The following is a 72,089-nucleotide window of genomic DNA, read 5'->3' on the forward strand; positions in this document are numbered from 1 at the left end:
TCTTGCCTCCTTTGTCAAATATTAATTGAGCATAACGACTTGGGTTGATTTCTGAGTTCTCTGTTCTGTTCCGTTGGTCTATATGTCTGTTCTTGTGCAAGTACCAGGCAGTTTTTGAAAACTGTGGCTTGGTAATATAGCTTGATATCTGGTATTGTGATCCCTCCAACTTTGTTCTTCTTTCTCAGGATTGCTGTGGCTATTTGGGGTCTTTTTTTATTCCAGATGAATTTTTGGAGAGTTTGTTCTAGATCTTTGAACTATGCCGTTGGTATTTTAATGGGAATTGCATTGCATCTGTAGATTGCTTTGGGTAGTATGGATATTTTAATGATGTTGATTCTACCAATCCATGAACATGGTATGTTACTCCATTTGGTTATGTCTTCTTCTGTCTCTTTTTTCAATGTCCTGTAGTTTTCTGAGTACAGGTCTTTTACCTCCTTAGTTAAGTTCATTCCTAGGTATATTAATTTTTTTGGTGCAATGGTAAATGGGATTTTTTTTTCATTTATCTTTCTGTGAGTTCATTATTGGTGTATAAAAAGGGCATAGATTTCTGGGTGGAACTGGAGAGCATTATGCTAAGCGCAATAAGCCTGTCGGAGAAAGATAAATATCACAGGATCTCACTCATATGTGGGATATAATGATCAACATAATTTGATGAACAAAAATAGATCCAGAGACAAATGGCAGGGGAGGGGGGGAGGGTTAGTGAGCAACCAAAGGACTTGTACGCATGCATATTAGCATAACCAATGGACACAGACACTGGGGCGGTGGGGGCTTGCCCAGGGTGGGAATGGCTGGAGAGGGGAGCGGTCAATTAGGGAAAATCGAGACTTATGTAAAACTTTAGACAATAAAAAAACAAACAAAAAACAAACCCAGAAAAAAAAAATACCCTCAGGTGATGGTTAAAAAAAATGAAGAAAGAAAGAAAACTTTCTGGACTAGCAGTAAACAATATTTATATACTCACAAGAAAAACAAACAAACATGTAGGATGTGCTAGAATGTGAACTCTTTGAGGAGCAAAATTGTTGTTTTCTATGTCCTCAGCCTGAAGCACTGTACCAGGAACATTCTACTTGGTTCAAAAATATTCCACTAATCGAGATGAACGGAGCCTCGTTTACAGGTGAGGGAGATGAACTCGGAGACAGTGACTGGTTTTTCCGGGTCGCAGAGCTATGATGGAACTTATACTCCTGGCCATTGTTCTGGTGCCACTGGCCCATGTAGCAACAGAGAGTGAGGATTGTGATGGGAAAAGCTGGAGGGGGGGAAAGGCAGATGCATGAAATCTAGACCAGCTGCAACTTAGGAGGTAACTCATGTTTTTTGCTGGACCTCATGGTAATTGTCTCCCTAGGATTTTTTGCCACCACCCCAAAGCCCACTTTTCACTTGTGCCTGCCCAGCAAAACCTCAACCCTAGGTCAGTGTTGAATTCGTTCTACCCCCAGGCTTGGTGGTAGAAAACCAGGTGACTGGACAGGATACCATTATCACACATTTAATGGTTCTAGTGCTTAATGAAGTTCCCGGGACACAGTAGGCACTTGGTATACCTTTACTGAAACAGGACGTGAGTAAGTGACCGAATGAGCTAATCTTGGTCCAAATAAGGACCCATAGTTGTCTTTGGTCAGCTCATTCCATTCCCCAAATCCTTGAAGGTGGTAACAGAGAGCAGCTGCGAGCTTCTTTTCTGGAGTTCAAATCCCAGCTCCAGCATTTCCCAGCATCATACTCCTGGGCAGTTTACTTCCTCTTTCTGCCTTTGGACCCCCACGGGAAAACGAGGAAGGTGGGAGGATTAAATGAATTAAGTCCATGTCAAGTGATTTACATCTGCCTGGACATCCGTGAATAGTAGCCTGTTATTGTTACTGCAACTGCAGCCAACAGCAGCCTCTGACTCTGACTCCGAGGAGAATCTTGCCCTCTATTTGGAGGAGACTTGGAGTCACCAGGTGTGAGTCATCTCACCTTCTTACTCCCACTCCCAGATCACAAACTCCATTTGCATGTTAAAAGATGACAACTTCAAGAGTGTAACTGCAGGGTAGGTAATCCAAGAGAATGCCTGTACTGTACAGCTGGGGAAATTGAGACCCTGAAGTGTAGGCTCCCACTGTTGGCTTTTGTTGTTAAAATGCAGGTGCTGACAAGCTTTGATTATGAGCCATTCAAGGCTAGGTTAAAAAAAAAAACCCAGCCCCACCCCTCCTGTGTTTTAGAGATCTTGTTTGATTTTAGTAACTGACCATTTGGGCTGCTTGTTTTCTCTCTTGCTGGGCTTTCAGTTCCCACTCTTATGTTTTAAGTTCACCTGCAGATAGCCTAGGCTCCACCCTCCACCCCAGTAAAAGCAGAACCCCAGGCCGCTCTCTCTCTTTCTACTTGCACCCTCGCAGTGTGGTCCTAGGTGTGCCATGTACTTTTCAGGACTTGTAAGTAAGAAACTCTTCATTTTTCCCATAGTTTCCTGATAGTTATGGCTGAAGGTGTCTTGTGGTCATAATAAGAACTACAAGGGCTGGCCCAGCCATAGCATTGGTTATCCATAGGCTGAGACTGGCACAAAAGAGACCTATCAGTGAAGTGACTCCCCACACTGGGACCCACACACATTGACTCCCAGCCCAGAATGTTTCTCCTGCTGTCTTCTCTAAGCACACAGCCAATCATTTGTTCTGTGCTTTGATCTGCCCTGATGCTGGAAATCTATTCATGCCATCTTCTCTCTTCAGTTTATTCTAACAGGAGAGGAGCTAGGGTGCATTGTGCAATCCTGCCCTCTGCTGGGTAACACTCATATTATCTCGAAGGGAAGAGCATAAGTCCCCCAGACATCTCACGGAACAATTCCCTCTCTACGGAGAAAAGGCAATCCGTGGGTACCTTGAGGGGTGTGTGTGTCAGGGCGGTTCCCGGAAATCTACTACTGGGTAGGAAGCAAAGTGCTTTTATTAAAGGAACAGGGGCCGAGCAGTGGGAGGGTTAATATTTCCTTCAAGAGGAATCTTGGAAATGCCACTACTGCAGCCACCTCACCACTAGTCTTGCCAGGTCTCACACTCTGGACTAGTGCTCAGAGGTGTTTGGCAGTAGTCCTGGTCTTTTTTAGTTTGTTGAGTATGAACACTTGGAATCAGTTCACAAAGATATGGAAGAGCAGATGTCAAGATAAAGAAGGAGAGAAAAAATGTTGCTAAAGCTGTCATCTTTCTTAAAAAAAGTAGGATAAGATTAAGCTGTGACTGAATGTAGCTATGAGTGTGCCCATCATGTCAAAGGGAGCGTGGCAGCTTCACAGGGAACCCCGTGCATCTCCATCCTGGCAGCATCTTGCTGACTGAGTTCCTCGCTCTTTCTTGTAAGTCTGCATACTCCACGGGGACAGAGCCTGTGCTCACCTTGTTTGCTGCTGCTGTGTCCCCAGAACCTACGCACGGAGCCCTGGATTCCTGAGGCGCTCAGTGGTTAGGGATGGCCTGACCAAGTCAAACTCTACTGACTGCCTCTCAGTCACGTTGGGAGTTTATAGGTGAAAAGTTCCTTCGTGTTTGGAGTGAGCACCCAGTGTGGGTCATTGCATTGCAGCTGTTTAGTCTCCCAGACTGTTTATTACCACAGCCAAGGAATTCATCGGACTAAAACTGTGAATCTGTCTTAACATTTTCAATGTTGAGCCTACCATTTTTTCAAAAGGTTTGACCATATGAGTGACAAGCATTAATTTCATTATTTGTTTCAGCATCAAATGCGTGATTCTATTAACAAAGGTTTGATATTGGGTCTGGCACTTATTTGGCTATGAGGATTTGGACAAGTTATTGACTGTTTCTGTTTTTGCATCTGTTACATGGAGATGTACTATGGTATTTACATGGGAAATAGTAACTATTTCATACGTTCGTGGTTTGTTTGTTTTTAAGAATAAATGAGTTAATGTGTCTCATTTACCTGGCACCATAGCTGATACATGGAAAATGCTTAGTCAATGTTATTGTTATCAGAAGGAGAAAGAGGAGAAGGAGGAGGAAGATGGGAAAGGGAGGGAGGGAAAGAATAGTAATAGTTGTTTCAGGTACAATAAACGATTTCATAATTTTTGCTATGTTGCCTATTAGGCATAATGGTTATTAAATCTCATTAATTAAAGTAGCCTTACTTTTATATAGATAAACAATTTTTTTTGTTTTAACTTATCAGATTATCTAGGTGGAGAAATGACTTTAAAAAATAGTATTTCTTTTTTTCTTATTTCAAAAAGTAATGTAAAACAGAAAAGTTACAATTAACTCCTTCACTCAAAGTTAACTACTCTACTACTCTATAACCTTTATTGATTGATTTCAGAGAGAAAGGGGGAGAGAGAGAGAAAGAGAGAGAGAGAGAGAGAGAGAGAGAGAGAGAGAGATTTGTTGTTCCACTTATTTATGCATTCATTGGTTGATTCTTGTATATGCCCTGACCGGGGATAGTACCTAAAACCTTGGTTTATGGAGATGACGTTCTAACCAACTGAGCTAACCTGACCAGGGCAAGGCATATATATATAAATATATATATATTGCAAATAGACCAAATGGCGAAACAACCGGTTGCTATGATGTGCGCTGACCACTAGGAGGCGCATGCAGAACATGGTGGGCGTTGGCAGCAGGCAGCAGAGCACGGAACATGGCAGGCATTGGCCATGGTGGGAGGGTGGAGCAGGTGAGCCGGGGTGTCAGACCAAGGTAGAGCACCGGTCACTGTCATTGGGGTGAGCCTCTGGTGGTTACTGAAAATTCTTTGCTCCCGTGCGCCACAATCCCACCCGACGCTTGCACCTGCTGCTGGCCCCAATTGCTGCGTGTCATCTGTGGGTGCGAGCAGGGCAGGGCCGGCATCGTCAGTGTGTGGGAGCGGTGGTGGCGGGAGCGGGACTGCTGGCAGTGAGGGGACCTGGGTCCGTGGCGGGAGGGACCAAGCGGGGGCGCAGAGGTTGGGCCAAGATCTGCCCCTGTGTCCACCACAGCCTCACGGTCCACAGTTCCTTTCAAGGTGCATGAATTCGTGCTCTGGGCCCCCAGTATTTTATAAAACTGTCATCATTGAAATTATTCTGCTTTAGAACTTGCTCTCTCACTTTTTATTGCATCTCTTCTCCCATAACACTAAAAATCAAATGTTAGAAGAGTATTTAAAGGCTGAAGAGTATCCACTTACATGGACCCACTATAATAAAGTTAAACAGAATTTCCGTTGTGGGACATTAGGTGGTTCCAAATTATACTGCATGATAATGAATGCTGTGGGGTACCTCCTGAAGACTAAATTTTTGCACACATTCTTAATACTTTTATTGGGAGTAATAGTTTTAGCAGAGAAGTCGGTAGGGTAAAAGGTACAGTCAGCATCTGTGAGGATAATTTTCTCAATACCACACATGGTTTAATTCTCAGAACCGGGTCACAAATGGCCACTGCATTTCCAAAATGGTGAAAGATAAGAAAAGGTCTTGTATCCAAACTCCAAATTCTTGGCTTCCTTAACTTTCTTGAATCATTTTCTTGGTCCATTCATCCTAAACCCCTGCTCTCCATTTTTTAACCTTCTCAGAGATTTCTGAATGGCAGTCCAGTTGCTCCCTGTGCCTCCCCTGGGAAGCAGTAGTACGCTTGGGCCATGGACTCAGTGGTGTGCTGGTAAATGTGTGACAACTGGCTCTGCAGAGGGTGAGGGAAGCCCTGCTTTATAGCATTTGCCAATTTCTGTGGTGTAAACACTCCCACCATGGCCAATTTCAAACTACCAACATGGTATCACTGAATGTGAGCTTGGGAAGAAAAGTCCACAGTTGGCTCTCAAGGGCTGGAATGAGCTGTCCCCAGAACACCACCATGGCTATCAAAGGATAGCCAACACACTCACTATTTCCCTATCCCCACCCCGTTCCCCAAGGGAGCTGTGAAGTCCAAGAGGCAGGACACTCTTTTCATACCTCGTTACCTTTGGTTTCCATTAGAGCCTTGAGAAGAACCAGTTATGACTTTAGTTGCAAAAGAAAGCACCTCATTGTCTATACTTCCCATTCCTCCCTCCTCCCCCACCACCAATATTTTCCATCTTATTGTAGAGACTTTATGCTACAAGGAGCTTATACTAAATGAAATCAGCTTATACTAAAATGAAAATGACTACTATAGGATTCTTTCCTGTTTAGGCTGTGGTCAACAGAAAATAATGGTGTCAGATGTCAGAAACATCCTTTTGCATCAACTACTTCATTATACAACTTAAAAATTAAAATGCCTAGCTGTCCCTTAGCATGTCCAATTACATTTCAGTTATTTTTTTGCAAATATTTCCTGAGTGTCCTATATGTTAGGGACATTAGATGCAGGGATGGACCAAGCTGGCCAGTAAGAAGTGCCATATATTGAGCATTTCCAGGTGTCAAGGTGATAAACAATTTGCATATATTATCCATGTAGTTCAGTCTTCATAGTGAGCCTGCATGGAAGATTATCTTCATCCTCAAGAAACACACACACACACACACACACACACAAGAAACAGATGTTTGGAACCACACTTACCTCACTAATTACCAGCTCCAGGTCTTCTTCTTGGTCATTCTGTATTCGTCTGCTGGATACCTCCCATGATACAGAACCACTGTCTGGGTGACTTAAACAACAGAAATCTGTCTTCTCACAGACGCTGGAGACCAGAAGGCCCAGATCAAGGTCTGGCAGGGCTGGTTTCTGGAGAGAGCTTTCTTCCTGGCTTGCAGATGGCCACCTTCTCACTGTGTTCTCACATGGTAGAGAGAGGAAGGCAGAGAGGGAGGGGGGGGGAGGTAGAGAGAAAGAGAGAGAGAGAAAGAGATATCTAAAGATCTTGGCTCTCTCTTCCTCTTCTTCTAACATGCTTGTTTTCCTCCAACAGTTCCAGATATATATACAAATTTGGAGGCATGAAAATGATAACTGGAAACTGGTCTGTGCCCACAGCCATCATCCTGTGGAGTATACAGCGAAGAAGAAGGTAGGCTTTAATGAAATGTTCATGGGTAGCAACAAAAACAAAGTATGATTTATACCCCAGCATAGATGAATTTTAAATGCGCTATACTAAGGGAAAGAAGCAGACTCAAAGGCTACCTAATACATGATTCCACTTATATGACATCCTGGAAAAGGTTAAACTGCAGGGACAGAAAACAGGTCAGTGGTTTGTTGCTCTTTTGGGGGTAGGATTCGGGGATAATTTCAAAGGAGCATGAGGAAACTTGGGGATGATGGAACTGTCCATACCTCGAGTGTGATGGTGGTTACACAACTCTATGCATTTGTCAAAACCGACAGAGGTATATCATAAGAAATTTTCTTTTAACTATATGTAAATTTTACTTGGGGAATGTCTGGGGTCTCTATCATCTTTGTGATGTGAAGTCTGGGTTCACGGCTGTTCATCAGGGTCTGTCCGTCTTCCTCCTTGCCTGCGTGGACATTCATCATACCCAATTAGAGACACTCTTCATACACAACTTAGTTCTCAGTAAACATAAATCTTACTTCTCCCTTTGTCTGTGACTTTATTGTGTCTTTATCGATTTCTCTGTCGGGGAAATAGGCTTGGTTCTGGGCAATTTCATTTGTGTTGGATGGCATTACACACACAACAGTCCTGTGAGATCAATATAGTTATCCCTATAGCTATCCCCAATTTCCTGACTTAGAAACTAAGTCTCGTGCTTTCTTCAGACATCTTGCCTGTGCTCACCCAAGTGATAAATTGGTAGGGCAGTGTTTCAATGCTGGTATGGCAGATATGAGAGATGTTTGGTTTTGGCTTCCTGGTTCATTTGTCTCGTGTTAAATATTTCCAGGTTTCATTGAATGACAGTGTCCATCAGAACAGGACTTAACAGAAACCCCAACTCAGGAGGCCTAAGCCACAGGGAGAATTTACTGGCTTGTGAATTTCAAGCCCAAAGGCATGAAGGGCTTTAGGTAAGGTTCAATCCACTGACTCAACAATGCCATTCTGCGCTGTTTTTTTTCACCTTGGCACTCTAGTTTCTATGTAATATAGGCTAGTAATCCAATGAATATTTTTTTGCGATCCCAAGAGAATAGTCAGCATCAACTGAAGGTTCTTTCTCCACGGTCCCCTCGTCTTCCTTCACAACTTATCCGATCACATGCCCAGCTCTGAGATAATTATTGTGGACACGGTGTTGGATCCGTTGATTGACTTAAGCCAATCCCGAACTGAACCACAAGGCTGGGAAATACAGTTCTGTTCAGAGGAGAGAGTGGGGTAGGATGCTGGGGAGGCTCCCAGAGTATCTGCTACAGTCTTCAAGTCTGACCAAAAAGCGAATTCACCAGCCAAAAATATGTTTCCTATTATCTGAGTCTGTCTTGTCAACATCTTTTATTTGTGGAGGCTCAGACGGGGTGGGGCGCGGGCAGTTTCTGGGGCAGCACCCCAAGCCTGCTGCGGTGTCATCACTTCTCGGCCAGGATGCAGGCGAAAGGGCTGGAGCGGGGCTTTGGAATGGGACTGCGTTTGGGTGTTGGAGGAGCCTTTTTTAAGCAAACAAACTGAAGCAGGATTCTACGTTGCCAGCTCTTCCTTTTCTTTCTAAATCCACAAGCATCCGAAACCTTCCACGGATAGAATTCTGGTGAGAGTGGAGAGAAGAGGTTTGCGGTCACTTTTGTACAATAATTAGAATAAACATTTATTTAGTATTTTATTCAGCATATATTTATGAGATTTATAAGCCAACAGAATGCGAAGTCGGCTGAGTACTGTGTTAAAGATGTAGTTTCCTTAAACCACATTCCCTTATCCAAAGATCTCCATGTGGAATGTATCCTGGGTCCAGGTGGCGCTTTTGGTCTCCCCCCATGACTCAGTGACAGAGACCACCAATTGTCCCTAATATCTGTTCTTCCATTTTTTTACAGTAGTAATAATAGACTAAATAATAACAGAATTAAAAAGTTACATTTCTTAGTCTCCTTTAAGACTACACACGATGGGACGTAAGCAGAAGTGGTGTGCACAACCTCTAGCGAGTGTTCTTCAAGGGAGGATGTGTGGTTTTCTCCTCTTTCCTCCCTCCTCCTGGCCTCTTGGATCGGAAGGGAGAACTGTGTGCCGACAGGTGGAGCAGCAGGTAGGGAGAATCAGGTTTTGGTGAGGTGGGATCACATGCCAGACCTGGACTATCTGTGTTTATGTGTAAGATAAAAAAACGTACCTGTACAAGCCATTCCAAAGTTATTTGTCTGTCACTTGCAGCATCAGTGTAGTCACAATAATAGCTAATGGTTAAAATAGTGCCAGGCACACAGTGAGGCTTCTATAATTGCTTTACATAGACTTGGTGAACCTTTACAATAACCTCAGGAGATGTACTCTTGACCCATTTTATAGACAAGGAAAGTCAACCCGAAGTCAAACACATCTGAACTAGTGTGGTAGGGATTTGACCCTCGGCGGTCGGGCCTCAGGGTCCCAGCTCCCCATCTCCATGTTGCCTTTATTTAATACAAATTCCATCCAGCACAGTCTGTTGGAGGAACCCAGGGAGGAGTTCAAGTCTAGCGCAGCACACGGAGGAAGTTATTAAATTGTAGCTTCTTTCAAAAATTGCTTCTGATGAATCTAATGCAAATAATCTGAACCATATGGATTAAATTGACATTAAAATATACATATGGGTTTTTAAGTTGAGAGCAAAGCGTGTGGCCAAATACAAAGTGTATTTTCTTGAGCTTGGAAGCTTAGAAAATTGGCCTGGAAGGTTGTACAGCCCAAGAACATAGAGCTTGATCTATTTCTAATTAATCTGGCTTTGTGGTCCTTTTGGAGGCTATTTGGCTAAATCGCAGATGAGCGGGAGTGCGGCCTGGACCATATCTCAAGCTCCCGAAGGCAAGTGTGTCTTCAGCGTTTTAAATCTAATTTAATGGTTGTAACCTGAGCAACCTACTTTCTTGTCAATAGAATATTTTCCTTGTTTCTATTCCAAGATTTTATACTTAAAAATCCCTACACGCCTTTCTAAGCTGGGGCAAGCAGTTTTGATAAAACTGGATTCATATTCATGTTCAAGGCAACAGAGACCTAGAAATATTTTCTCCTGACTTTTGCTGGGCTTTGTAAGTTTGTTTACTCATTCATAAGCAAGCATAGAGTAAACGGTGTCTATTAATAATGGCTTTGCACAAGTTCCTCCACAAACATTATCTCTAATTTTTACAACAAATCTGAGATCAATTAAAGGTGCTTTGCACATAGTAAGTAACTAAGAAGGATAGTTGTAGTTATTATCATTATTTTCAAGGCTGTATGCTAGGCAAAGACAAAAAAAGCACAGAGTTAGAAAACATAGGGCACATGTGCCATCCTCTCTTCTTAACCTTGACAGGTATTGGATAATTATTCATTTATTCAAATGTCAATCAAATATTAATTCAACACCTATTATTAGCCAGATACTATGCTAAATACTGAGCATAAAACAGTTAAATAGATACCTGGTTCCAGTTTCAAGGACCTTCCTTACAGTCTAGAGCAGCACAGTCCAATAAATATATAATGTGAGCTGCATATATAATTTAGGTTTTCTAGGCTTCACATTAGAAAGTATAAAAAAACAGGAGAAATTAACCTGTTAATTTCATAAACTTATTAATTTAATAAACTATTGTTAATATATTTTGTTTCCATTATCTCTAAATGATTATCATTTCAGCATATACTCAATATACAGTTATTAATAAGATATTATACATTATTTTTCCATACTGAGTCTTCAAAATTTAGTGTGGTTTTCACACATATAGCACATCTCAATTAAGATGCTAAATTTCTGGAAATAGTTGATCTATATTTAGAGTTCATAAAATATACAATTGAAAAGTAGATTCACATACTCAGGTTGTTCCAAGCTTTTGAAATTTCCATTGGGTAAATCAAACACTAGCTTTTAAATTTAAACTAATTAAAATGAAAGAAAATTTAAAATTCAATTTCTCCATCATAGCCACATTTCAAGTGCTCAATAGCCATCTGTGACCGGTGGTTACTATACTGGACATTGCAGATCTAGAGAGGGCAGTGGCCATAAGTAATCATGGAGAGAGTAGTTCAGTTAGACATGTGACGGGTATTTCAAAGGAGTGGTATGTTGTGTGATGAGTGTGCCTAACAGGAGGCTCAGCACCTGGCTGGGGAGATCAGGACATGTTCCTTGAGGAAGAAGTGTTTCATCTGAAGTCTGAAGGGAGAGGAGGAGTTGTTCAGATGAAGCAGTCAGGAGGAAAGGTCATGTGCAAAGGTCCTGTGACAGGAGAGATTACAAATTTAAGAGTGAACAGAAGAATGTACGTGTGGCTGGAATTAAAAAAAATAAATAAAAGAGGAGTGGCTGAGAGAAGGCTATTATGGTAGGTGGTAGGGCTAAGAGACCCACATCCTTACCATGGCCTGAGGGCATTGGAAAGTTATGGAAGGGTTTTACTCAAAGGACTTCTGTGATTGGATTTGCATTTTTGAAAAATCACTTTCCCCCCCTATTGCATGCTCTCTCAGTCCTCAATATAGTGCTCAAGACAGGAGCCATTGCCACATTCAGAATCTGCAGTGTGAGAAGGAACGCATTTCCATCTAGGAAGTTTCACTTAGAACAGAACCCAACTCTAAAATGGTGGTTCCCTGCCCCATAGCAACTAGATGCGATTAGTCCAACCCCTTCCCTGCCCATCTCATAGAAAATGAGATTCCCTCCTCAGAAATTCTTCATATTCCCGGGGATGTACGGTTGCCAGGACATTCACAGCAGCTGTACAACACCGAATTATACACTAGAAGTACAGCAGACAGGAAGTGATCAGATTTGGGGCCCAGTGATCTGTGGTGATTGGCTGCTTTCAGTTGTAAGACCTTTGGCAAATTGCTAAACTACTTAGTGACTCAGTTTCTCTATCGGGTAAATGAGGAAAACAATTCTCATCCCGTGAAATCGTTGTGAGAAGTAAATGCCATAACAAATAGTGCCTGGCACCCGGTGGCCGCTGAACAAATGTAGTTTGTCACTTTCTCTTAGCCCCTTCAAGAAGACCCTTTTCTTGCTCCAAGTATCATATTTACTCTAATAGAGGAGACAGATAAGTCGTGTTTTCCTATTCTCTTTTCTGCATGCGTCTTCACAGAAGTGTCCTCGCTTTGTGTCTAGCACTGTGCCTGGTATATGGGAGGTTCCCAGTGATATTGACTAAAATTTAGCAAAACCTATGCTCATGGAGAAGGGATCACGACAACTCAGGTGGGAGAAACTTGTGGATAAAGGAGCTGAGAAGTGAAATCAAAGGGGTGAAGTTCATTACTGTTAACCACATTGCTGCTTTTCTTTCTATTTCAAACTATACCAGAGACATCCCCCACCCCCCCAAGGGTTTAGTAGGCTGAAAGCAACTTGAAGGCAGGGACTATACATTGTACCTCAACGCAGCTTACATATGAATGTAAATCACTCCAGAGTTCTTGTTAAAATGCAGGTTCGGATCCAGCAGTTCTGTGGTGGGGCCTGAGACTCTAGATTTCTAAAAAAAGATCCTAGACCAGCCGAGGGCAAACTGCGGCCCGTTTGAAATGAATAAAACTAAAAAAAAGAAAGACCGTACCCTTTTATGTAATGATGTTTACTTTGAATTTATATTAGTTCACACAAACACTCCATCCATGCTTCTGTTCCGGCCCTCCGGTCCAGTTGAAGAACCCATTGTGGCCCTCGAGTCAAAAAGTTTGCCCACCCCTGCCCTAGGCGGTGCTGATCCTGGTGGTCCCAGATCACAGCTGGACTGGGAAGGGTCTACATCTTTTTAATTAGCATCAACATGTCCAGAATAGGATTCCCTCTGTATTTTATTCATTTGTCCATCCAGTTATATGTGTATGTCTTTTATTTCCTATTTTAAAAACAGCCTCTTTTTTTTTTTAGAGCCATTTTAGGTTCACAGAAAACTTAAGCAATAAGTACAGAGCTCTCCCATTTAGCCCCCAGGCCTCCCCTTGCTACTTGCCATCTCCTCCACATCTTCATTGCCCACCAGAGTGGTTCATGTGTTACAATCGCTGAACCTACATTGACACATCATCACTCAAGTCCATAGTTTACATTAGGGGGCCATTCTGGGTGGAGTACATTCTAACAGTTTGGACAAATGTGTAATGACCTGCGTCCACCATTACAGTATCATACAGAATAGTTTCATAGCCATAAAGATCCTTCATACTCTGTATATTCATCCCTCCCTCACCCCAGTCCCTGGCAACTACTGATTTTGTTTGTTTGTTTGTTTTTACCATCTCCATAGTTTTTCCTTTTCCAGAATCATCGCGTGGTTGGAATCACACACCATGAAGCCTTTTCAGGTTGGCTTCTGTCACTTAGTCATACATTTAAGGTTTTTCCATATCTTGTCATTGCTTGATAGCTCATTTCTTTTTAGCTGCTTAAGAGTTTGTTGTCTGGATGTTCCACAGTTTATGTATTGATCCATCCACCCACCGAATGACATCTTGGTTGAGTTTCAAGTGATGTCAAATAACATTTATTTTCTACTGACCTAATTATAAAATATACAAGGCGGGCTGCACACAATTGGCAATGTACATTTTTTTTGTTTGTTTTTCAGTGCCGTTTTAAAATTAAATTTATTGGGGTGACATTGATTAATAAGATTATATAGGTTTCAAGTGCACAGTTCCGTGATGCATCATCTGTGTATTGCATTGTGTGCCCTTTCTTGACTGTGAAATTCAAAAGCTCCCAGCGGGGAGGGTCTTTGTGCTTCCGGCTCTGAATGACTACAAGTCTCAGTGAAGGGTCCACTAGGGGGAGACGTTTAGCCGCGTTGGGACTCCGCGGCTCAGCCAGAAGGGGTGTTTTCCCCTTGAAAAGTCAGCTCCTCCATAGACCAAAGTCGGCTGGCGACATGAAACACACCGAAGCCAGGTGGCCTGACGTGCGTGTCGCGGAGATCCTCCTGCCGCACGTGCGAGGGGACGCTCCGCAGACGCGTGGCGGGGCATCGGGAGGGTGGTGCATCCGTGACGCGCAGCCCGGCAGAGCGCGGCTGGAGCGGGAGCCCACGGTTTCCAAACATCGAGGCTGAGATGAGAGTGTTTACTTACAAGGAGTCAGCCAAACTCCCGGCTGGTTCAGAATGAGGAGTTGGGTCGGGATTTGCAGGGATGCTGCACACGCGGCGGGCAGTTCTCAGCACTGGTCAGAAGCAGAAACCCTGCAGGTGCTGAGAAATTCTTCGCGGGGCAGAGCAAGTGTGCGGGGCGCTTCTGGTCTGGTACCTGCCCAAGGAGTGGGCACACTTTCTCACTGTAGGCTTTTTTTTTTTTTTTTTTTTTAAATTACTTAAAGTATTACAAAGAGTATTACATATGTCTTCTTTTTTCCCCCCCGCCCTTGACAATCCCCTGGCCTCCCCTACCCCCCAGTGTCTTATGTCCATTGGTTATGCTTATATGCATGCATACAAGTCCTTTGGTTGATCTCTTACCCACCCCCCTCCTGCCCTCCCACCCTCCCCGGCCTTCCTGCTGCAGTTTGACAGTCTGTTCGAGGCAGCTCTGCCTCTGTATCTATTTTTGTTCATAAGTTTATAATGGTCTTTATTATCCAGAAATGAGTGAGATCATGTGGTATTTTTCCTTCATTGACTGGCTCATTTCACTTAGCATAATGCTCTCCAGGTCCATCCATGCTGTTGCAAATGGTAAGAGTTCCTTCTTTTCTACAGCAGCATAGTATTCCATCGTGTAGATGTACCACAGTTTTCTAATCCATTCATCTGCTGATGGGCACTTAGGCTGTTTCCAGATCTTAGCTATGGTGAATTGTGCTGCTATGAACATAGGGGTGCATATATCCTTTCTGACTGGTGTTTCTGGTTTCTTGGGATATTCTCACTGTAGGCTTTTAGTTAGATGCCTGCTATACTTGTAATGATGCCCCGAGTGCCGTCCTTCCTAAGAAGACGTTTGTCATAGCTCAACTGGTTGCCCAGCATGTAAGAGCACTGCCACCACCTTTATTTTGATGCCTCAAGGTGAGAAGAATTGAACTAGTTTCCAGGAGCTTTGGCTCCTCGCTTTCCCCACATCCCACATTCAGTTTGCCACGGAGTCTGAGGGTTTCTGCAATCTCTTCTGTGATCTGCATCCCAAGCGACACTGCTTTAGTCACGATGCTTTACTCTATACCAGTGGTTCTCAACCTTCCTAATGCAGTTCCTTTAATACAGTTCCTCATGTTGTGGTGACCCCCAACCATAAAATTATTTTCGTTGCTACTTCATAACTGTAATTTTGCTACTGTTATGAATCGTGATGTAAATATCTGATGAGCAGGATGTATTTAGGCGACCCCTGTGAAAGGGTCGTTGGACCCCCAAAGGGGTCGCGACCTACAGGTTGAGAACTGCTGCTCTATACCCTCATCCACTATCACCTGGACTTGGTCATGCTTTCCCGCCTCTGTCTCTCCACCCTGCAACCCATCATCTGGATAAAAATGATCTTCCAGTAACAATGCACATTGTTTACTTCGGTCTTCTCCTATTTAAAGGTTCCTAAGTAGCTTGCCCAAGGTCACACGATTCGTCTGTGGCAGAGGTGGGATCCACATTCAATCTAGTGCCGAAGGCCATAGCTTTACCACTCTGCTTTGCCAAAGACAGAAGTTAAACAACTAACCTTCTTCTACAAAAAGATATTTTGTGGGCTTACAGAACCCAAATCTACGCAATATGTCCTAAATCAATGACTATTAATTCAACCAATCACTATTTATAAAGCGTTAAATAAATCTGGACTCTTGGTTGAAGTGGTAGAAACACACTTAATTGGCTCAAATACTATTAGCTGTGTATATGTAGAGCTGAAAAGTTTGGGAGGTGGGGCTAGCTTCTGGTCTGGCTGAATCCAAGAGCCAGGTCTCCAGGACTCAGCCAGGGTATTGTCTCTGTGTCTCTCAGCCCTGCTTGCATCTGTGTGGCTCCATTCTTGAGCAGCTCTCCCCCTAGTGGTGACAAATTGACTGTGGAAGCTCACTAGTCCCAGCAACTTACACAGAAAGAAACTTCTCATTTCCTTGGTTATAGATACTTGCAAAAGTTCAGGGACTGAATGTCATTGGCCCAGCTTAGATCATGTGCCCACATCAAGGAGTAGAGTTAGCCTGGCTGCGGTGGCTCAATGTGGTTGAGCGTGGACCTATGAACCTGGAGGTCACAGTTTGATTCCCGGTCGAGGCATATGCCTGGTTGCTGGCTCCATCCCAGTAGGCAATCGTGTAGGAGGCAACCAATCAATGATTCTCTGTCATCATTGATGTTTCTATCTCTCTCCCCCTTCCTCTCTGAAATCAATAAAAAATATTTTTTTTTTTTTTGAAAAAGGAGTAGAGTTAGCCCCATCTTAAACAAATGGGCATAGGTCAGAGGAGGGTAATTCTCCAAAGGGAAACAGAGATAGGGTTACAAGAATGGGGAGAAGCGGGGAATAAATGCTGGGTAGGCAAAAGCAATAGCTGCTGCACCTACTCATACGCTCATGATTGGTTGTATATTGTGTGGGGTGAAGAGGCGTTTAAAGCATTTTCTTGCTCTCAAAGAACTAGCAATCAGGTGGCGGATAAGAAGAAATAAGAAACAGCAAGAGAACAAGCCGGGAGACATTATCTCTGTTTCATAGTCACACAAAATAGTTAAACTAGGTGGAGCAGAAATTTGGAAAGGGGCCATTGTGGGCTTAGGGGTAAAGTTGCTAGGGAGACATCCTGGGGAAGGGGGGTCTTGAAGGATGGCCAGAAGAGGTGGCCTTTGCCGTAGGAAAGATTTTGGTGCCTCCTGCCCTTCTCCCCCGGTGTCACACCAAGAATGTATTTCATTACATGGCAAAAGGAAGTTTGCAGGTGGAATTAAGATTCATCAATTAATCACCAGTAGTTGATGATTCTCAGGCACTTCTGGATATAAAACGAATATGTAGTTTGGATCCTGAAACACTGAGATGTCTTAGACACTGAGAAACAAGACAGAAAACCACTGAAATTGTGGTTTGAGTGACCCTCAGCTTCCAAATATACCAGGGTGTTTAATAAAAACTACAGAATCCTTTTGAGTCAGAAGCCAGGTGAGACTTAGAAAGTGGCATTTTAAGGTAACCTTCCCAGGTTGATTTTTAGGCACACTTAACTTGGATAACAACTGGCTTGTGAGGTCAATGAAATAGAATATTAAGACTGTAGGATTAGACAAAACAGAAATTTAGAAATTCAGTAGCCTTCTATTCCTCTTTTCTCAGTCTTTCTCTTCTGCTCATCCACTTGCTTGGATAACGATCGCAAGTTTCAAAGTCTGCAAATGGACCAGTGGAAGGTTTAGAGGTGAGACTGGTGCGTGGCAGAGTTATCCATGTTGATAGAGGATGTAGGCTGGTGAAAAAAAACATTTGAATTCTCGGCTTTCTGCATCTCAGGCCCTGCCCCAGCATTTTAGTTTGTGGTTTGGGATAATTTTAGGGTGTTTACAGAGCTTCTGGAAGCAAGACTTCCAACTTTGCGTTAAAAATGTGTATATATGAATTTTCTGTGGATTTTTCTATGACTTCAGCATTATCTCAAGGTGGTTTCTGAGCCTGAGAAATACCAAATACCATCACCCTGAAGATTCTTTTCTTTTCAGGGACCAAATATGTTCCCAAAGATTCCTTAGGAAGCCCTTGGACAGAGTCTGCTTCTTCTTTCATCCTGCAGTGAGATGGGACTCTGGAAGCCCCTGCTGCCCGCCCAGCACCTTTCCTGTGTCCTGGGATTACAGAAATATGAAAGGAATTTGTTTTGCTGAGTAATTTTGAGTAACTTGAGCTGTGTATTTAGGGGAAATAGAAAAGTCTATCAAGCAGTCCTGTGCCCTATGGCACAGACAACGTTTCTCCAACCCAGATGCCCCCCAAATTGGAATCACTGTTACCCTAAGAACAATGGGTGGTCCAGGAAGTGGTGTGCCTGGTTTTAGATAGCCAGACTCCTCATTGGAGTGATCTTTAATAGAACTCATTTTTGAACAATGGTTTTTACCCCAGAATGTGATCACAGCTGTTTCATTTTAGCTAATGCAGCATTTCAGGCAATTAAAGCCATATTCCTCTGTGGCTATTTCTTTTCATGAAGTAGTTCTCAGTGTATTGTCATGAAAGAATTCTCGAGACTTGCAAAGTTAAAACAGAATGTAGACTTTATTTTCTTCTAAAATAGCCACATCTGCTTCTTCAAACTGTCTCTTCTTTGTTGCTGATGTCAGTATTAGTCTCTAGGAGTTGAGTTCCATTGGGAGAAATGAGATTTATTATTCTATACTATAGAATAAGTATTATGGTAAATTATATTCCAGGATAAGGAGGAGGACCTATTTCTTTTAGCAGCAAAAGAACTTAAATTATAGAGCTAATGTTGAAATCTTATATTGGTATAAAAATAAATTAAAAAATATATTATCTCCTGGTTATAAAATGGTACATGAACAAAGGATCTGATGTATTTGATTGTGTGATGCCTTCCCATTACTTGTGATAATATACTGTGTAATTATTTTATGCAATCATTCAACAGACATTTATTGAGCAGCTACTATGGGTCAGGAATGATGAACACAATTCTTGACCTTGTTGAGTTTTTATCATTTCTTGGAAGGCTGACAAGGAGAAGGCAAGTAAAGAAATAAATAAAAAGAATTATGGATTGTGGTATGTTCTAGGAAATCCCCCTCTGTGGACCGAATATTTAAGCTGAGGCTTAAAGAAAAGATGATCCTTAAAGGGAGGGTTCACATATTCTTAATGAATGGGGGAAGAGCATGACAGGCAGAGGAAATGGGCTTGAGGTGGGAAAGAGCGGGGTGAGTTTGAAGAACTGCAGGGTGAGTGGCATCGCTGGAACTTAATGAGATGGGCGTGGATGGGATATGAATGCAATCGTTCTCTTGCCTTGTTGAAATGTGGTTACACTGTTGGGTCTGAAATTACATTGGCATAGCCATGTCCATCTTGCTTGCCACTGCCTGGGGATAAGGTGTACCCCTTTCAACAAAATCCAGGATGAGATGTACAGAGATCATGGGTGGGTGGGGTGCTTCATGGGTTGGTGGGTGCTTTGGATTAAATGTTTGTGTCCCCCTTCCTAAATTCGTTTGTTGAAGCCCAAATCTGCAATATGATGATATTTGGAGGTGGGGCCTTTGGGAAGTAATTAGATCATGAGAGTAGAGCCCTCATGAATGGGTTTAGGGTCTTTATGAGAAGGGACAGGGGAGAAATTCATTCATTCTCATTCTTTCTCTCCCTCTCTCTCTCTCTCTCCTGCTCCGTCTCTCACTCTTTCTGTCTCTGTTTGTCATGTGATGGTGTGCCGAGCAGTCCTTAAACCAGGAAGAGGGCCCTCACAAAGAACCCGACTATGTTGGCACCCTGGTCTCAGACTTCCAGCCTCCAGAACTATGAGAAATAAACGGTTGTTGTTTACACCGCCCAGTCCATAGTATTCTGTTATAGAGCCCAAGTATCCTGCTGTTCTGTAATAAACAGGAGTAAAAAGTACTGGGATGCTTTAAGAAGGGGGGAAATTGCAAGAGTGATTAGTGTTTGCTTAGCAGTAACGAGAACAGCAATCAACAGCAGAGCTCCTGGATCCAGAAGCCCGCCAAGATGCTGAGAAACCATTCCAGCCTTCTGGGCGAAATGGGAATCAGGGAAACTTGACATTACATGGTTTATGCTTGTTATGTCCATTTCCTTTTTTGCTTACTCTCACATACAAAGAGAAATAGGTAACAATGTCAGCAAGTCCTATCTGTGCTAAAGGGGAGTAATGAAGGATTGCCACCCATTCCCCATCTGCAAGACGTGGGCTAAGGAATCCAGGGGTGATCCTGGGTGGTGATGGCAGCAGGAACAAGAGAGAAGGGGAAGAGAGAGAGAATAAGGTCTGCTTGGTCAGCTTCCCTCCTCCTCTCCCATAAATGAGTCAGTTATTGCTTAATACCTGTGGTTTATCAAGATTATCTGAAAACGCTGGTCTTGGACTTTGTCCTGCACATTAGATTCATTTTCACTGAGTACCTCCTCTACGCACAGCGCCGGGATAGATCTCTTTAGGGATATTAATGTGAATTACACAGTGACTCTCACCTCAAGGAGCCTGAAGATGTTAGGATGACTTGTCATGTATATAAATAAGTGCCATGATAATTCAAAGCTGGGTCAGATTGTTTCTGGCGGGAGGAATCTGGAACGCTTTTATGAAAGAGGAGAAATTTAAGTCAGGCTTTGAATTATCGGTGGGATTTGGGTGACAGATATGAGAGCAGGAAGGAATCTCAGGCACAGAGAACATATTGTCATAGACAGGGCAGGGGGACGCCGTCATTGGTGTTTAGAAGGATTGCCTGGAAGTCTGTTAAAAACAAAGATAGGCCCTAGCCAGTTTGGCTCAATGGCTAGAACATCGGACTGTGGACTGAAGAGTCCCGGGTTCGATTCCGGTCAAGGGTATATGCCCGGGTTGTGGACTTGATCCCCAGTAGGGGGCGTGCAGGAGGCAGCCAGTCAATGATTCTCTCCCATTCATTGCTGTTTCTATCACTCTTTCCCTCTCCCTTCCTCTCTGAAATCAATAAAAAACACAAAGATATTCAAGATCCATTCAAAGAAGTTCTGATTAGCAAGGCCAGAGATGGGGCCAAAGCATCAAATTTTAAGGGCCCATAGATGAATCTGCTGCAGAGGGTCCAAGGACTACCATGGAGGAATGCTGGTCTAAAGGAGAGAAGAAGAACCCCAAAGACAGGAATATTTGTTGAAGGGCATTCGTGTGGGACAAACTTGGAAATGTTAGTAGGAGTCATGCACACAGAAAGTCTTAAATGCTAAGTGCTTTATTTTGCCACATAGCTACCATTTATTTTTAATCTTAATTTTATTGTTTAAAGTATTACACATAGTAGTACATATATCTCCTTTTTTTCCCCATTGACCTTCCCCCAGCTTCCCCTACCCCCTCATTCCCGCCCCCCCCTCCCCCAGTGTCTTGTGTCCATTGGTTGTGCTTTCATGCATACATACAAGTCCTTCGGTTGATCTCCATTTTTTGAATAGTCACTATGAACCAGATCCTCAAAAAACCATTGTGAAAAAGTTATTTTAGTTCTGTTGATGATGAAGGCACATAACCTCACATGAGGTTAAGTGACATGTTCAGGTTTCCCTGCATAGGAAGTGGCAAAGCTGGGATTTGAACCCACTTGGTAATGGGTAATGGGGGCCAATGGGATTAGAACTGAAATTTAAAATAATAATTGGCTGCATAATAAAAGAGAAGAAACCGATAGTGGGGAATCTACTGAAGGAGCCCAGACAGGGTTAAATACAGAAGATCTGCCCAGTGTAAGAGAGGGGAGATGTTGCCAGAATCCCCAGAATTTCTTATGAGATTGAATCCCCCAGGGTGGAGCGGGCCAGCCACACCTCTCAGCCTCTCATGATTTCAGCAAGGTGACAGAGGCCTTGCATAGCCGCGCCTGCAAACCTATTCCCCTTGGAACTCTGAGGACTTGGTGCTGTTACCATTGTTTATGGTGTGTTGACTCCCACAGCTCTCTGACACAGAAAGGGGCAGTAAGTGGTCAGGAAGGAAGGTGTCGAAGTCAAACTTCATGGGTTCAAATCCTGCCTCACCACTCCCTGCTTGAATGACTTTGGGCTAGTTTTGTTAATGTCTTTGTGCCTCAGTTTTCTCATCTGTAAAATGTCAAGGTCATATCAGCATCTTCCTGCAATTGATACAATATTTAAGTGAAATAACATATGTAACAGGCCTAGAACCGCTCTGACACAGAGTTAGCGCTCACTAAATATTAAGATTGACTAATGTTACTACTATTTTTATTATTTTATTTCCACTTTTATTTATGTAGTTAGTTTCTATGCCTTGAAACTTGGACATGCCTCTTGCTAACTTTATCAACCATAGGCTTATTCATTCATCATTGAGAGAAGTTCCTGTGTCAAGTGTCTGTCTTCTGAGGATCATGAAAATGGACGGTGGTCAAGGAGAAATTCCTCTTCTTTTTATTTTGTTGTTGTTGTTAATCCTCACCCAAAGATTTTTTTTTTTTTTTTTTTTTTTTTTTTTTTTTTTTTAGCGAGAGTTCAAGGGAGGGAGGGAGAGAGAAAGAGAGACAGAAAAAAGACAGAGAGAGAGAGAGAGAGAGAGAGAGAGAGAGAGAGAAACAACGATGTGAGAGAGACACATTGATTGGTTGCCTTCTGCACGGTACTAGACCAGGGCCGGGGATTGAACCCTCAACCTTCTGGTGTGCAGGCCAATGTTCTAACCATTTAGAAACACCAGCCAGGGCAGAAATTTCTCTTCTAATTAATTTTTTGCCCCTGTAGTATCTAAGGAGTATGAAGTAGGCTGATAATTCAGTTCTAGAAGGAATTTGGGGCATTAAAGAAGCAACCTATTAGTGCAATCACATCAAATGTGGCTCTTCCAATGGCAGTGAGAAGTTTTTTCATGGGTAGGATCTTCTTTTTTTCTCTAACAAATGTAAGCAAGATTTATGAACATTAGATTAATTCAATCCCTTGATATTTGTTAAATTTCACAATACAATGACTAAAGTTTTTTATCCTCATTCACCCTTTTTTTTAAAAAAAATCCTCAACCAATTAAAGCACAAGTCTACAGACAACAAATGTACAAAACACTAAAACAGTCCTTGATATGGAACTTACAGGGATTTTTGGTTTTCCTGGAGCTGGCTCTTTAGCAGTGTCTTGCTCATTTTTCAGGAAGGAAAGAGTGTAAAAACCTTCTGGAAATTACAAAGGATTTCCTTCTTATAAAGTGAACAAGACATTGTTAAAGAGAAGGTAATATTGTCTTGGCCAGTGTGGCTCATCGGTTGGGGCATCATCCATGCACCAGAAGGTTGTGGATTTGATTTCCTGTTAGGGCACATACCTAGGTTGTGGGTTCAATCCCTAGTTGGGGTGCATACAGGAGGCAGCTGATAAATGTACCTCTCTGACATTGATATTTTCTCTCCTTCTCTCTCTCTCTCTCTCTCTATCCCCTTCTTCCTTCTCTAAAATCAAATTTAAAAAATAAATTCAATTTTAAACAAAGGGGATATTTCATCTTCTTAGTATTTCTTCTTGGCAATGGCTCCAGGGCTGTTATGGAGGATATATATATATATTTTTTTCACATGATGACTATAGAATTTAATGACGTTAATATTGTTATTTTCTTTTGCCATACTGAGCAATGCAGCATGGCGAGTCTATATTTGTAGACTCTCTTTTCATTACCTAGAGTTGGGGCTATCAACTACATAAGTCATGGAATGTCCAAAAGGCTGGCATAAAGAAAGTAAACTGAGTTATTGAAGAGTGGATTTTCAGGTTGAGGAAGGGGGCTCTAAGGGTGTCAGAGAAAGCTAAATGTAGGATCGATGGAAAAATATGAGACTGAGCCATATATTTAGAACTTGGGGGAAAATGATCCAGGTAGAGGGATGAGTAGGTGCAAAAATGAGGAGCCCTTAGCCAGGCAGACTTGAAACATTTGTAAGGAGTTCTATTTGCATGTGTGTTTTACGCAAAGGGGAGGATTTTGTGAGGGTGTGGAGAGATATCAGAAGCCAGAGTATATAGGGCTATGAAATCTATGATTTCTACCTGAGTACATTGAGATCTGGGGCATTTTAAAGCAAGGCTGTAACATATGGCATATTTTTAAAAATCACTTTGGGATCTGGTAGAGAATAGGTCATGGAAGACAAAAGGAGAGGCAGAGAGTCCACCAGGAAGCCATTGCTGTCACGCAGTGGGACAAAGTAGATATCCGATGAATTTAGCAAAAATGCTACATGTTTTGTTTCTCTTTGTAGTTGAAGACAATTCTGATTGTTCTGAATTTAGGAGTTGAAAATAAGTTCTGAATTTAGGAGTTGAAAATTGCAACCACTGGAGAGGTACAGACTCTTCTTGGCATTTCTGGACCTGGCTTCAGACACTGAAGCTAAGCCTACAGTGTCACTGTGTGTGGGTGTGGATGCCTTGGTTTGTGCGACCTCAGAGCATAACAGTCAGCTGTAGAGCAGGCTGAAGAAGGTGAGAAACCTGCTCTCCTAAAGAAAGGAACATCCTGTCGGTAAAGGCTATTTCTTAAAAAATAAATAATTCAGGTAGGAGAGTATCATTGAAGAAGGTGTGTGCGCCTGGAGAAATGAACACAAGTCCTTAAGTGTCATGGTGTGTAGGAGGAGTGGAACCAGGTGCTGGGGGAGATGAGGTCGCAGGGCACACACTTCAGGGCAGCTGGACCCATCTTGCACTAGACTCAAGGAGTGGACATGACCCACCCCAAGGAGCCTACTCAGCATCACACAGGGTCTAAGCTAATCTGGAAACTTCTGACACTCTTAGAGTAATTGCAAGTCAATTTGGCCAAGGGCAAATTACTGCCAATGGTGAAGTCATTTTGCAGAATTTTCCTTGCTGACCCAAACCCTACAGCTCAAGGAAGTAAGTGAAATTTAAGCAGTATATTGGACTCCCAGAGTGCAACTTCTAAGGTAGAAAATAAACACCAACTTACAGAACCTTAGCCCTTTTCAGAAACCCATGGAACTAATGAAATCCAGCTCTCTCTCCCCAGTTGACCCCAGTTTTCCTTTCTTGATTCCAGGCCTGGGGCTGAGAATCAGGTTTTTTTAAGTGTGTCTGAGCCTCTGCTTTGGAGTCACTTCATTCTCAGTGCCCTCAGGCAAAGAAACTGTGATCAATGAATACGAGTTATAGGGAAAATATTTGAACTCAGAATTGGGAAGAATGTTTTAGTCATCATATCTGCACAACAATAGAACAGACTGCCTTGGGAGACAATAAGAATAATAAGATGCGGTTAACATTTATTGATCATATACTATATGCCTAAGGTCACACAATTATTCTACTTCATTATCCCTGAGGTGGGGCTGGGCTTGGTAAACAGAGACTGAATGTTTGAAAGAATGAATGAAGGAATGAATTTAATTAAGTTCAAGAAATGCTTTTAAAAAGCTACTATGTGCCAGACAGACATAGTGTTAGGCATTTTGGGATAAACAAAAATTAGTATGATCTTGATTATGGTTGGAAGATATTTCTAGACTAATACGAATATAGCATCGCTTCTCGGCCTTTTGGCTAAGATCAAGTGTAGGCTAATAGGGACAATTTAGCAGATGCTTTATAATGAATAAAATTAAATATTTACTAAGTTCCAAACAAATGTGGTGAAGCATTTGGTTGTTTTTCCAGGTGGGTGTGGATTTAGGAAAGTCTTCCTGCATAAAGTGGCATTTCAACTGGACATTGGAGGATGGTGTGAGGCAGCTTGGGGACCAAGGAGTAGGTCAAGGTATGGATTTACATTTTATTCACCAGGGTATGAGGAATTTATTAGTACTTTTATCTAGTAGAGCATGATCTGAAAGTATCAAAAATTACCTGCTAGCTAGAAACAGAGACATTTGGTCAAAAGAAAGAGCAAAGGTCAGAAGCCAATGAGATGTCCATGAGAGTGGAAGCAAGATCCTGGACTCGGGTGAGCTGAGGGGTAGGAGAGGGGCAGGCAGGTGGAAGAAAGGTTTTAGAGGTAGAATCAATTAGTCAGAAGTAGGGGGATTGACAAACCAGATAGAACCAATGATGTTTCTTAGGTTTCAAAACTGGTTCACATGGAGGATGGTGATGCCATAAATTAGGACAGGAGAACAGGAGGCAATTTGGAGCCTCGGAGAATGAGAATTTGATCATGGCTTCACTATTTATATGGGCTCATGAAAAACACTTTTATTCCTTTCCTGGTTTCTAACCACGGAGGGTGAGGGCTGCTGGATTGCCAGGTTGTAGCAATCTGCGGAGTCAGCTAGTGGGGCTAACTACAAGTATTTGTCAAGTACTGCGGACCAAGTCTGTGATACTGGGGTGCAGCCAAGAACGAGACTGCTTCGATCAGCCCTCCCGGAACTTATAGTTCTGTGGAGAGACAGACATTCCATGTATGATTACACAAGTGACTAGTAAATAGCAATCATGGCAAATCCTTTGAAGGGAGATGCTAACCTGACCTAGGCTTGGGCCAGGCTTCTATGAGAAATGAAATTCAAGTTGATACCTGAATCTTGAGTAGGTTAGTCCTGGCATACATATTTTAATTTGAATAATCTGTTTTCTTGTGATTGTAATCAAAAGGAAAAGATATAGACTCTTTAGGCTGTTTGGACCTATAAACTCCCAACTTTATTTTTTTTATATGTTTTTATTGATTTTTGGAGAAAGAGAAAGGGAGAAGGAGAGAGAGATAGAACATCAATGATGAGAGAGAATCATGAATTGGCTGCTTGATCCCCACACTGGGGATCAAGCCTGCAACCCGGGCATGTGCCCCAACTGGGAATCAAACCATGACCTCCTAGCCAAGGCTCCCAACTTTCAATGAAATTCTTGACGCAGGTATAAAAGGTCTTAATGATGGAGTTGTTGACCAATATCAGCTCTCCCTTCTGCTGACTTCACCAATGGCCTTGTCAGTTGGCCTTAGGTTGCCTGGGTTATTCTTAAATTAAATCCTGAAAATGTGCTTTATTTTCTCCAAAGTGATGACCTGGGGGAGGCCAGAAATGATGCTGTGGTCAGAGAATGACATTGGAATGTAGGGCTGAGGGCTGAGATCCTGGCTGGAGATCACTCAGCCTGCCCACAAATCTAAAAATGCACAGCTTGACTGTAATGCTGGAAAATATCTCCTAATGTTTTGGCTTCTGCCTACAGAAAAGAGAAAGTTAAAATCATGGATGGCAGCAATATTATTAATTCAGGAATCTTAGCACTTCAGCACCACTCATTGTGCCCTAATGATTTAAAAAAATCATCTCACAGTGAATTTGTTTCAGACAGTATGCAGATTGTTGAGGAAAGGGAAGGAAAAGGAAAGGGAGGAGGCAGAATTAGAGGTTGAGAACGCATTGGAGACTCTTTAGAAATGCCGTTGTTCTTCCTGGGAGACGGGCTGAAGCAGACTTGAAGGCTTATCTGTTGATGCCATCTCTGTCATTTTTCATTGCATGCGGCCTGGTTGATTTGATTGTTGGATTTCTTTTCCTCTGATGTGGAAACATATGCCAAGGTTGATCCAAGGGGCTTGGAATTGGGCTGAGCTCTCCATCACTGCGATCCAAACATCTCAGCTGCCTTCAGTTTTCTTTATTGTAAAACTCACTTATAGATATTTGGACCCCCAAGGGAGTAGTTGGTCTAGCATCAACCCAGTAAAACATCAGCCACCTGGAGGAAGGGCAGTGTTCATATTGAAGTCTTTCTCTTCTTTTCTAGAGGTAGGAAATAGCCCTGTAACTGTGGAATCATCCAGGTATCTCTTTCACAGCAAATTCTTTTTACAGGTGACTTGGATCTTTATTCGGAAACATTATCTGAGCACCTGCTGTGTGCCTGGTAATGAACTGGGTGTGGTGGGCAATACAAAGGATGAGTAAACACATACAAAGATGAGTAAACACATACAAAGGATGAGTACACACACACAAAGATGAGTAAACATATGCAAAGATGAATAGACATATTTCTCCCATCACTGTGGGCTTCTTGAGGGTGGGGAGTATGACAAACATAAATCACTGCACAATAAGGTTAGATGTGGACATTTTAACACCTGAAAACCTTTATTGACGACCTATCATTTGGCAAGCACTGCTATGCAAGGCTCTGAGGACCTCAGGGTTGTGATCAGAGAAACCCATGAAACTCTCTGGGGCTCAGAGGAGCGAAAATTCACTTCTGAAGTGAGGAGGATTCCTTGGAGGTGATGCTATTGAGCTAGGTATCAAAGAATGGAAAGGGTGTGTTTGTAGGCAGAGATGGAGGTGTGGGCGATTTGAATTTGGGGAGATGGCTTGAGCAAAATTGGGGAGGCAAAAAAATTCATGTTGGGCAAAGTTCTAAGCATATGACTTGTCTGGGATGAACCTATGTACAGAGCTGGGGGTCATTACCCCCATTTTTAAAACTTTTATTATTAAAATGTAACATAAGCATGTAGAAATGACATGGACAGCTCAAGGAATCTTCATAAACTGAATACACTCATGAAACCAGCATCCAGATGAACAAGAAACTGGACATTACATGTCTCTCCAGAAGCCCCCTCATTCAACCTCCACTCACTGCCCGAATCTCTCAGCGTAACATTTCTCCTGACTCCCAACAGCATAGATTAGTTATGCTTGTTGTGGAACGTTGTGTAAGGGGAATCACACAGAGGGTACTTTTTATGTTTCTGGCTCCGTGCTCTGTATCACATTGTGAATTCACCCTGCTGTTTTGTGTAGTTGTCACCGATTCATGTTAATTGCTGTATTGTATTCCACTGTGTGGCCATGGTATTTGTACTGGCTGGACCCAATGTTTTTACCCATTGCACTCTTGTTTCCACTTCTGGGAAGTTATGAATGTGTTTCTATGACTATTCCCGTACCATGTCTATTGATGAACACGTTGATGCATTTCTGTTGAGTATATATCTAGGAATGGAATTTGTGGGTTGTGGGGTTGAAAAATCCCCTTTTTAATAACAAAAGCACTCATCCCATATGATTCTAATTACGATTTTATTATTTCTAGGTTGGAAAATGTACAATGATAAATACACAATGAATATGAATTCAATAACACTTCTAAATTAGCTGGTATATTATCAATCACAGAAGTATCTTGGTATGTACATGATGCATTTTGTCTGCAGTCAAGGTTAGATGTGTGGAGGGACACACAGATCCCTTGCAATACCTCTGAGCAACACACATCCACACCCACACATACTTTGGGAACCACAGACTTAGGTAAATGGTGGGGTGTGAAGCCAAGGAGTGATTGTCAATTTAATTCACTGACATTTCTGGTGCTTTATGCCAAACCTCTAGTCTGAAATCTGGTGGGATTCTTTTTCATCTCTCTCTTTTCTTTTTTTCTGAGAAAGAACATCTGTGCTCCCTAACAGTAATACAATGAATGCATTACAGTATTAGGAAGATGGTCTGGCCAAGTGGATTGATTATGACCTTTGGAGGAGAATCTAGGTTTGAACCCACAACCTGACACTTAGTAGTCCTGTGTGAATAAATTAAGTGATGAATTGTCTATGAACCTCAATATGCTCATCTGTACGATGGAAATGACAACACCTACTTAGTATATGGATCATGAAAACAAAATAATGTATGCCACTATGTATACATAGTCTAACACTAAATATTCTCACTGAATGATAACTACAGTCATTGTTTTCATCATCTTTTTCTAGTTATATGTCTTCTCTTTAGGGATATGCACTATATGTTCTTTTGGGGATATATAGTATAATGCCTGTCCTTCTCTCCATTAATCCCTCAACTAAGGGAAAACATTTTGATTACTCTACACCTTGTACCCCAGGCATCTTTCTTTGTAAAATCTCTAAACCAATATTTTTTGGCCATGATCCCTTTTCATTAGCCCTGCTGATGGCCAGAGCAAATCCGATAAAGTCATTTTAGCCGGTATGCTTATAGATGACTAGAGGCCTGCTGCACGAAATTTGTACATGGCTAGGGTCCCTAGGCTTGGCCAGAAATCAGGGTTGATCAGGTTCCCTGCCTCCCTGCCTCCTCGCCTCCTCCTTCCCTCACTTCCTCAGCGCCCCGCCATCACTGCTGATTGCCCGCCATGTTCCACGCCACCCCCTGGTGGTCAGCACATGTCATAGCAAGCGATGGAACTCCAGGTCTCCCGGTCGAACTCCCAAGGGGACATTTTGCATATTAGCCTTTTATTATATAGGATAACAACTTCATATGTTCCCTATCTTTCTAGACAATTGCTTTATGTGTTTTAATCCAGAGAAAAAGTAGAATGGTAAATTTTTTGGTCCTCTGACAGCCTTCTGAGGGAGTCATTTTTGTGCAAAGGGGACCTTTCCATCACCCTCTTAAAGCATTCTTCGTAGGAGACTTCCTATGTAACCTCCAGAGCAGGCTTTGCACCTGAGGGGTTCTGAGCAGTGGATGGAGTAGGAGAAAGTCTATGGAGAGGGGGCTTGGCTAGAGGTATGAGGTGGAAATGTCACGTTGAGATTGTATTTTCCTGTATCAGGGCCTCCACAGTGTGAGGTCAAGGAAGATGGAGCAAAACATCTTCAGCTGGACTCTCCGCCTTTCAGAACTAAATCTGATTCCAGAGCTGGGCAAGGAGAGAGTCAGACGGTCTGGTCATTTGTCTGGGATTGAGGTCACTCCGCACGCCAGGGGAAGTTTCTGGCAATGAGTGGGACGAGAACTGAGGATCAAGAGGCAATTAGGAAGGAGTGACAGGTCCCAACCTCACGGGGCACAAGCACAATACGTCTGAGAACGGGTTTCTAGCAACCGTGACTTTTGATGAAGCGCAGATCAGATGTAGTTGTGTTTTGAAGCACACAGCCCTGGTCCTAGCCAGCTTTTCAAATGCTCAGAGCTGAGCAGATGGATTCTAACAACTTACTCATCTATTTGTAATGCTTGTCCTGACCATTGTCCAACTGGCCTTAGACACTGTCAGTCTCCTCCGAGGTGAAAGGGAAGGGCTGCATTTTTTCTACTTTTAGTTGATTCTCTCCCTCCCTATTATATAAGACTAGGTTGCCTGAAACCTCCATGAACTAACTCTCTCTCTCTCTCTCTCTCTCTCTCTCTCTCTCTCTCTCTCTCTTTCTGTGTGTGTGTAGGCTTCTCCAATGAGAGTTCAAGCTTCAGTGTCCTCCCTCAGTGTGCAGAAGTACACACCATTCAAATATGGGGAATATATCATTCACCAAAATCAAGTGTAGTCTCTTGAAAATCCTTCCATTAAAAGAATAATCAGAGCCTAGCTGGTGTGGCTCAGTGGTTGAGCGTCGACCTATGAACCAGGAGGTCACGGTTCGATTCCAGGTCAGGGCACATGCCTGGGCGGGCTTGATCCCTAGTAGAGGATGTGCAGGAAGCAACCGATGAATGATTATCATAATTGATGTTTCTATCTTTCTCTTCCTCTCCCTTCCTCTCTGAAATAAATTATATATATATATATATATATATATATATATATATATATATATTCAGAAAATGCTTATCTGCCAACTTAGTATCAACTAATATTTGAAACACACACACTAAAGTTACCTTATAATGTCATGGTTTTGAAATTAAAGGGGAAAAGAAGTTGCTGAGAAAATGTGTTAGATTTTATTGAGCCCTAAGTATCTGGAAAATAGTTTGAGCTCCCGGCCAGACTTAGAGCCCTGGCTAGGTTTTCAACCCCTGCTATCGACAGCTAATTTCTTGAGCAAATTTATTCACTGTTTTTGAAAAAAAAAAATTGGCAGCCAGGAGCCACCTCAGATGTGCAGCCTGTTTAGAAATTTCTGAGTTCAACTTTCTTAAGCATTTCTGTTTCCTTCTCAAAGAACATTCTAGCAACATGACATATTATTTGTCTGTGACCTTTCACCAGAGGTCACAAGGATGGAGAAGCCCTGCTTACTTTCTGAAGATAAGGCGAAATGTTTTATCTCTAACACAGACTTATTTCTCCCCCTCTCTCTTTTTTTTTAGGGTCAGAAGGAAGAAAATGCTTAATCTCTTTTGATTTTGACAGTAGAATTTAGCTGCTTGTCTCAAGAGAAAACGTCTAAGTCTGCTTAAAACTTGGAATCTTAAGTTTGAATCTGATACCATTTACACAAACCAGATTATTAGCACAGAGGATTTTTAAGGCAGTGAAACTACTCTGTATGATACTATCATGGAGGATCCATGTCATTATAGATTTGTCCAAACCCATATAATGTACAACACCAAGAGTGAACCCTGATGCAAACCATAGGCTTGGGTGATGATGATGTGTCGGTGTGGGTTTATCAGTTGTAACAAATGTGCCACTCTGGGGGCAGATGTCGACAGTGGGAGAGGCTGTGCATGTGTGAGGGCAGGGGTATATGGGAAATCTCTGTGCCTTCCCCCTCAATTTCGTTGTAACCTTTAAACTGCTCTAAAAATTGTCTTTAAAAACCATCTATTGTCTAAACTAGATCTTAAGTTTAGACCATCTTTCCTAATTTGCTTCATGAGTAACTCTTCGTCTGGGTTCCCCCATTGATCCCAGAAAGCACAGGTGAGGAAGTAGGGTTAGGGCAGGGAAGTGAGAAAAGCCAATAAGAGGGGCGCTCAGGTGGGCAACCAGGCTTCCTGGCCACTGGTGACCCTCTGAGAGTCCTTGAGGCACTCACCCACACTGGAGGCTTGGAGACCGGAGCACTGATGCACCAATTCGTCATTCTCTGCACCCAGGAGAAGCGTTCGTGGGACCAGAGGAAGCTCTTAGACACTGAGGGCAAACATAGGCAACCGGCGGTGGGAAGCTGTCAGCATGTTGGAAATAGTCCAGTCCAGGGAGCTCAACAGGGTCCAGGGAGACAGGAGGCATTGGCGGACTGTGCCTCATGCCATTGGGTTAATTACATCATCTCCCGGGGCCCCATTTTCTCCTCTTTCACAAGAAGGAATTGGAATTTCTAAACTGGGTCCCTTAGATGACAGGTATTCCTTATAAAGACTCCCTTATTTGGCCAGTTCCTTGGTCAAAAAAGCTTGGGAAATATTAGGTTAAATAATAAATATATGTATGTAAAATATAAAAGATATACTTTAACTGCAGGGCATCTCAGAGCCTTTAACATGCAAGAGTAAGGCAACTTGCCCTAGCTGGTTTGGCTCAATGGATAGAGTGTCAGCCTGCGGACAGAAGGGTCCCAGGTTCGATTCTGGCCAAGGGCGCATGCCTGGGTTGTGGGCTCAATCCCAAGTGGGGGGCGTGCAAGAGGCAGACAATCAATGATTCTCTCTCATCATTGATGTTTCTATCTCTTTCTCCCTCTCCCTTCCTCTCTAAAATCAATAAAATATATTTTTTTAAAAAGAGTAAGGCAGCTGGGTGCTGTTTTCTAAGGTATTTAATAATGGAACCTCTCTATCATTTTTTTTTCATATGACATCTATTATATTTTCCAGATGACATCTGTTAATGTCTTGAGGATCTAAGTGTCTGTGGCATACGGTTTGGAACATGCTACACTGGACGGTTGCTCGTGTCCAGCTCAGCTCTGTGGTTCACGGAGTAAACAGTGGTTCCCATTCTTCAACTTGAGCTTCAGAGGAGATGCAGAGGCTGGAGTCAGAAGGGTTCTAGACTCTCCAAATTCCTATTTTCCTCTCTTGTATCTATTGTACTTCTGAGTCAGTTTTACTTATTAAAACTCTTTAATAAGAGTTTTCTGGGGGAAAAATTGGAAAACCATTGTATATAGGAGAAGGCACTGGAAAGTCACATTGGGGACACCGTGGAGACAGATGCAGGGGCAGAGGAATTGGGGGCAGGACTCTGGCCTTAGCCAGACCGAGGTGCTCTCAGGTCTGCTGTAAAGTGCTCCTCTGTGGCTATAGTGAGGGTGTTCTCAACCCTTGTCATGCCTTAGAGCAGCGGTTCTCAACATGTGGGTTGCGACCCCTTTGGGGGTCGAACGACCCTTTCATAGGGGTCGGCTAAGACCATCGGAAAAACACATAAATAATTACATATTGTTTTCGTGATTAATCACTATGCTTTAATTATGTTCAATTTGTAACAATGAAATTGGGGGTCACCACAACATGAGGAACTGCATTAAAGGGTTGTTGCATTAGGAAGGTTGAGAACCATTGCCTTAGAGTGACCCGGTGAGCTTTTAAAAGACCTATACCTGAGACTCCCTCCTAGAGAGACTGATTTGATTGGTCCGTGACGGAGGCTGGGCATCTGTATTTTTAAAAAGCTCATGTGCAGCTAAAGTGGAGACCTACTTTCTTTGAAGAAGGGTTTTATTTGTTTGTTTGTTTTCTTTAGTGTTTTTGAATGTTATTCAGAGAATAATATAGGCCAGGAACTGGTTAAATTTTGGTTAAAAAAAAATTACTCCCAGGATGGGGTATTTTCAAGGGAGGGCAGAAGGGAGTTAACATTCAGGGTTCATCTTCTGTGTGAATGGCCAGCCCTCTGCATGCATTCTCGTATTTCATACACACACATCTTGTGAAGAAGGATATTTGGAAATTCATTTGCTCACAATGTCCCTGTATTGGATTCCTACTACTGCTGCAACAAAGTACCACAAACTTAATCACTTTAAACAACACACATTTGTTATTTTTCAGTTCTGGGGGTCAGAAGTCCAAAGTGAGCCTTACAGGGCTATGCCCAGGTGTTAGCAGGGCTGTTCCTCTGGATGCTCTAGGAGAATCTGTTTTCTTGTCTTTTCCAGCCCCTAAAGGGGATTCCCTGACTGTGGCTACTTCCTCCATCTTCAAAACCAGCAATGTCCAACAGAGTCCTCTTATGCTGTCTTCTTGCTGGTTCTCCATCTCCGTCTTCCACATTTAAAGACCCTGTCATTACATTGGGTCCACCGGGAAAATCCAAGATATTCTCCCCATCTCAAGGTCAGCTGATGAGCAACCGTAATTCCATCTGCAATCTAATTTCCTCTTGCGGTGTTACCTCACATAGTCTCAGGTGCCAGGGATTAGGATGTGGACGTCTTTGCTGGGACCATTATTCAGCCAACCACAGATGCCTAGGTTCATGTGCTGTGTTTGAAGATGGGATGATTGTCAGAGCTGAGGCTTCAGGTCACAGCAAAATGAAGAGTGTTTCTCCTTTTGCTTCATGGTTACTCTCAAAAAAGTTTCTCAATGTATTTGTCAAAGCACATCATGATAAAACCGTAAGTCTTTTAACCTGTTGGGTATGATCTCAGTTCACTGTTCTGTCCGTCTCACTGGGATGTCATCAGAATACAATGCACTTATAAACCTATTTTTAAGTCATAAAACATCAAACCCTTCTAAAAGATGATCATTAGAACAAATCACACCACTGGGAAAACTGGAATACAATTTTGCCTCATCTATTCCATAGTCCACTAGGCTGTGATCTTATTGAAGGTATGGACTGGATCTTATTATGCCTCTACCTCTGGGCCTAGCCAGTTCCAACACAGAGTAGGCATTCAATATTTGTTGCTGAATTAAGGAAAAGGTAAAAGGATGGGTAGAAGATTCCTAGGATCTGAGAAGAATATAATAATAAATAAGATGCAGTTTACTGTCTTGGGGAATTAAAAGTCTAGAAGGGGTAAACAAAATATGCAAATACTAAAGAGTAGAATATAGTGTTATAAGAGAAGCAGAAGGAAACAGTTTTGAAGTTTCCAAGGAAGGTGAATTCAACACTGAGTTGAGGAAATCAGGCAAAGCTTAATTCACACTGAATTCAGATCACAGGGTCTTCAAATCCATGGAGCTCATGCTACTGCTCCCCACTTCCAGTCCTGTGGCAGCCAGAACTCTTTCCCTTTCCCAATGTGCCAGTGATTAGACCCAGCCACCCACTGTTTGAAATTGACAAGCAAGTGGAATCCATGGGTTCTAGGTAGGATTTCTCTACTGGTGGTTGAGCAGATAAATTTTGCCTGAAACCCGCATACAGCAAAGTGTTATCTTAAGGTCCCCTTGGGCATCTGCACCAAGCAGCTCACTGCTTTTAGATTTCTCTAGATGAGCATTCCCAGTGGCACAGAGCTTTCTTTATGTCTCAGCACAAATTTTGTTCTGATTGAGAGCCAAGTTTGGAAGGCTCTGTCTACACCCGCAACCATGTAATTTAAGCATCTGTGTTGACCTTGCTGGTAAGAAGCATGCACTTTGGGAGCACACTGACCTATGAGTAACCACAGCCTGAAACAATAGCCTACTTGTGGATTTGTTTGCACATCATTGTTCACCGCTATTTTCTAAAATCTTGGTGAAAATATGATGAGGTGCATTCCCAAGTTTGCTCAGAGCACACCGCATGTGTTTCTGTCCTCAGCATGGCAAGGAGAGGATTCCCCAAACAGAAACTTTAGAGTTGATCATTGAGAGCATGAGAGGAGAGCAGCCCTGGAGGGTGACAGGTCTGATTCCCTGTTCAGGAAAGGTCTTATCTTTCAGTCCTTGAGAGAGGACTCATGCCATTGAACACGATTTACTTGGTCCTGAGTCTTTGATGAAATGAAGGATTGGATTGTGCAGATTTTTTTGGAAATGTCTATTTCTGCTCTGCAAACGTCATTTACTTTAAAAAATTTTCAGTAAAAGTGTGCAGTAACCTGTGGTCCAAAATATTCACCTGAAAACACACACACACACACACACACACACACACACACACACTCATCTCTCTTCAGGTGAGCACTTGCATTCTTTTTAAAAAGTATTTTCACCTTCATCATAAACTGATAAGAGTTTGTGAGTCACTACAAATATGCAGCATTTTTATCAGATTGATGGGTAGTTATCTGGAAAGATAACTATCCCCAATTTCATTGTTACAAATTGAACATAATTAAAGCATAGTGATTAATCACAAAACAATATGTAATTATATATGTGTTTTCCGATGGTCTTAGGCGACCCCTGTGAAAGGGTCGTTTCACCCTCAAAGGGGTCGCGACCCACAGGTTGAGAACCGCTGGTTTAGACGCTGGAAAGCCAACAAAATTGAAAAGTGTTTACCATAAGCAATTCTAGGCAGAGTTACCAATATCTACAAAATCATAGCTTCATGAAAGGTGATTTAGACATAGCCTGGCCCTCTCAGAGTGAGATAATAGTGTCCTACATTTTAAGTGTAGTCCACTAGAAGAGATAGGTCACAGCATGCTCTACCTTGTCTTACAGTTATTCTCTTACCAATTCAGTAAATAAAGGTATTTGAAGGTTAGGGGAGAGAGATGGAATGGCTTAAAATTATTAGAAAATTACAAAATACAATGTATATGTAATTATATGAAAATAACAATTATTAAAACAACATCTGTATTTTAAAGAATATAATATGGGAGAATTTTTAGTGGGTGTTAGACTTATAAATGCCATTTTCTTTGGCATAAATTCTTTTCATGTTTCAAGAAAGCTGTAGTTTGGAGAATGAAATACTTGTAAGGAAATGACCCACTGCTCCTAGATGCAGGGACCTTGCATTTCGAGATTTATGTTGAGAGACTGTTGGCACCCATCAGTATACAGCCTCTGCCTATGGAAGACTAGAAGCTAAGCTTTCAAGTGAATTGTATTCCTGTTGTAGATAAACCACAAGGGAGATGCGGGCCTCTCTCTGTTGGGCTCTTTAGCTGGGGTGAATAACATCTAAGATGTGGAGGAATGAGCTCCTAGATGTTGAGTTAAAGGAGAAGAAAAGCTAGGAATTGCCTTCAGCTCTCCAGAGCCACAAGCTGACAGCCAGGAAGTCATTCTTGGTAAACCAGAGCATCTACATTTACGGTGGTGATTTGGTGATTTCTTTATTTTCGTGTTCATTTCTCATTTGCAAAGTCAGATGTGACCATTGTAGCATTGTCTTAGTTGAAAGAGAAGGGGGTTTTATGTCTACATTTATACTCCTTAACTAATTTCTCCTCCTCCAACACTATTCAAAGCCAATGGGTTGGTAGCACCAGGAATCCTGTAAGAAATGTAAATCTTCAGGACAGAGCTGCACATTCTAGCTAAAAGTCTCCGTGCAGTGGTGAACTGCAAGGTTCTCAATTTTTTATATTTGGTAAAGACACATCGTGTTTGAGAAGCGTCAGGGAATACATAGACCTAACTAAGAACACAAAACACCCAATGAAATGTAGCAGTTCCCTACCCTGTGAGCACTCAGTGCTCAGTTGTACCAAATGTTGGGGAATAATAATGTTAACCCCTGTTACCCTGGGTCCTCCCAATAAAAGGAGACTCTTGGTCTCTTTGGAAGAAAGACCTCTTATTCTTTTTAAAAGATGTTGTCCCAAGTCACTATTACTTCTAATTGTTAGTGGTGGCATTTGGCAAATCCTCTGGTTTGGTCACTCTTGTAGGGTTGACTTGATTTCACAGTCGTGGTTTTTATGCAGTATACCATTATTTGATCTAGCAATTTTCATGCAAATTAGAGGTTGAAAAGATGTTTTGCATAGTGAGATAGCAATGTCCTACATTTTAAGTGGAAATCAATTTAAAGGAGGACTAAAACCCCAGTGGAGAAGACTGTTGACTAGACATTTCTTAAAATAAATACAGCCGGGTAAAACGGAAAGAAAGACTAATAGTTGAGTCCTGACCACGACCCAGACACTTTACATAGTTGTTTTTTGTTGTGTTTTTTTTTTAATCCTCACTATAGCTTTAGAGGACCTGCTTGCCTCCAGTGATATCTTTTTTCACACTACTTCTGCTATCTTTTCCCAGGTTCCTTCTTAGATCTTGCCATTTTCAATACTTGTTTCTTAAATCTTCCAAGTTTATTCCTTCTGTGGGACCTTCGTATTTCTCTCCCCTCTCTCTGAAATATTCTTCCTCACTTCATTGAGGATTCTTCCTCAAGGTGTTTTACTCAGAGATGTCTTCCTTGAATCTCTTATCTAATTAATATCTCTGACCAACCACCATTCATTATCTCCTTACTATAGAACCTATACATAGTATAAAGAAAAGCCACCAGTGATTCTCATTCTCTCTCTCCATCCTGTCTGTTTATTTGTTATCCCCACTGGAGCATAAGCTCTATGAATCCATGGTTCTTGTCTGTCTTAATCACAATTGATCTAGCCATTTTCATGCAAATTAAAGGTTGAAAAGATGTGTTGCATAGTGAGATAGCAATGTCCTACATTTTAAGTGGGGAATAATACCTAGATTTTAACTTAGTAAGTGATAAGTACTTTCAAAATTTTTTTGATGAAATAAATGGATGAATTAATCTACACCATTCAAAAAATACTAAATATCTGATTTGAAAGGAAAAACTGATCATAATTTCTATCCTATAATTAAATGTCTCCTTTGGAACATTCCATAAAAGTACATATTTTAAGTGCAACATACAGTTATGAAATATATTCCTATGACTTTATAATTTTATAAAACCACAACTGAATATGTAGTTTTGATGAAATTTTTCTGTAAAAGGATAATTTTTTTATGTGAATTGTTATTTCCACTTTCCACTCTTCTTCTAAAACATATCTCTGACAAGAAAATAATAAAAGCAGTAAGAAAAGGCCTTCAGTGTATTTAATTGGGAATTAATTATCTATAAAATTATTAAAAATATCAGCAGCATACTATACTCAGGAAAACATGTTTTCTATTATATAAAAAATTTTTATTTTTTGACATGTGTGAACTTGCGTGAACTTTTAGAAGTTGGATTTGTAGTTTATAGTTTTTGGATGGCACTTCTTAAAATTTGTAATCGTGTTGTTGAAAAAATATTTCGTAGCCTAAAAGTACTATATATTGCGAAAGCTAGATAGGAAAAAAAATACTGCCTTTCTAGCATCAAGCCCTCCTTAAATCAGTTATTTGAATATTTTTCCTATTGTGGAAAAGACAGATAAACAACAAAAATTAAATGTTTGCCTGGAAAATGATAGTTGGTAACATTTAACCATTCCTGTTCGCATCTTGCTTTCAATGGTATCTGGAGCCCAACACACACTGTGGTTCAGTGTATCTCATTCCAATAGAGATTGGCTTGGGCCCCTGCCCAGTCGTTCTGGAGACATCAAAAGTCAGGGATTAGCACAAGCTTGCATGAGGCCCCAAGAATTGTTCCCATGTGCATTTCGCCTGCATTTCCTTCGCCCTCTCCTCCCTATTGTGTTCAAACCTGCTCTTTGCTCCTCTTTAGAGCTCCCATCTAAAAAAAAAAAAAAAAATCCCACAGTATCAAGAGAACTTATTTCTATCTATTTAGATGTTTAAAGTTTGCCAAAACTGAAGGGACCTTGATGAGACCAAATTTTTTCTATTGTGATTTCCCAGAAAGACTCCTCAAGGATTGCAAAAAGTTTTCCTTGCATGAGGCATCAGTTAGAATAGGCCGGGTTATACTGAAGGAACAAACAATCCCTTATAGCTTTAAAGAACAAAGGGTCATTTCTTGCTCACTCTACATGCCTGTATTAGTCAGGGTTCTCCAAAGAAGCAGAACCAATTGTGTTTATGTATTTATGTATATGTATAGGGTGTCCCAAAATTCACGCAAGATTTGAATTTTGCGCAAGCATTAACAACAACAACAACAAAAAATAAAAGCCTAATCTTACTTGTTTTATTGAATCAGATTCTAATATCTGTTGCCCTTTGATTTCAATCCCTTCAATTTGATAAGCATTACCAAGTACCAATTATGGCCCAAGAGCAGGGACAATGAAAACCAATGAAGAGCACGGCTTTGTGTATGTGCCAGCAAAGCCATGGAGGCCATTTACCCAATGTGCTATTCCATACATAACCCTATACTATATATTTTATGAATCAATAAAAAATTTACAATTTTTAATTATAAACCTGTGTTTTCTATCAAAATTACTTCTTGCGTGAATTTTGGGACACCCTATATATGTATATGTATACGATATGTATATGTATACTTATACTTATTTATAATGAGGAATTGGCTCACACAATTATGGAGGGTTAGGAAAGCTGGTGATGTAATGCAGTCTGACTCTGAAGGCCTGAGCACCAGGGGAGGCTATGGTGTAAATCCCAGTCTGAGGGCAGGAGAAGATGAGGTGAGATGTCCCAGCTCTTACAGGCAGTAAAACTAGGGGCAAATTTCTCCTCCTCCTCTTGTTCCATTTGGGCCTTCAGTGAATTGGATGATGCTCTCCCACATTGGCGAGGGTGATCTGTTTTACCAATCCCACTTTCAAAGACACATCCAGCGATAATGTTTTGTCTGGCATCCCTTGGCCAGTCAAGTTGACACATAAGATTAACAATCACCATGGTACCCATGGGTGGGTTGGGGGCTCTATCCCATGTGCTGTAAGCCCAAAGCCAATGCTGCACCTTCCATGCAGAAGGATGAAGACACTTGGCAGAGGGATAGCGGATGTGATGAATCACAGCCTGTCTCAGAGCTTTGCATGTCTCTTCAGCAACCATAGGATTGGCCAATTAAATCATTCAGCCACACTTAACTTAAGGGGACTGGGCGAATGTCAGTTCAGTGTCTTTCTACCATGCTCAAAAGAGTGAACTGAACAACTCTATTGATTGCCCAACATAACACATCCAATTTCTTGGGAGGAGAAGTTTTGAGCACCATACTGAAAGGTCCTGAATATCCATCCTCACCAACAAGGCTGTGTAGTCAGCATTATCTCTAATGCCAGAGACAGGATAATTGAATCTTATGGGTTGGGTAATTTCTTTTGCTGGATGGCCAGCAGTGCTTTTAAGAAGCATCAAATATCCATGGGGATTTCTACAAATATAGGTCTCATCTCTGGAGACTTTTTCTTGAAGTTCAGAAGTGTTCTCTATACATTTCTCTAATTTTATCTGTCAGATATGCTCCACCACAACAAAAGTAGAATTTGGCAATACTTTTCTAGACCCAGCAGTGAGAGGTTACTAAACCTTCTATAAATATAAATTCAGATAAATGGTGGAGAATTCTGTTTTATGGGCAGAAAAAGGAGATCCATGGCTTAGACTAATCAATTCTCTAGTTCAGAAATGGCATGTAAGATTTCATCTCATAGAAAAACTCTGATTGACTAGTTGGGGCTGCCTAGAGTACTGTGTGGATGGCTATAGAGACTGCATCACAGGCTATTATCAAAAGCATGCAATGATTTACCAACAGTGTCTGCCACTGGTGCAGGGAGGGTAATATGGAACACATGCCAGCTATTTGTTTTTGCTATTCCGGATCACTGCTTCCCACCCATAGCTCCCTCTTTTTGGAGATTCCATCCTGATCTAACAATCTGATTACTAATTTGTCTCCGTGTGTTTGCTAGTTGTGTAGGTGTGGTCTACTTTTTAGTTACTAGACAGGTTGTCTTTTTCAGAGTAAATGAAAACAAAACAAAAACAAATAAAAAAATGTATATCAACCACTTATGAGTTTGACTAAATTGAGTCAGCCCCATAGATCATGATTAACTGGTCATGTAAATTTCTTAGTGGGAGAATCTGAACTCGAATGTGATCGTCTCAGAAGACACTCTGTTTGGGAAACTGGAAAGCTTTCATCTCTGACACCACTATATTCGTTCTTTCTGACTTGAATAATTTTTAACTGGATGGCATCACAGAGGGAATCAGTGTGAAATAACTCATTATGAACACAATGGAAGAAGAAAGCATGAGAAGTTCAAGGAAAAAATAGAAGCCAATGTGAAGGATAAATGATATTCTGATAACTTACCAAGATCGGGCTGCATATCTCTAAGACCAATAAAGAATGAAAGGCTGCAGTATTCAAAAGAGCTGCTTTATTCTTATTTTGCCATCAGTGTGTGATTTAGGGGCTGAGAAAAGACATGCCTTCGTGGCGCCTGAATACCATTTAGTGTTAGACTTCTCGCTCCACTTTAAAGACAAGATGGGGTTGGGCTGTCCTTTAAATGTGATCGTTGATCATTGGAAATGAGCATTTGACAGGTGCTGCAGTTACAGGCACCCTTCTAGGCTAATGAGAGATGGGCTGCATGTCAAGAGAAATTAGGAGAACATTTCAATCTGCCCCCTTACATGACTAGAGGAAAGATATTTCACTTTTTCATATTCTTCATGACTAAAACATTTTTTCCTAATCTCATAAATCTTCCAACTCAGAGTGTATATCAGTAACTTGGACATAAATATATTTCTGGGATGTAATGATATTTATCTAATGGGACCGAGTCTCTGGCCAGATGCCTGCCTGCGCTAGTTAGGGAGTCTTTTCCCAAATCCTTAGACTTAACCCGTTATTCTCCCAAATGCTTCATAGCATAATTTAACAATTCCATTGGCAACTTTAATTCATTTTTAAGGTAACATAAGTGCATAACTTTAAAGGTCTTATAATATGATCTATGTAGATTTATTTATTTGTTTATAATCCTCACCCAAGGATATTTTTCCATTGATTTTTTTAGAGAGAGTAGAAGAGAGAGGGAAAGACAGAGAGAAACAGCAATGTGAGAGAAATATCAATTGGCTGCCTCCTGCACACTCCCTGACCAGGGCCTGGGCCGGGAGGAGCCTGCCCTTGACTGGAATCAAACCCGGGACCTTCTGGTCTGTAGGCTGATGTTCTATCCACTGAGCCAAACCGGCTAGGGCTGATCTATGCAGATTTAGAATTATAGAATCTTGGAGATTAATTTCTTTATCATGCTTATTTTCAACAGGGGTGATATTTCTCCCAAGAGTATGAAAATTGGTTCTTAAGTATTACAGTGGTTTGTGGCTTTTCAAAAGGGCCTTAGCACAAACACAGATGTGCAGTATATCTATAGTATTAAAATTTCAGGGATGGGGCTGCGATTAGGAAAAAAAATGTCAAAAAGAAGCTTCTCAAGGAGATAATCGTAAAAAGGTTGAGAAATACAGCTCTATCTCAGTGATTTTAGAAAGAATAATCTATCTATCTATCTATCTATCTATCTATCTATCTATCTATCTATCTATCTATCTATATAAAAGCCTAAGTGACCGTTATGACCGAACAACCAGAATGACCAGTCAACCAGTTTCTATATTGCACACTGACCAGCTCAATGCAGGAGCTGCCCCCTGGTGGTCAGTGTGCTCCTACAGCCAACCTCCTGCAACCAGCCAACCTCCAGCAGTCTCTCCCCCTGGCTGGCCCTGATTGCCGGCCAGGCCTAGGGACCCCACCCGTGCACGGATTCGTGCACCAGGCCTCTAGTGGTTTTAATAATGATTGACATTTGTTATGTGTTTACCATGTGCCAGGTACTGCTTTAGGTGTAATACCTAGAGTATCATGATTCTCCCACCAGGTCTATAGAGGAGGTGCTTTGGAGGATCATTTTCCATATGGATGAGGGGATGCTGCACAGAGAGGCACAGAGAAGTCAAGGCATTTGCAGCTCTGATGATTTTAACCCAAACTGTCTGTCTTCAGTCTTGTGACCACTCCACATCACTGTTCTGCACACCAGCTGCCTGTTACACAGGTAAGAAGACAGAAGCCCAGAGGGGGCTCATTGCTTTCATCACCACTCAGGCTCATCCTGGACTTCAGGCATGTGTTGTCCATCCCTTAGCAACCTGTCCAGGATTTTGTCTGATGAAATTTCTCTACCACTAGGGTTCTTTAGATATAGTTTCATCCTCATATTGGTAATGGGACCCTTGACAACAGTGACTTAAAGCAAGTTGGTTGATGGTGTTGTTTCATTCTTCTATACCCTGGCTGTTTTTTTGTTTTGTCTACTCATGCTATTCTCTTACTGAAGGAGAATGTTGAACTCTTATTCAACTATAATTGTGGATTTCTCTATGTCTCCTTTTTATTCTGTTAGTTTTTGCTTCACATACTTTGAAGCTCTGCTTTTAGGTGACTCCACACTTAGGATTGTTATGTCTCTTGGTCAACTGACCATTTCTATCATTATATAATGTTTTTCTTTATTTCTGGTAATTTCTTTTATTCTGAAGTCCACACTTCTGATATTCATAGTCACTTCAGCTTTTTTTTGATTAATATTTCATGGTACATCCTTTCCTATTCTTTTACTATACACCACCTATAGCCTTATATTTAAAGGGGGTGTCCTGTAGAAACATATCGTTGGATCTTATTCTTAACATTTTTGCTGACACTATCTGTCTTTTAAAGAGTGTGATTAGACTACTTATATTTCACATATATGTGATGATATGTTTAGATTTAGGTATATCATTTTATTATTGAGCCCAATTAAGTTTTAAATGTTCTTTGTTGGCTCTTGACTACTTGACAAGCATACAGAGATTCTCACCCTTCATCACTTACTAGTAAATGCCCTAAATTTTGATGAGCTTCAAAATTTGGTGTGTCTTAAATTGTGGAATCTTTTACCTTCTTGCTGTTCTAAAAACCTGGGAATCTTGGAAAGAATTCTAAGGAATAGAGAGCCAAGATTTATTGAATTAGTCCTTGCTGCAAAGTCCCTTATGCACATTATCACAATTCATCTTTGTCACAGTGCTTTTTGTGTGCATTATTTCCTCATGTTAGAGAAGAGAAAAGGTTTGCTGAGCAAAGTCACATCACTAAGGCAAGTGGCACGCCCAAACTCAGGTTTATTTGTCTAACTCCAAAGCCTGAGTTCTTTCCATCATACCATGCTGAGGATTGACTAATTTTGTATTCCTTTTTAACTGTGGGTATTGTTGGAAATGGCCTTTTACATTTCTAACGCATTAATATTTGAAAAATGTCTTATGTTACCTGAGGAAGGCTACTTTCTGGCTCTCAGTAACTCAATGATCAACTGTCCTCTGATTCTATTTTAAGGTCTTTCTTAGGCGTTGTTATTTTATTAATAACCACCTGACGATTCTCTAGTAGAATGTTGGTTTGAGAAGTTTAGACTTTCAGTTTATCAAGAAAGAAGCCAGCTATATTTAACTTGGAATGTTTAGCTTGGACAGAATATTAGAGTCATAAATACTAATCTGTGAGAAGTCAGTGAGGTCTGCATGGATAAGTGGATTGACCTTCAGTGAGTACGTAGCTGCGGGGCCGACTGGGCTGGTGTGTTGTCAGGAAATCCCTGAAGTAATGGATTTGACACTGTGAAGTGGACCCACTGTCCTTACTGCCTGACGAGATTGTCCTGGTGGCAGCTGCATGTATTTTTTGGCAGATGGCCATTTCTTCAGCCCCAAACCATGAACAGTTCAGTGGTTGAAAGCCATGTTCTCGAGGAGTGGCTCTCCAGTTCTTTGGTAACCGCCCCAGGGTTAGTAATGTGGAGAAGCTCCATGAAGACTGAGGGAAAGATAGTGAGTAAAGTTAGTAGGTGAGACTGCAATTGTTAGCTTCCAAAAAGTAAAACAGCTAAGTTTGAATTCAGAGAGGTACCCTGGACTACCTGGAATCTATAGGATTGTTTGTATTTTTTAAGGAGAGGGACAGTTCATTAGATTCATCAAGGACCCAACAAAATAAATATCCTTGATCTATCTGTTATGTAAATATGCGCAGGTTTATAAGGTCTGTGCCTGTACTATATGCATCGAGGGAATCATTAAAAATAACAGATACAATGTGAGGCACTATTAAAATATCAGATGGTTCCCAGGGCTGTATTCCTATGATGCTGCAGTTTAGTTTATTTGAATTTGACAATAATGACCTGTAGATGGAAGACAGTGTGAAAAAATCATGGCCTTTTTAGGTAAGTTGAATGAAGGGTGTATGGAAACTATCTGTACTATTTTTGCAACTCTTCTGTAACTCTAACATTATATAGCGATGCTCCTCATCTTATGATAGAGTTACCTGCCACTAAACCCATTGTAAGTAGAAAATATGTGTGCAAAATGCACTTAATACACCTAAACTACTGAAAATCATAGCTTGGCCTAGCCTGCCTTAAACGTGCTCAGAACACAATATCCAAAAATATGCTGGCAACACAGTACACTGTAGAGTATAGGTTGTCTAATTTGTGACTGCATGCCTGCCTGAGAGCTATGGCTCGCTGCCACTGCCCAGCATCATGAGAGAGCATTGAACTGCATATCCAACCTGGGAAAAGATCAATACGTATTCAAAATTCGAAGTACTCTTCCTACTAAATGAGTATGGCTTTAGCACCATCGTGAAGCCAAAAAGATTATAAGTTGAGCCATTGCAAGTCAGGGGCCATCTGCATATCAAAGGTGACATGTATGCATATATGTCCTTTGGAATAAGATAAACAGTAGAGGTAGTCAAATTCTATAGGTTGAATGGATGCGCTTGACCTTGGGGATTTTGATAGCAAGGTGACTAGGGCAAGCATAGTGCAGTGTTAAAGACCATGGACTCAGGTTAAGAAATTTGGGGTGTGATTCCTAGACCTAGTATTCATCCACTGTGTGATCTTTATCATTTTGTATACCCCCATTTTAGAGATCGGAACACTGAGGCTCAGAGAGTTTACTAATAGATACCTACTTCATATGGTGGTTATAGGAGTTAAATGAGATAATTCAAGTAAAAATGCCCGAGACAAAGAAAGCATTCAGTGAGTGTTTGTTGTTAATGTGACTATAATAATAATTATTATTAGAGTGAAGACAGATTTTTGAGTATGCTGGTGAGATTAGGCAAATTCTGATCCCTGACAATTAATGACCTTCCTATGTCAGGATGTTTCAGAGACTGAAGGTACAGAAAGAGGCAGTAGTCAGTGGGGTAAAATGGAGGGAGAATTGATGTTATGAGGTATAAGGAAAATAAGCTGGACTCACAGGAGACACAGTGGGAAATTTCTGAATCTCCATTAAAAAAGGCAGTTCAATTAATCATGGGACACCTAGAGCCCTATATTATTAATAATTAATATAACAAACCCTGAACATCTCATATGGATAGTAGGTAGGGCTTGCTTTTTTTTTCTTAGATAGCTTTTTGATTCTTAGTCACTTTGAGTAAGACTGTTTCTCTTCATTTTAAATGAGGACTTTGAGATCTTTCTGTAAGAATGATCTGGTTTGCCATCTTCACAAATTGTCAAGGCCCTGGATCTGAGAAAACTTGCCTCTCTTCGATGCCCCCACCCCTGTGCACAATGACTTCTGAATGCTTTCGACTCACTTGCAAAGTGTAACTCCGTTAACCTAAAAGTGACAGCAAGAAACAAATCCAAATATTGTGAAAATGATGCAGTCATGATCTGCAATCATGCTCCTTCATTCTAACTGCAGACAGAGCATGCGATTTTCCCCTTGAACTTAACCCTGATTTCAACATGATATGTTATCATTTTAATGTCTGTGGTCTTATTCAAGAATTGAGTGATGAAAAACCAGGACACATGAAAAATGGTCCACGGTAAAAGCCTATATTAAGAACACATTCAGAAAGACGTTAAGCTAATTGCATCCAGGGAATGTGGGTTATGAGAGACCAGACCTGTGTTCCTACTTAGAGTTACAATCTCTGAACACATTTCTTTATTTGATATGAAATTATATTAGAAAGGAGTTTGCCTGAATAATAGATGTAGTGATAACTGAAAGGGAAAACAGCACGAAGCCAGAGAACGTTGGATAAGTGAGGTTAGTGATGGTGATTGTGGGATGTGTCCCTAACCACATGTTTTGATTTATTGTTTTGACTGATGGAGCATTTCAGTTATATGGTCCATAGACTTGCTTACTGAGGTAGTTATTGTTGGGATTTTTAAATAGCAATGTGAAAGAAAACAGATATCCCCTAGAAACAGGGACAGGGATAACTAAGAGAAATATGTTTGATAATATAAAGGAAATGTTTGTTTTGAATAACCACGTTCTTAGAAATCTGGAATCGTGAGCGAACAAAGTCAATGACCAAAACAACTCACCTTTCTCATTATTGTTATTTATTTTATTTTTTAATTTTAGAGAGAGGAAGGGGGAGAAAGGAGAGAGAGGGAGGGAAAAATCAATCAGTTGCCTCCCGTCTGACCAAGGACCTAACCCACAACTGGGTAAGTGCCCTGACTGGGAATTAAGCCCATGACCCTTTGGTGCAGGGATGATGCTCCAACCAACTGAGCCACACCAGACAGGGCTATTGTTATTTATTTTAAATAAGCACATCTACTTCTTATATTATAAAAAATAAGCTCACTTAGCATATCTGGAAAATGTAGAAAAGATAGAAAAAAAATTTTAACCCACCATATACAACGTCAAGATAAACACTTCTTTGCCGTAACTGCAAGTCAAATACAAATGTTTATTCCTACATAATTGCTTTGTTAAGAATATACAATTATGTATCTGGCTTTGTATCCATGGCGAGATACTTCCGCATATCACTGAAACTTTGCCAAAATATTAAATAGTTAGAAATTAGCTTAAGGAGAGTGGCCCCCACACACTAGAGGGGGCAGGTTCCCTCTACAGGTCTCAGAGGAAGTGCTGGCAGAGGCTTGGGCACACACCCATCGCCTGCTGGATCCAGGCCGTCCTTGCTTGGCCTTACGCCCTGATCCGTGGTTGAGTGGTATTGGAGAGACATGTCTCATGGCTTCTGCGTGCTGATTCCTACTTTTCTTTCTGGCATAAATCGACTCACATCATTTTCCCTCTGCACCTCCCCCCTTTACCTTTCACGTGATGATTGAACTCTAGAGGGCTATGTTCTAGACTTAGGACCTCAGCACAGGCATACCTTGGAGATATGGTAGGCTCGGTTCCAGACCATTATACAGTATTATCCTCGTGCTGTAGACAAGGTGAGCGAAGCTGGGAGAGGTGAAGGAGTAAGCGGGGAGCTGAGCTTCCTCTCTGCCCCACAATGACCCTTCTGAAAACTGGCTGCCCCAGAGGAGCTGGACCGTCATCACCTGGAGGTGGACACTCACTAGGTCAGTCCACCGGCCTGTTGTGTTGCTCACTCAGTTACACTCTTGTTGGCTCACTGGTCCTGGTAGACGGAATAATGCTTCCCAACAGAGTTGTCCTGGTCTTAATCCCCAGAACCCATAAGTACATGACACATGACTTGGCAAAGGGAACTTCAGGTTGCAGATGGAATTAGGGTTGCTAATGAGCAAACCCTTAATATAGGCGAGTATCCGAGAGTATCCAGGTGTGCCCACTATAATCCTAAGGGGCTTTTTAAAATCCTCACCCGAGGGTATTTTTCCTTTGATTTTTAGAGAGAGTGTAAAAGAGAGGGAAAGACAGAAATATTGATGTGAGAGAACGACATCGATTGGTTGCCTCCTGCAGGCCCCTGACCAAGGTCCGGGCTGGGGAGGAGCCTGCAATTGAGGTATGTGAGGTGCATACCCTTGATAGGAATCCAGCTGGGAACCCTTCGGTCAGCAGGCGGACACTCTATGCACCGAGCCAAACTGGCTAGGGCTTTTTTAAAAATTATTTTTATTTTATTGATTTCAGAGAGGAAGGGAGAGGGAGATAGAAACATCAATGATGAGAGAGAATCATTGATCAGCTGCCTCCTGCACTCCCCACACTGGGGATCGAGCCTGAAACCCCGGGCATGTGCCCTGACTGGGAACTGAACTGTGACCTCCTGGTTCATAGGTCGATGCTCAACCACTGAGCAACGCTGCCTGGGCAATCATAAGGGTCTTTAAAAGCGGAAGCAGCAGGAGAGCCGGTGTTAGAGAGATGTGAAAAAGGCTCAACCAGGTGTTGCCGGCCTCACAGATACCAAGAGTCAAGCACCAAAGAATGCAGGTGGCCTCTATCCTCTGGTAAAGGTAAGGAAACAGACTCTCTCCCCTGGTGCCGCCAGGAAGAAACACAGCCCTGCTGACGCCTTGATTTTATCCCAGTGAGTCTGTCATCAGACTTCTGACCTCCAGAATGGTAAGATCATAGATTTGTGTTGTTTTGTGCCACTGAGTTTATGGTGACTCCTGATGGCAACCCTGGGACATGAATACACAGGGTATGCTCCAAGGAAATTTTCAAAGTCTAGAGCACTCCGGTAATAATGGCCACGGGCGCCGTGTTGTTTGGTGTGGGAGCAGCCGGGGGTTTTAACAGGTGGTAGTATTTGGAGCAGGTAGGCGAGGGCTTTGAGGTTCTGTGTAGCTGCCTGATTTCGAACAGGACCTAGGCCAGCGGTTCTCAACCTGTGGGTCGCGACCCCTTCGGCGGTCGAACGACCCTTTCACAGGGGTCGCCTAGGACCATCCTGCATATCAGATATTTACATGACGATTCATAACAGTAGCAACATTACAGTTATGAAGTAGCAACGAAAATAATTTTATGGCTGGGTCACAACATGAGGAACTGTATTGAAAGGGCCAGAAGGTTGAGAACCACTGACCTAGCCAGTCGTCAGAGGTCTGGTGGGGCAGGGTCTCCAAGGATGAGCGAGGCGGATTTGAAGGCTGTAGAACAGAGCAGTGCTGTTCTACACTGGAACATCGTCTCTGCAAGTCGGTTGTCTGGTTTCAGAGAATATGTTTTATACTTTTTCTCTGTCCTCCAAAATTTAGACTTTAAACAGAAACTTAAGTGTTGCTCAAGAAACATTATTGTTGATTATTGTTTTGGTTGTTCATCTCATCTTCTCATTGAACAGTTGCTTAACCATATCGTTTTCAATGACATGTTAGCATGTGTCACAGATAAAACCCAACAAAATACAACACATTCATGGAATTGTTAAACTTATCAGTAGTCCTGGTGTTTTGTTAGTTGCATGTGAAATTTTAGAACAACTTTTTTTTCCGATGGGAATTGTATTGGTCTGTTAGCTCATGGAAAATAAAAAGACAATTGAAATACACATTGTTTGTTTCAAAATGAGGGAAACAGAAAATAATTCGCAACAAGAAAAGATCACCCAAAGGCAAGAAGCCAAAAGAACAATAGTGGTTAACATGCTAATATAATAAATCTTAGCCTAAATCCTTTCTCTTACATTTTAACAAAAGGGCAATAATAATTCTATTTCATAAGAATATCCATGGGAGTTACACATTAAAATATTTTTTTTTCTAGGCAGTACTTGGATTTTCCTGTTCTGTCATCTGTTTTTGAAACAATTTAATATCTGGTAACATCTGCTCAGTCTGCATAATCTGTATTTCATACTCTGAATGGAACATGTGGCAGCATATAAGAACACATTGCCACTGTTGTTAAGGATTCTTTTATTTATTGACTATATTTATAACTTTCTATTCTCCCCAAAGGAACAGAATCCAATAAAATAAAAATAAGAAATTGGGGCAAGGAAAGAAAAGGGGGAAGGAGTCCATATGATAACTCTGTGTGTTAATACATTTACCAGGACTGCCTGCCAATTTGGCTCTGAACTTCCTAGCAGCAAAAGCAAAATGAATATGGGGAGGGGAGAGGGTGCAGGGGAAGGCGGGGAAGATCCTTTCTACTTGCTCGATGGGATGTTGCCTGACTCATGAATCCTTCAGTAAAGCCAGTTAGATCTTAAAAAAAAAAGAAAGAAAAAGAAAGAAAAAAAATAATTTAAATATACAGGATTCCCAGTAGCAGAAAGATAGAATAAAAACAAATTTATAAGGGATTTCCTTCATCACTACATACTTTTTCATTTTAAATAATAAAGAAGATCTTCTTCCAGCCAAATTCAATAATACGGAACTCATATCTATGTTCTAAGGTCATGAAAACTTGAGCATATTTGGAAACTCCTGGAAGGCCTATTAAATGGGTTTCTGTGTCCCAGCCTGAGTTTCTGAGCCAACATGGCCTGGGAATGTGCATTTCTAACACGTTTCCTGCTGATACTGATACTGCTGGACTGGGGATCGCACTTTGAGAGCCACTCCCTTAAAGGAAATTGATAGAGATCCCTTAGGAGACATGAGGAAACTATGGGGAAAATCTATAGCAGAAGTTACACATGCAACAGCCATTTTCATATGGACATTCCTTGGGAAGATCTTCAACAAAAGCTAAGGGCACAAATCTGTGGAGAGGAATTTTACTGTACACTCAGTTAACATAGTCTGACAATGTTCAGCGTACTTTTCACGTGCTACCTCATCTCAAGGGTAGACTTTAGAGTTCCTAAGGAAATACATGAAGAACATATTTCCAAAAATAGATTACTTTCTTTAAAACTTACTTTTAATACAAGGATGAAATATTATTTTTATCTATCAGATTAGCAAATTTAAAAAAATCATCTCTTTAAACTGGGCTTTTGATTGAAACTACTGTTTGAACTCTCATATTTCTCTTAATTCAAAGGAAATATATGCATTGTTTCCAATTCAGGATTGCTATTTGTGAACACAAGAGTATGCTTCCTGTACATCCAGAAATCCCATCTGAATGGTTATAGAAGGACTGAAACCCTATTTGTCGTAGAATGGGAGAGGCAGTTTTCAGTGGGTCAGAGAAAGGTGTGGCTGTCTGGTGGTGGGTATGAAGATGGGATCACAGTGACCCCACTTAGAGATATTTTTATTTTGAAATAATTTTTGATCCATGAGAGTTTGCAAAAAAAAGTATAGAGGAAGATTCCATACTGGTTCTATGAAGGGAGTTACTTCTCACCCAGTGTTCTCCAGTGGTAACATTGTGCCAGGAAGTTGATATTGGTATAATCCACAGAGCTTATTCAGAATTTATCAGTTTTACATGCAGTGTGTATATGTATGTGTGTGTGTATCTTTAGTTTTATCACATGTGTATATGTATTTGTGTAACCACCACCACAATCAAGAGAGAGGTATTCGCCCTAGCTGGTTTGGCTCAGTGGATAGAGCGTCGACCTGTGAACTGAAAGGTCCCAGGTTCGATTCCAGTCAAGGGCACATGGCCGGGGTTGTGGACTCGATCCCCAGTGGGGGACTTGCAGGAGGCAGCCAATCCATGATTCTCTCTCATCATGAATGTTTCTATCTCTCTCTCCCTCTTCCTTCCTCTCTGAAATCAATAAAAATATATTTTTTTAAAAAGTACTGACATACAAGTAACCAATAAAGATTAAAGTTACAATGACCAAAAAAAAAGAGAAAGAAGTATTCTGTTATCACAAAGATCTCCTTTGTGCTACCCTTTATAATCACACCCACACTGTGCCATCCTGCTCCATCTCTAAACCCTGGCAACTACTAATCTGTTCTCCACCTCTTTATTTCTGTCATGGAATCATGTACTTTTGGAGTTTGGCTTTTTTACTTGGCATAATTCCCTTAAGATCCATCCAAGTTGTTGCCAGCATCAGTAGTCTATTCTTTTGTGTTGCTGCATAGTATTCCACAACATGAATGTGACAATTTGTTGAGCCATCTACCTATTGAAAGACATTTGGAAGAAGGGGCTCAGGCAAGGCAGTGATAGTTGGGTTACGTTTGGGAATTATTCTTTCCTGGAGTCTCAGAGACATTCCTGGCTCGGGTTCGGTAGATTACAGAGGGTAAGGGTTGGAGGAGAGGCAGGAATCAGGATGCGTATTAGAAGACCTCTGCAGAACTTAGGTCTCGGTGTTAGTGTCCCAGAGTAAAGCATTCTATGAACTGACATTTGTTGAGGGATCAGTCGACCTGCCTGCCTGCTTTGGACTGGTTTACCCCACATTGAAACCTGCTTACTCACAGGCTGCTCCCTGAGTTCCTGGTCTGTCCCCGGGTTCAGGGAAGAGGGGGATAAACCTACTAAAAAAAACCCCAGAGACTCACTTCTGTGACATATTAATTGATTAATTGATCTATATTAATTGATTCATGAACATGTATAGCAAGACCACCAAACAGTTAAGGGAAATCAATGATAGAGGAGGACCAAGATGAACAAATAGAACACCTAATTCTAAAAGACAGGAATAATTAAAGGAAAGGGAGAGAAATTTAACAAAGCCTAATTGTATTATTTAGCATAGGCAGCTAGTTAGTTATTACAAAAGAGAAGGGAACTAAACTGGCCAAGCCTGATTGTCTAGGAAGCTTCAGCTTCCAGACACTGTAGGGGACAGCGCATTGCCAAGGGAATGAACACCCCTCCCTCCCCTCTGAGTAGGGAGGAAGGTGGCTTTCCAGTCTCCCCAGGGAACAGCCCTTTGTCCCCAGATTTTTTGGGGGGTGGGGGCGGTGAGAGGAAAAGAGAACCAGGAAAGGGGAAGTTCCTCTGCTGAGGCACGTGCTACAGAAGCCAAAATAGAGACATAAAGGGGAGAGTCAAGCCTGGGAATATCCAGGAGAGGGATTGGAGGGGGGCACGGGCAACACGAACCTGCGCGGAATTAGGAAGAATATTGTTTAGTTTAAAAGAAAGCTTTCTCCTTCCCAAACCCAAGGACATACAGGGAAAGGTAACAAAGGCCCGAGGTTGCTTTGTTTGCACACTCTCTCTGTAGCAGCCATGAGCGCCTGGCAGCAGCGCGGGCCCAAGCCCAGGCAGAGACGGAGCTGGACAAATACTGAAGCCTTGGATGCAATGCTGGAGAAATGGCGCAGCATCTCCAAGCCCTGGCCCTTCTTCTGGGGCTGGTGAGGACAAGTGTGGGCCTGCGGCTCCAAAGGCTGGACTTCTTTCGCAGTGAGCCACAGCTTAGCCACCCGGTCATGGATGGGACACTGGGCACCTGTTTTCACTCCAATAAACCTTGCCATGATTTATTGCTCACGTCCTCTTATGCGTGAGTTCCCAAAATGCTTTTCTTTCGACTTCACAAGAACCTATGACTCTGACTCCGTGGAATAATCCTATTAGCAACTGTGGCCTTATAAAAGAGGAGCCTACCATAAAAGAGAAGAAATAGGGAAATTAAACTTCCAAATCAGTGGTCTCAACCTGGGGTGATTACCAATGTCTGGAGACGATTTTGGTTGTGACGACTGGGGACAGTGCTATTGGTGTCCAGCAGGAGGAGACCAGGGATGCTGCTAAACATCCTTCAAGGCAGAAGATAGTTCCCCATCACAAAGGATCATCTGTCCAAAAATGTCAATGGTACCCAAGTGAGCAATCTTGCTCTGAAGTAAAACTATTATTGCCATCATGGTATTAATCAAAAAAGAAATATTGACACCTGGATGAAGCATTTTAAATAATTTCTCAGAATAGAAAGAAAATGATATAGAGAAAACATGGGCAAAACATTGACATAGAGGATCAAAATATGAGGGCCCAGTTCCCGACAAGTAGAAGTTCCCCAAGGAGAGCATAGAGACAATGGAAATGAGGAAATAATAATAGAAGACAATTTTCCAGTGCTGAGTAGACACTAGGCTCAAATCAGGATGACAGAAAGAAGACCCATAACTAGGTGCAACTCAGCCACATTTTAGGGCACCAAGGAGAAAGAGCCTATTAAAATATTAGAAGAAGTTGGGTGAAGTATATGGAAACTCAACAGTTCTTGCAATTTTTAAGTCTGAAATTAGTTCAAAGTAAATAATTCTGAAAAGTTTCCATTTTGGTTTCCAATTTTCTTTTTATCAAAATTAACTCCATGGAGACCATCCTTGTAGATAGACCTTGATAGAAGACAGTTCGCTGATGGGTCTTAGAACCTTTCTTAGTCTAAAGCCATTTCATTACTCACACCTCAGACTTACTGAGGAATTGGTGCCAAAACGCTGCTCCTTCTTTCATAGTTCCCTCTTGTGTTATCATGGAAAGGAACCTTTGTGGGTATGTAGGCAGATAACAGGTTTATCCTATAGAGGAAGAAGCTCTATACAAGTTCATAATCCAAGGTCATGGAGTGAGGACATCTGATCATAGACAATGGGCATTTGAAACAGGACCCAAGCCATAGCAAGCCTCTGGTATGCTAAGGTTTTATCTGAACCACACCTCTGTTAATTTTAATGAATAGTGCTCAAATTTATAGTCTTTCTCCCTATGCTTTCTCAATGGTTCTTTGTTTATACCTCTAAATGTTCTTGTAGTTTTCCTGAGCATTATGTTATTAATGCACATTGCCATCTTGTTAAGGATAACTTCTCATCTTGCAAAGCACAACCTTGAAAAGTTAGAATTAAATTAGTGTTAATAAATTCACTCAGCAGATATTTAATGAGTACCTACTATGTACAGGGGTTATTTAAGGGGATCTACATGAACAAGATAAAGTCCTTGCCCTCGGGAGTTTACATTTTGTAGAGAGAGACACAGTAAACTAATAGATATAACTAGTAGATATAATATCAGGCAACTAGAAATGCACAGAGAAAACTAAATCTTGGTGAAGGGTGGTTAACTTGCTATTTTAGATAGAGCAGGCAGAAAAGGCAGTGCATCCAGAAACACTGTTTTCAGAAAAAAAAATCTGCGGTCTTCTTATCACCTTTGGTTCACCTTATCAATGAAGACTAAGAAATATATAGTCATTTTTCATTGCTTTATCCCTGTTAGTACTGCCTCTGGGAAAGGTAATTGGACTCCGAAATTCCAAGATCTTTTGTAGGGCTGGACGCCTATGACAAGAGACATACTGCAGAGCAGCAGAGATTCTCATCAGAAAATGTTATGAACCTCAGAAGACTCAAATTTTCAGGTAGAAAATTAAAATTCTCATGAAAGCGTCTCCATGAACTCGTTCCTTCCACTCCCATTGTGGGATGGTGTGCATGTGTGTGTGTGCATTGAGATGTTACTTGTGTGTTTGAGGTTGTGCCTGAGAGTTGGCTCACTGATTCCCCTTGTTGCTGGCTGATGCGATCATGGACAGACAAGCGGCGGAAATGAAGGAGGCAAAGGGCACTTACGCAAATACCTGATCCACTCCCGGGCTTTTGTTGTTGTGTGTTCATGATTTTAAAACATGAGATGTAGGTATTCACAACTTGCCTCTTCCTTCCCTCCCTTATTCTGCCATGTGGGAGACACCCTGTGGCCACTGCTACTCAGGAGATGCTCTGGGACTTTAGCCAACATCCCAGTTGATCTTCCAGATGACACCAGCCCCAAATTCCATCCGCATTGGCATGAAAGACCCCAGGGAAGACCAGCAGAACTATCCAGCCAGCCCAGCCAACCCACTGAACCACGAGAAAGAACAAAATGTCTATGCGAAGCAACTATTTTGAAGTGACTTACCATGCAATTATTGGTAAACAGAATAGGCTACAAACTCAATTTTTCCACTACACGAGCTGCTAAGATGGCATTGCCTTTTGCAGTATTTTTCTGAAAACAACAAACATGGTGCCAATGCTTTGAGCTAGATGCCAACTGGCACCAGAAAATATGGAGCAGCCTTCGAGAGGAGGATTCAAAGAATGCCTTTTGCTACAAGCAAAATACTTTGATGAATGTTGAAATTCAAGCCAATTCCAGGACGGCAGATCTAGAAGGCTGAGAATCCCAGGATGGTCTGAGGAGCACCCGGCAAGAGTAGCTGGACAGTGAGGATGGCTGCTCCTGGTGGAACACAGCGGGAGGGCAGGAAGCAGTCTTGGACACCAGAATTGGAGGGTACCATTTCAGAAATCACTATTCCCAAGTATAGCTGAGCATGCCTTCCTGGGCCCAGCCGCTACCCGGAGATTTGGCTTATGGCCTGGGACTCCCCTTGGCCCCCATTTTCATGTTTTTCCTTTCTTTAATGTTAGATTCCTTTAATGCAAGAACTATGCATTCTTTCTGTCTCCTTTGAGTCCAAGTAGAATCATTCCTTTTGTTTTTTTTTGAGAGTCCTGAGGTTTCAAAGCTGTTATGGGGTCTACTTAACCTGGATGTGCCACAAATGTGCTCCTTCATTGTAGAGAAAAACCATTCAATAACCTATAACCATAGCGTTTAAAGTGTATAATAGAACTTCTGAGGTTGGTGGCATCACCCACCTTCCCATAAAAGGAAAGCAGAGAGGTTTGACTTTGCCAAAGGCAATGTGTGTGTTATGTAGGAAGCTGGAATTTGAAGCCATAAATGATTGATTCCTAAGGTGGCTACTGCACACTTAGGGTATTGTTCCTGTGTCCCTATCTATGAGCCTTCCATTATTACTAGTGCAGTAGGAGGAGTGGTTAGAGGAGGAGGTAGACCTGGGAGCCTTCCAAAGAGGAGGCACCTGATAGGCACTTTGAAGTCACAGGTAAACTTAGTTGGGGGGGGTGGGTGAGGGGGAGTCCAAGGCAGAAGGAATAGCAAAATGGAAGGAGGATGGGTTTGAGAATGCCCGAGGCAAGAGTTTCTAGTATTTCCTCAAGTATTACATTATTGTATTCTCATAATAATGTTGCAAGCCAATAGAGGAATTAGAGGTCATTCTCCCTCTTTCTCTTTCTCTCCCCTACTAGCCTCCCCCATCTCCCATGTTTGTGTACATGCAATTTCATTACCTTCATTCACATATGTGCAATGAATACTTGTATTCATATGCCGGGTGTCCCAAAAATGTATGCACACTTGTTTTCTGATATCTCAATTGGTGTTTCTTTCTATTCAGATTTAAGCAATTGGAATTAATAATTATTCAAAGTGTGTATGCATTTTGGGCACCCTGTGTATATAACATGTATGTCGGTGCCTTGTACAGCTCTCCTTTATGGGAGCAGTGTGTCCATCCCCACTGCTGTAAATGTTGGCTGCTGCTACTCATGGCTGGCCACCTTCTCCAAAGAATTATCATCATTCGAGAGCAGCCTCTTCACCCAGGAGGGGTGATTCCCTCCACCTGGGGGCACCCCAGTGCCTAATAGTGGGGTGATAAAGGCTGACCCTGTTGTCTCAAGGTGGAGGCTATTCTGAGATATTTATGTGTTATGCTTCTGGTCTGTTTATTCCCACCTGAGTCAGGATTAGCTTAGACTTTACCTGAGACCATATCCTTGTTCAGTATTTTTGCCTTTTCTATCTTGTTTCACCTCTCTTACATGTTTGTCCCAAAGAGCACTCCCTCCATCAATCACCTGCCTCTGAATCCCTGCCTCAGGCTCTGCTTCTAGAGAATGTGACCTTTACACACACACACACACACACACACACACACACACACACACACACACATCCTTTCTCTCTCTCACACACTCATCCATACACAGACACAGTACACACATATAAATTCATATATATATATATATATATATATATATATATATATATAATAACTATTTTGCAGATAATAAAATTGAAGTCGCTGAAGATAAAAAAGATTTGACTAAATTGATATGATGCATCAATATCAAAACTATGATGAGCCCTGGCCAGTGCGGTTCAATTGGTTGAACATCGTCCCATGCACCGAGAGGTCGCATTCCTGGTCTGGGAACGTGCCGGGGTTACAGACTCATCTCCAGTAGGGAGTGTGCAGGAGGCAACCAATCCATATTTCTCTCTCATAGACGTTTGTCTTTCCCTCTCCCTTCCTCTCTCTCTAAAATCAATAAAAACATTAAAATTATTTTTTTCAAAAACTATGATGAAAAACCTTTTGTTCTGAATGCTGCAAACTTTGCCTTCATTCTGAACTAGATTGACTGTAGTCTTTCATAGTCATGGTTTAATAATTTATGGGTTTTGGGAGTTGATTAATGTGGGGGAACCTGTAGTTTACTTTTTTCAATCCTGCAAGGTCTCTAGTAAGAAAAAAAAAAAAATCTCACTCTGGTTGATTTCAGCGAAAAGGGTGAACATAGGTAACTGAACTAGAAGATGGGTCACAGTTGTAAATGACCTTTGCTCCACAGAGCACAGTGAGAAACACGCTGGCAAAGAGATGCTATCTGTCTCCACCGTCAAACACCTCCCCACCTCGATGCCTGCAAACCGTGGAAGGGGGCTGTCGGACATGTTACACTTTCATAAATATTGATAGGCTGACAAAGAATTTTAATTTTGAGATGTCTGACTCTGATTATTTCTGAAACATAAACACCTTTTAATTCTCTCCTTAGGCCAAAGATCAAGCTTTGTCTGTTGGCTTGTAGATAAGGCATCTGGCTGTTCGATGTAATCCAGATTTGTACACATTTCTGCCCGGGGAAGCTAACCATTCAGCTGTCAAAGGAATGAGAGAGTGGCTCTTGCCTGGGACCTCCTTGTTTATTTTGTTGTTATCCTCAGCCAAACCCCAGGGGAGCACTTGTCTGCTCTACCCAGGAATCTCCCACCTTGGAGGGGGGCGGGGATAGGGAGAGTTCTCCTGAGTAACCCTCTCCTTTCCTTTCCTTTTTCAGATGAATTCTGATCTTCTTAGTTATTTTTTATTTTTTCAAATGAAAAATTATTTTATTGTGGTAAGAACACTTCAAATGAGATGTAGCCTCTGGACAGATCTTTTTAGACCCGACTTCTAATCCTAGTGCTGGTGTGGGCACAGTTATGTCACCTTAGACAAGTTAATATCTGGATCATCGTGTAAAATGTGAATAACATACTATTATCATCCCAACTTGTCCCCCACCCCGGGGTCATTGTGAAGATCAAATAAGATAATAGCCCTGGCTGGGTGGCTTAGTTGGTTGGAGCATCGTCCCATATACATCAAAAGGTTGCAGGTTTGATTCCCGGTCAGGACACATACCTAAGTTATGGGTTCGATTCCTGGTCAGGGCATGTGCAGGAGGCAACCGATCAATATTTCTCTCCCACATTGATGTTTCTCTCTCTCCCGCCTTCTCCCCCTCCCTTTTCTTCTCTCTAAACATGAATAGAAAAAATACCCTTGGGTGAGGATTAGCAAAATAATAATAATAGTAAAGAAGAAAGGGAATGGAGTTTTCTCCTGAGACCTGTGGGAAGAGAAGAGAGAAGTGGTTTTGGGTATGGCCGCAGCATCCCTTGCAGAGATGGAGGACCAGCAACTCATTTGGCCTCCTGGCTGCCTTTCCAGGACTCTCTCATCCACTTGCACACCCTCTGTGGCATCATCCCCAGGTCACCATCCCTCCTCCTTGAACTTTTGTTCTTGCCCACATTTCTGGACACAATAAGAAGCATTGTTGGCACTTAGAAGCTACAGCTTAGAAATCAGGAAATGTGGCTCATAGCTCTGCCACTAACAAATTCTGCCTTTCCACAATTCACTTTTCCTCATGTAGTTCCAGTTCCTCATATGTAAAATACAGAGGATCAGATGCAGCAATGATTATCAAACTTTGGTGGGGCCTCGGGGAGTTGGGGCACCCTCCCTTTGTAGCAATGAATGCTTGGGGTGGGGTTGGAGGGAAGTTCTTCAAGTCCCCAACCTCTCTTTGGAACAGTTCCACTATAGAGTTTCCGCATAGGTCTTCATCTGACAAAAAGAAAGGTGGCTCAATTAAATGTCAAAACCACTATACTCTGAGATACCTTCCAATGTAACTGTCCCATGATCCCAAATCTCTCCGTGGCATCCATTTTTCTCCTATCATTCTAATTATGCCTTTCCCTTTTTCTTCAACTTCTCTGTCTGCTGTCTCTATGACATTCTTTAAGATTTTGTTCCAAGACCCCAATCTTCTTTCCATAACATCTTTCCCTTGATGAGCTCATCTAATACGATAGCTTCAGCTACTATTTCCCAATGGGTGAGACCCAATCTCAAATCTCTTGACGGAGCTTCAGTCAAATATTTCTAACCATCTCTCAACTCACTCCATCTATATCATTACATTTAACCCAGCACATTCCAGACCAGATTCATCCTCTCTGCTCCCTGCCATTCCTACATGGATACTTTCCCCTGGCTTCCCTTTTTCTCGGTGGTTCTATAAGAAGAGCAAAATTTTTATGACTCTTTTACTATTTTACAACATTCATCTAACCTCAAAGGTCTTTTAACTATACCTCTTCAACATACCTCCAAAGAAATTTTATTTCTGTGGATCTCCTTGAGTTTATATTTTATTCACCTCACATTTAGACAGTTAACATATTTCCCTAAAGTGATCTTTCTGTCCCCAAACGTCCTTTCTTCTGATCCCATCGTAATCGGACCAATGTCTGAAAGCAAAACTCTTTGTAAGCTCTCATATTGTTAAATTACATCCCTGTTGGCTACAGAATAAAGCCCTGAAGAGTCACACCCCAATAAGGGTCTTTTTGGCCCTCTCATACCTTCCTCCCACTTGCCTCCAATAAATGTATCTCCTTCACTCAGACGAGTCCTCTAGTTACTTCCAAACAGGCCAGGAATCTTTATTTTCCATTCTGCTTTCAGATTTTCTAAGACTTGGTCTTTCCTCAAAGATAAATTTACATCCACTTCCCCAAAGACATTACCCTGACATTCTAGCCATGGAGGTTTCACCTTTTGCTTTTAAAGCATTTACTTTGAGGCAGCTTACCTAAAGGGTGTTGGATTTTCTCTCTCCTCAGCTACACTTTAACTTCATCAAAACTCAGGAACTGAGTCTTCACTCTTGTACTACAGTAGGTGGCTAGGAGTGTGTCCGTTTTTCCTTCAGTATGAATTTGTAGGGGAAAAGAAAGTAACTCAAGCCCAGTCAGAGTGGCTCAACTGGTTGAACATTGTCTTGTGCACCAAAAGTTTGCCCATTGACTCCTGCTCAGGGCACATACCTGGGTTGCAGGTGTGATCCCCCGTTGGGGCATGTCCAGAAGGCAACCCATCAGTGTTTCTCTCCCACATCAATGTTTCTCTCTCTCCCTTCCTCTCTCCAAGTGTGTCCAAGCGTGAGGATTAGGGAAAAAAAAGTAACCCATTATTCCCTTGATAGCAGTAAATACCATGAGTTCTGCTAGGTATAATATGTTTGCTTATTCATCTTATGGGTGAATATGGATTTGTCCATATTGTGACCAGAATATGTTTCCTTAATCAAGCAGGAAGTACTAGAATATAGAGTTTTATCAGCCAATCTAGGAATTTAATAGTAACATCTTCAAGGAAGTCAACCTTTTATTTCTTTCTCAAAAGTATAGGTTTTATGTACCAATTCTATTTTAGTTACACAATGACCCAGATATACTTGTACACACAAATGGATTAGCACACGTTAAATCTCTCTCACAGATTGGTTAGTCATAGATCATATGCAAAACTCAGAGATGTTAGGTTAATTAACAGGATACTTTGTTTTCCCAGTGTAATCTATATTATTGGGAGGTATCCTTTAAATTGTCAAGACTAAATGGAAATCAGTTATAATAAGAAAAAGTGGAGAAGTGATTAAGTAAAGCAGGGTATATACACATCATGGGATATGGTATTATTAATCTTAAAATTATTAAATCACATTGAATTTTCAATAACATGGCTATATCAGTCAGTCTTTTGCTAGGTTTTGCAAATTTTCCATTATCATGGAATGTTTTATTTGATAGTGCTGATCTACAAAATTATTTTAAAGAAAACAGTTATTTTTTTTTTGCTAGAAGTATTTCACTTATTTTTCCATATTCATATGTGACACCAGTAAGGAAAAGAAAATATTTGCACCTTGCCCACGTTCAATATTCTAAGGCATGGACTATGTAGTGACATTGGCTATTTCTTTCATTGTTCTGCTATTTCTGTAACAGTTATTATTGGTGAAAGTGTTATTTACTTCAGAAGTTAATTCCTATCTTTGGCATATATTTTTTATTGATATTACAAGTTATGGAACTAACCATAACTAAATAAAATTAATAATTATAATTATAACAGGAACTGCTTTCTATGGAATGCTCACAGTATAGTAAACACTGCTCAACACCTTTGTCAGGTGTGGCTGGTATCAAGCGCATACACAGTGTCTGGAAAACAACCGTTTCCATGTTTGCATAGAATCTTCCCCCACGTTCTCCACCCCTCCTAGACCTCTCTAGAGGGGCACGATCCAGTGGGACTGTTGAGGCACATGGCAAGAGGCAGCATTTCCTTTCCATTGCCGGCTGAGGTTTCCAGTGAAAATTAAAGATTAATGATGCAAGTATCTGAAAGTCAACAAGAAGAAAAGGCCAGAACTCTCCAGCATTTGTAAACAGTCTAAAGCTTTGTCCTGATAGCTGCCGACAGGGAAAGCCAATACCCACGCAATAAAAACCGAGGGCTAACCTTTCACTGCGTGTCTGGTGCTGAGCTTCCAGCATTTGATGAATGACTACCTTGTGCCAGGAGGTCCCTGGGGAGCACCGGGGTCTTTCATGTGGCTGGGACAGCTGTGGGCAATCTGTGCACACGATTCCCCCGCTGAGAGAAACATCTACGTGCGAAGGCAGCGCAGTGTACTTAGCAGGAGGTAGATGAGTATCAAGAACCAGCTTACATCCTGGATGAAATCTTTGTGGGATTTGCAACTCAACAGAACCAGCTCCTTGGCTTTTGATGTCCGCTTGTAATGAGATCATTTTGCCTCCAATGTGATATTTCCATGAAGGTCGTTAGGTTTCACTGTACGTTATTCCTGCCATCCGCATACGTCCTAGGAGATGGGCCCTGCTTTCGCTGCCTCTGCCTTCAAGGGAGGCCCAGAGAAGCTCAGTGACCTGTCTGAGCTGGCAGAGCTGGTACGTGGCTGAGCTGGGACTTGAACACAGGTCTGTTCGATCCCAAAACTGGTGTTGTCATCCTATTAAAAGTGAACTGTGTAGCATTTGATAAATGTAAAACTTCTTGCTTTCTTATATTAAGAGCTGTTGCTTTTTTTAAAATTAGGGAAGGCTGGTGCGGGGGAAGAGTAGGGTGTGTCTCTTGACTCTGAAATCCAAAAAAAGGGCCACGTATTAACCTCTATTTCCCTTCTACTTTTGGCTTAATATCCCCAGTTGGATCAGAAATCAATGGAATGAGTTTCCCCTCATTGTTTTTGAGAAGGAAATGCCTGCTGTACTTTGACAACGGCATGAACGATGGCCAGAGGCCCTCGATTTATTATTCCTCTCTCAGGAGGGCTATATAAGTTTCCTTTGAAAACTGTCTCCTCATCAATATTAATAATCCCTTGATGTTGTACATACTTTGTGTTGGTCAAAATGCCTTCATATATATGAGCTGATTTCATCCTTCAATGTTTGTTGGAAGCATTCTCCATGGTAAGCACTGTTAAGTGTATTATGTCAAAAGACACTCAGTACAATTTCATTCCCCAGAGTTCAGTCTCTCCCCTAATCTGATCTCATGGAGGAGACCATATACAGCCCCCATTTTACAGATGGTTCTTTGCCTCAGTGTAACCTTCTGTCCTCGTCTTTCACAACTTCCCTGTCATTCTTTCTACTCCATCTGTGTTCTCACATTTACAGTCTTTTAAACCTGACCTGCTCATTTTCATCTCCAAGCTATTGCGCATGTTCCACCTCTTCTAGATCTACTTTTCTGCCACTCTGCCCCGATTAGACCCATCATTTCAAATCCAAGGTAAAGTCACCTCTCCTCCATGGCAGTTATTCAGGAATTGGGTGACCTCTTCCTTCTGTAAACTTTCATTGTCCTTGTTGTCAACATCTTCTTTTTGGTACCTGGGATATGATGCTATTTGGTAGAAACACACTTTCGCCCCTCACTCTATATTGGTTTCATTCCATATCTATAACCATGGAAAGGAAAGGACCACTGATTGGTGCTCTAAATAACTACGTTAAAAGATTGTTCAACGCGCACAATATTTGCTGAAAATAGCACTTGCAGAGTTTATAATCTGGAGACCCGTGCCAGATTTAACACCAAAATGTGTACTGTGTAGCCAGCAAAATGTTGGTAGGTGTGCTTAAAATTAATTTAAAAATTGCTTGCCAATATCTAAATATTGGGAGATTTGACATTCCAATGCAGATTTCTCTCTCCACTTGAAAAATCAGAAGTTCTAGCAGCACTTGACCGATCTTTTGCACAGTGACTATCAGCCCCCACCATGGTCCATCACCGCCTCGACCATGAAGTTGACGAGAGTCAGTGCCACTTATTATCATGGTCATCCTGATTAGTCCTTACAACAATGTTAAAAAGAGAGTTGGGGTATTTCTTGTTAACTCTGACTCTGTGTAAGGGAGAAAAATAGCCTGAAAGAGCTTATGAGTTTGATGATGATGATAATGATGATGATGATGATGATGATCTTGGCAGAAGTGGAAAATATGATTGTGAGTTTAGCAGTCAAAGTGTGTGTACGTATAAACTAACACAAGTTGCTGTTATGGAATAAGTCTGGCCCACTGCACTCTGCTAGCTGGTTCCTGCAGGCATTTGCATTTGCAACTGGCCTTTGGTCTCTAGACTCTAGAGCAGTGGTTCTCAACGTGTGGGTCGTGACGACCCCTTTGGTGGTCAAACGACCCTTTCACAGGGGTCGCCTAAGACCATCCTGCATATCAGATATTTACATTACGATTCGTAACAGTAGCAACATTACAGTTACGAAGTAGCAATGAAAATAATAATTTTATGGTTGGGTCACAACATGAGAAACTGTATTTAAAGGGCCAGAAGGTTGAGAACCACTGCTCTAGAGGAAGGAGGGAGGGCCTGAAGGTGGGCTGGGCCCAATTCTGGATCTGGCCAGGTTACTAGTATGTGACCTTGCGTAGGTTATGTCTAATCCCACTCCTCTCCGTAAAACTGGAATAGTGTCTGTGGAGTGGTGCTCTCTTGATTTGCAGTGAGATGTGTGAAGATGAATAGTTGTCTCTTTGGTGTAACCCTAGTGCCCACAATAGTGTCTTGTTACACTTGCGCTTAATAAGCACTGAATGAATGAATGAATGAATGAATGAATGAATAAATGATGTTTGTGAAGCACCTAGCACAACGTGTGGCTCACAGCAGGCCTTTAGCAAATTTTAACATGTTCCTAAGGAGTTAATCATACCTTGTCATTAAGGACAGAGACTGGTCTTTTTCTTCTCAGCACCTAGGCCCACTACACAGCAGGTGATTAATACTCATTTGTGGCATGAATGGATAATGGCTAAGAATCCATCATTCGGCAATCTTTCTAAAAGAGTGTGGCATCAGTTACATTAGGCTGACATTTTGATATAGGGTTTTCCTCCTCCCTGGAACGAAAGGGTTGTCCTGTGTGCAATGTGGTATAGGTCTCACCTTTTTCTTTCTTTTTCATAGTTTTGGAAGATGGCTAATAAAAGGGTGGTATCTTATGAATGCTTGTTTGACATTTTTCAATTTTTATTTTTCAATTATAGTTTATATTCAGTATTATTTTGTATTAGTTTTAGGTCTGTGGTCGGCAAACTCATTAGTCAACAGAGCCAAATATCAACAGTACAACAATTGAAATTTCTTTTGAGAGCCAAATTTTTTAAACTTAAACTATTAGGTCGGTACATTGTTATTAACTTAATTAGGGTACTCCTAAGGCTTAGGAAGAGCCACACTCAAGGGGCCAAAGAGCCGCATGTGGCTCGTGAGCAGCAGTTTGCCGACCACGGTTTTAGGTGAATAAGCTTAGTGATTAGGCTAATACTTTACAAAGCAGTCCCCCCCTGATATATATATCTATATATCTACATCTATATCTATATATCTACATATAGATATATAGATATAGATGTAGATATAGATGTAGATATATAGATATAGATAGATAGATAGATAGATATATCAAGTACCCACCTGGCACCATACCTAGTTATTACAGTATTATTGACTATATTCCCTATGCTGTACTTCTTTGTTTCACTTTCTGAAGTTCATTTTCTCAGCTGCCCTTCACTTCCTCCTCCCCTATTGGAACAATTTACCAGCCGGCAGATGTGATCTAGATAAAGTGTAGCTGTCATGGGCATTCTTAGTAATGAAGGCTCAGAATGGGCAGGCTAACCCTCAGAGCCACAGGTTTATCATTACATCCAAGCTCCCGTCTTGTCTTACGAAACAGTGAGGTCGGGCCAGCCATTATTTTGCAATCTTGGCTATTCACTGGATGTGTCTTTTATTACTCGACGTTCCTAAGTGGCCTTTAAAATAAAGGTTTCATTTCCATGTATATGAAAGGGGAAAAAATGAGTCAAAATATGCCTCAACATCTCATGCTTAATACGAAGCATGTCTCAACTTATGTAACTCTCAGACACTTTGTAGTAACCTTTCCAAGCCTCTCAGGTTCATTTTGTGATTTGAATTCAACCTTCGGCGTTTGGGGCTCGATGGAGGCTCCTAGAAGAAGGCACATCAGGTGCCAGGCTTTGTGTTGGAAACTTGCATAAACGCCGACTTGTTTATCCACACAAGTGGCTAGCCTCATTGTGGCTTGTGATAACTTATCCAAAGCAACTTTGGGTTCTCTGCTCCATGGTTGCAATTCAGTTTTATTATCTCCAAGGAAAATACACTCCAGACTCTCGGGGATTGTAGCGATGAGTTCATTGGAACATTTAATCTCATAAAGATGAGTCGTTATTCTATTGTTTTTATACATCATTCTCAAAGTAGGTGGTAACTGTGGTGGTGGCGGTTTGTGCAATTTGTGTGGTCAGGGAACTTCTTGAGGCAACAATTAAATATCTGCTATGAATATTGTACCGTGCAAGGTCTCCTGGGTGTGAAGGGAAAGTGGTAGTGTGGACGCATAGTAGGTAGTCAGTCAATGTTTGTCAAGTAAGACATTAGTTTCCATTCTTTGACTTGATTGATACATTTTTTTTAATGAGGCTTTTCAGAATTCTATGAGTTGTTTTCCTTGTGGCTCATCTGGCCTATGTGAAAATATAACCATTTATTCAATCAGCCACCCTTCATTGAACACTCGCTGTGTTCCAGGCGATGTGCTGGGCACGACGGATGTCAGAGTGAACAGCAAACGTAATCCTTTGTGGAGTTTACATTCTTATGGGGAGAAACCCAGTATAATTCTAAGTTATAATTTTATCTGCCTTTTCCCCTTCTTCTCTTTGCCTCCGTGCCATGAAAGAAAAACAAAACAAAAACAAATGTTTGAGAGAGAGGCAACGAGATAACCCAACGCCCCTCAGCTAACTACCACTAACATTTTGGTGCATTTCCACTTAGTGACTGGTCTCTGGATTTTATGCGAGTGAGTGTATATTCACATCTGGATTCCATTTTGTTTCATTTTATTTCAATTAATGACCCATGTTAGGTTGTCGGACAAGGTAGACGTATGAACGCCAGCTCGTGTTTTCATGCTTTTCTAGATTAGAGGAGGCAACGTTTCCAGCGGGGCACCTTCTCCCCTGTCCGCTTCCCCTCATTCCTGAAGCCCGCGATCCTAGAAGAAAGCCTGGCCAGGGCCCAGCGCACCTGGGACAGGCAACCTGGGGCTCTGGAGGCTGAGCCGGCTGTACAAACACGCTCTCCCCCACCAGCCTGATCTCCAGATTGTGGTCCTGCCATGGCTGTTTTCAGCTGAAATAGCATGAAAAATGAGTTCTTGTGGTGTTTGTAATATAAATAGTAGAGATGCCACAGGAATTCCAGTCCTCAAGGGATGTGCTTTCTTACAGGGCTTTCTACGTCCCGAGAAGACCCTGAGGTCTGCCACCACGGGCTCTGCTCCAGCAGAGGAGGGAGTGGCTGGCAGTGTCCCCCAGGGGGAAGGCCCCCAGTACTGCCAGCCCAGGACTTGCTGGGCCTCCCAAGCCAAGAGACTGGGCTCTGAGCAGCATCGGCAGACGTTTTCCATATAAGGCTACATGGTAAAGCCTTTCGCCTTTGCAGACCACATGGTCTCTCACACCCCTCGGCTCTGCTGTCGTAGCATGGTAGTAACCATATACAAGTAACTGGGCACATCTGTGTTCCCATAAAACTTTATTTACAAAAGCAGGGGATGTGCCAGATTTGGCTCACATGCTGTCTGTAGTCTGAAGTCACCTGCTCTGAGCCAAAGAGTCTGGGATCTGCCCTGGGCTTCCATGCTTACCTGCTGGGATTTAGGTGGGTGTGCCAGATTTCCCATCTGTGAAATGGGCTTAATAAAAGCACCTGCCTGATCGTTCTTTTAAGTCCTAGTGGGACCGTAGCAGAGGGCTCCAATGACCCAGTCTCTCCTGTGATCGGTCCCCGTAAAACCCTGCTCCATCCCACCTCCGTCTTCCCAGATGGTTTGGCCTCCGGATAAACCCCCCTCCCTGTCCGAGGAGGCCTCTTCCAGAACTTGACTACTTCTCCTCTTCCAGGTGCAAGTCCTCTCCTACCCACGCGTCGGAATCTTGTTCAGATCAAAGGCCAGTCCGTCACTAAACTTCTCGTTTTTCTCCAGCAGGTCATATTTCATTCACTCCTGTGCCTTCCTTTGTCAGCACTTTCGCTGTACTTTTGAATGGTACTTCTTCCTTTTTTCACACGAATTCATTCATCCATCAGACATGGGGCATCGGCTATCCATTCTCCATCTGGCTCAACGCTGCTGTCAGCACGTCTCTTAATCACCACTTTTATATATAAATTAGCACTTTTAGACCATAGGCCCTTGGAGGTCAGGGATCCTGTTTTATCCATCCTCGGAGGCTCACATTGGGCATGGCATAAAACACGTGCTTGATAACGCTTTTAAGAATGAGTGAAAAGGGACCGCATACTGTTTACGACTCAACTTCCCAGTCCTCACTACTATTTGCATGGAGCCTTCCACAAAGCGGGCATCAGATCAGCACATTTACTCAGCCTGTAACAGTGTTTCTTTGCGTGAGGAGTGTGGTTGCCAAGTGATATCCTTACCGTTCACCTTTCTCCTCGCGAAAGGGCTGGGCGTCTGGCTGAGGAGGAAGGCCCACACCCAGGGACAGTGAGAGCCTGAAAGGAGATGTGTCATGGGGAGTGGCGTGCGATGGGGCGTCGGTGGTAGGAGGGCTTCAGGGTCCGTCTGGGTGGCTGGTGGAACCAGACAGGATGACCCTCCCTCCAGCCCCCATACTTGCAATTATTTACATTTCCCAGCGCCATCCCAGACTCCTTCCATCAGGCCTGGCTGCTCTGCTTCCTCTCCAGCTGACCTGGGAGGTTGGATGGGATCAGAAAAGGGCACCACGTGTGGAGTCAGTGAGCCTGGACTTTGAATCCCAATTCAGGGGTTTTGAAAGTTTACTTGATCCAGAAGGATCTCAGTTTTTCCTTCTGTATTAGGGGAGTAATAAAAGCACCCGCCTTCCATAGATCTGTTGTAAAAAACAAACAATACAGCAAGTAGGGATGAGTTAACACATATAAAGTCCAATGGTCTGCATACAGTAGGAGATCAATAAACGCACACCATTTTTCTTTCTTCCACCTGTTTACAAGGATTTGAATTCTTTTCTTAGCCTGCCTCTTGGGGAACGACTTTGGGGAAGACTGACTTTGTAGGAGAGAAAAAAAAAGTTGGATGAACCGCTAATTCAGGGTTTCTCAACCTTGGCACTGTTGACATTTGAGTCCTGATAATTCTTTGTTGTGGGGCTGTCCTATGTTTTTTTGTTTGTTTGTTTATTGTT

General features: G+C 41.8%; 1 long non-coding RNA gene across 1 annotated transcript; it reads left to right on the forward strand.

The window, feature by feature from the left end:
* The first annotated feature begins 1,063 nt into the window (after nt 1-1,063).
* Nucleotides 1,064-44,324, forward strand: LOC118674080. Its single transcript, XR_004973570.1, has 5 exons — nt 1,064-1,144; nt 6,955-7,053; nt 25,480-25,579; nt 28,861-28,953; nt 44,162-44,324. It is a non-coding gene; the product is annotated as an uncharacterized LOC118674080 (long non-coding RNA).
* The last annotated feature ends 27,765 nt before the right edge of the window (nt 44,325-72,089 follow it).

The sequence above is a fragment of the Myotis myotis genome, unplaced genomic scaffold (genome assembly GCF_014108235.1).
Source record: "Myotis myotis isolate mMyoMyo1 unplaced genomic scaffold, mMyoMyo1.p scaffold_m19_p_19, whole genome shotgun sequence".
NCBI classification, from domain to species: Eukaryota; Metazoa; Chordata; class Mammalia; order Chiroptera; family Vespertilionidae; genus Myotis; species Myotis myotis.